Below are 72089 nucleotides of genomic sequence, written 5' to 3' on the forward strand. Positions count from 1 at the left end.
TTCGGATTTTTGGGTTGTAATAGCTAGGACTTTCGCATTTACATTATTGTTTATGGCATGACTACTTTTGATTAATCTTTTGTTTAAACTGTTATGAACTAATTGAATTAGTTAAATAAAAATAGACTTGAATGAGTAGATGGTTAGGCTTATTGGTTCGGCCACTAGGAGTTAGTGTGGGTGCCAGTCATGGCGGGTTGGGTCGTGACAGAGTTGGTATCGGAGCTTCTGCTCATCGATCTCATCGTACAAGGACATGTCTAGTAGAATCTTGCAGATCGGTACGAAAACGTCTGTACTTATCTTCGGGAGGCTACCAGACACTAGTAATATTCCCTGTTCTTTCTTTCTTTCTTTCTTTCTTTCTTTCTTTCATGCTACTTGATTCTAATTGGTATCTGACTATCCTTCATTCTTTTGCAGATGGCGAGAACACGCGCGGTAGCAGCCAGAGGCAGAGGTGGAGGTATAGGGGCAAGTAGAGGGGCAGCACCAGCTGGGTGCGGAGTCTCAACAGTTGATCTCGTGCTTCCAGTGGCTCCTAATAAGGCCACAGGAGATCCAGCCGTACCAGCTCAGCCAGCAGTAGTGCTAGCTCCGGCATGGGCTTTAGCTGCTCCAGTTTTACTAGGTGCGATGGCTCAAGTGTTGAACAGGCTAGATGGGTTGGCACAGACCGGAGCGATACCACTTGTTCCAACAGGTAGGGGTGCAGGGATAGCAGTCCCAGGTCCGGACAGAGTTCAAGCTTTGAGTGTTCAACATCCGTAGTAGTGGCACCTTGCTTGGATGAAGTTTCGGGTTTCGAGGCATTTTCGAGGCCATCTATTCTAGGAAGAGGGTACCTGTTCTTAATGGTGACGTTGTTCAACTGATGGTAGTCTATACACATACGTAAGGAAGCATCTTTCTTTCGGACAAATAAGACTGGCGCACCCCAAGGCAAAACACTGGGCCTAATAAACCCCTTGTCAAAAAGATCTTTCATCTGGGCTTTTAACTCTTTTAACGCTGCTGGAGCCATTCTATATGGCGGAGTAGATATCGGCTGAGTATCGGGAAGTAGATCAATTCCAAATTCAATCTCCCTGTCAGGAGGGACGCTTGGAAAATCTTCGGGAAAGACCTCTGGAAATTAATTTACAACTGGGGCGGACTAGAGAGTTGGAGTCTGGGCATTTGAATCCTTGACTCGAATTAGTTAGTAGATATAACCTTTGAAAATCATTTTTCTTACTTTTAGGTAAGAAATAAATCTACCCCTGGGTACTACTGAATTACCCTCCCATTCTATGACTGGCTCATTAGGAAACCTGAATCTTACAACTTTAGTTCTACAACATACTGTGGCATAACATGAAGCTAACCAGTCCATACCCATGATCACATCGAAGTCTACCATTTCTAATTCTGCTAAGTCAGCTGTGGTTCTGCGGTGATAGACTAAAACTGGGCAATCCCTATAAATAAGCTATGACTAATTCCCCAACAGGGGTGGATACCTCAAGGGTTCATGCAGTTTTTCTGGTTCAATACGAAACCTTTTGGCAACAAAAGAGGTTACATAAGATAAGGTGGATCCTGGGTTAATAAGGGCATATACTTCAAAAGTGAAAACTGTGGGTGTACCTGTGACAACATCTGCTCTAGCCTATGTATCCTGACAACCTATCAATGCATACAAACAGTTCTGACCACCGCCTGTATTGCCAGACCTTGACGTTCCACGCCCTTGCTATGCCTAATTGTGACGAGGAGCTACTGAATTTGTGGACTGCGTCATATTACCTCCAGTACCCTATTTAGCTAATGGACAGTCCTTCTAAAAATGGCCCTTCTGACCATATCTAAAGCACGCATCAGTACCCACATGACACTCACCTGAGTGTATCTTATTACACTTGCCGCATATCGGATGGGTATAAGATGACTGACCCACATTGGCCTGAGAGAAAGAACTTGATGGCCTGAAATTCTGCTTCTTGTCATTACGAAACTTGGGGATTGGGGCACTTGCTATGGACGGAGCAGGTCCTGCTGACCTGTTCTTAAAGAACTTTCCATTTCCATTACCACTGAATTGTCCGGTAGACTTGACCCTCTTATTGAACTCCTTGTCTTTCTCTTTCTGCAAGGCTTCCTCCTCCTTCTGCCTTGTCTCGTTCCCTTGTCCGAATCTAACCACCTTGAAGATAGTCATTCCCCCATTCTGTGCAGCAACATTAGCCCTATGATACAAATGGGAATCAGGACCCCAACCAAATCTCCTCACTCTTGCCCTCATGTCCGATACCATATTTGGAGCAAGCTTAGCCAGACTAACAAACTCCAAATAGTAGTCCTGAAAAGACCTGCTATTCTGCTTAAGCTTCAGGAATTGCTGAGCCTTAGCTTCCCTAACCTCTACTGGCATGAAGTGGTCTAGAAATGCACTTGTAAACTCATCCCATGTAGGATCAGGTGCATCCTCAGCTCGGGAAAATTCCCAAGATTCATACCAAGTTTCAGAAATGCTCTATAGCTGGTAAGCTCCAAAAGTAGCTGCTTCAGTTTCTGTAACTGTCATAATCCTGAAGATTTTCTGAAGAGCATCAATGTAGTCCTGAGAGTCTTCGTCTTTGTTTGTCCCCGTGAAGACTGGGGATCCATTCTGAGGAAATCTCTAGTCTTAGAACACTCTCCATTATTTCCTGAACTTGACCATATTCCTAACTTTGGGCCTGAGGTGCTACCAGTTGTGTGAGCATGTTAATAGCACTCCTAACATCCCCATCTGAATCACTAGGAGGTGTCACTGTAGGAGCGGTTGGGGCTGCTGTCTGAGACTGAACGGTCTCTTCGCGAGCTGCTTCTACAGTAGCCCCTTGGCTGGGGGTTGTGGCCTTTCTAGCGTATTTTTTTTTTCGCAGGCATTTTTTGAAAATATGTACACGCACGAATTAGAAAGGCATCCTGAAAGTACTGCTCTCACTGCACGATCTAGAGTATGAAGGAAGTGAGATAGTCCTCAATGTCTTGGTGGTAAACAGTTTATATGTATGGGGCCCTCACACATATAAAAGTGACCCCACTTGACACGATTTCTTAGACTCCTTAAAGACACTTGAACCTAGGATCTGATACCAAGCTTTGTCACTCCTCGAACCATGGCCTGGGCGTAACATGACACTCGGTGCTTGACTGCATGTGATCGAGTGAGCCATATGGCCTACTGAATCAACATGAGGCGTACATGAGCGGAAATATAACGTGAAATGCGTGATGAGCTTTTGTAAAACAAGTAAGTCATAATATTAAACATAAGTTTTTGGTTAAGTCAGGAATGCGTACAATATAATAAACGAGCCAAACCGGCTAACCAACTCTAGAAGTCTAACAGAGCACTTGTCTTGTCTAAGAAACCTCTAACATGAGTATAAAACATGTAACATACTTGCTGGGACAAGGCCCCCAGCATACCTTTAGATGCAAAACTAAATAAAGATAGACAATGTCTAAACCTCGAATGAGATGGGGCTCACCAATAAGCTGGTACATGCAGATCCTAATTAGCAGAGGTGTCATCCTGTGAATCCATACTTGCATCGTGAAATGCAAGCCCCCGGGCAATAAAGGGGACTTCAGCACATTGAATGTACTGGTGTGTAAAGCAACTGAAAGAAATAACATGGGACATGAAATAACATGATAAGAAATGAAACTCAAAACCTGAACATGAACTTGAGCATGAGCATGGGTACATACATATATATATATATATATATATATATATATATATATATATAACATGAGTAAAACATGGTAAGTAGGGAGTGCATTTCATAAACCGACAACATGATATCACCACGTGGGTACGCGGAGTATGGTACCTTGCCGGACCAGCAGAGCCTCTACACCTTGTCAGGGTATAAAGTGTAATGTGCTTGATGGATCCATTCAGTGTAAAATTAAGGAATCGTCCTAACTGGGTGGAGCGATCCTTGTCCTACGGTTGATACGTAGTTTCAGGCTATTTGAGCCTTTTTGGTAATTCGGTTAACTCCCAAAAACATAAACATGATATAATTGGCTAAGAATGTTATATCCCGTATTTTGTGCGTTCGGAAATTTCAAGGTAGTCGTGGTAAGTAAGGGAATGACCATCTTCCAAAATTATTTTAATGCACAAGTTGGTTATGAATATTATTTATGGACATAGTTGGTAAGGAAATATTGAGAAAGGTTAAGGGTAAAAATGGAAATTCACAAAATGGCTTGTGGTAATATTGCGGAAGTCTAGGGGCAAAATGGGAATTTTACAAAAATTGTCTTGAAATTTCTAGACCAAGCCAAGGCTTGGCCGTGTGTGTGTGAATGTGCATGTATATGTGGGCCCCACTCCTATATGGGTGAAGCTTATGGAGTAAGCCAAGTGCTCATCTTTGTTAATTAAAGGAAAATTCAAGAAAAGGAAAGAAAATTCTAGAGAAAACAAAAATGAAAAAAAATGATGAAAGGAAGCATGTGCCCCTCACATTTTTGGAGGAGCTATATATATATGACATATTAGTCATATTCTCCATAAAAGCTCTAGAAAATTGGAGAATGAAATGAAACAAGAAGGAGGAGAAAAACTTAAGGAGACCATTCGGCCACCCCATGGAAAACTAAGCCATGGAAATATTTCTCCAAAAATTTGTTTCTTCATGTACTTCGACTAATTGGAAGGTGATAAACAACATGGAGTAATTGTTGTAGCAAGCAAACCATTCATCCTTACGATTTTCAATTCAAGTCATGTTGAAGAACTAAGTGAAGAAGGTAAATCCTAATCCTCTTTTCATGTGTTATAGATGGTTTATGTGTGTTGTAGTGTGTGAGAATGAATGAACGTCATGAAATTTTGAATGTTGATGTTGGGCCGTGTAGGGGTGGTTGTGTTGGAATGATGAACTAATTTTTATTTTATATTTTTGGTTGTTGTTGTGTGGATTCTATGATGATAATGAAGGTTTAATGATTTAAATTGAAGTTGGAACCGTTTGTAGGTTGTTGGAGAAGATAGTATAATTTTCATATAGTTCTTCTATTATATTGGTTAATGTTGTCAATGTGTGGGATGTTGATGTAGTTTATAAATTTGGAAGAAAGAAATGTGTTGTCATTATTCTTGTTGAGTTTGGAAGATTGTAAGTTGGGTTGTTGTGATTAAATTTGGAAGAAGGAAATGGGTTGTCATTGGTTTTGTTAAATTTGGAAGATGTTGGATGGAGTAGTATGTTGATTGAATCGTTTTGAAAGTTATTGAATTGAATTGAATTGGATAGTGAAGTGTTGCTAGTATTGCTGTTGGTTTGGCTGAGTTGAATTCTCGGGTTTGTTGTTGATGATTTGGGCTGAGTCGTATTCTCGGGGATAGTATATTTATAGGGGAGATGCTGCCGAAATTTCGGCAGACTATAAGTGAATGTACTTGAAAGGTTAAGACAGGTATATGTCGAGAAATCTAACGATAGTGTTGATCTTCTTGAATGTAGACTAACAAGTTGGACGAATAAGCGTAGCTAGTAAGGCGCGGCACAGGTATGTAAGGCTCGTCTCTTTTCTTTCAAAGGCATGATCCCCACGTTATAATATCTTAAATGTTTTTATATCTTCCTAGCTTGCAAAAGTTAGAAGTCTATGACTCCAAGGTATAAGTCTTTTCCTAATAGTTCATAACTGTTTTTTTTTTTTCAAAACGCCCATATTTTCCAAAAACCAAGTTTTAAGAGGTTGAAAGCTCTTATGACTAAAACGACGAATATGATTTTATAATGACAACGATGACGTCAAATATGAGAAAATTTCCATAACGAATATGTCGGGGATATGTTCCTACTATGAATATGACAGTATGAAAATGTTAAGCTATTTCTTGATTTCTCAACTCTATTTATGTATAATGGCTATTTTAAAGATTCCAAATATATGAAACGATGCCTTATGATCTTGTTCTATGTTTCCTCTTGATGTTACTCTCCATTGATAGCCTAGCCTTATATTAATTGTCCCTTCAAGGTGAGACACAACGCCCACGGTTATTCCATAATATAATCGGAGGTTACCGACCTTACGTCACTCAGATGGATACATGACTTTCTTTGGGCTCTCCTGCATGCTGCTATATGATATATGTATATGTATATGTATATGGGGAAGATGGGGAAAAGGGCAGAGCGCTATAGACGCTGATATATGTATATGTATATGGGGAAGATGGGAAAAAGGGCAGAGCGTTATATACGCGTAGCCACCTGATCAGTTGGTATGATATGATATTGTCCCGGACGCGGGATGCCCGGACGCGGGATATGTTGTTAAATGGATCGGCTGCCGACGCCTCGACAATATGATATATTCTATTTTCTATATATATGAAAAAAAAGAAATGTTTTCAAAGCAAGTAAAGTATTATATGTATATATGGGGTTAAATGGATCGGGCTGCACGTTCCGCAGCAGTATATGTATCTATGGATCGGGCTGCACGTTCCGCAACACTAAGCATGCAGGGTATCCGTCTAAGCGGCACTCAGATGTACAGGTTACTCTTTTACTTCATGATATGCTCTATATGTCCATTCTGTTATTATTCATATTTATATTCCTTACTGTGTTACTATTCATGCCTTACATACTCAGTACATTGCTCGTACTGACCCCTCTTCTTCGGGGGATACGTTTCATGCCGCGCAGGTACACCCAGATGAGCTGAAGCTAGCATAGCAGATGTTCCAGTGGAGTTGGTAGGCTCCACTTGTCCTGGAGTGCTGCCGAGTCAGAGTATATGTGCTACGATGCTTTGTTCGATGTTAGAGACTTTGCAGACAGAGTCGTGGGTATAGAGTGACGGTTCTGTCGGCGGCTCCATTAGCCGATGTGTCAGTTTGTATTATGATATAAGTTTTACACAGTTACAGATTTTATTTGATTTGAAAGCAACAAAAAGAATATCTCAGTAAGCTTTATTATCGTATACTTGATTTAGAGGTTCAAAAGATTATGTATGTAATAGGAGTCGGAGGGTTCGCTCGGCCCTAAGTAAGGGTTGGGTGCCCATCACACCCTAGTAAAGTCGGGGTGTGACAAAGTGGTATCGGAGCAGGTCGGTCTATGGGTTTTCTGCAAAGTCGTGTTCAGTAGAGTCCTGTTTATGGGTGTGATGTTATAGCCCATATATTGTACGTTTGGAAATTCCAAAGTTGTCGTGGAAAGTTAAGGGCAAGACCATTCTCAAAAATTATTTTAATGTACGAGTCGTGGTAAATATTATTCATGGTTATTATTAGTGTGAAAATATTGAGAGAGGTTAAGGGCAAAAAGAGAAATTCACAAATGACCAATGGAAATAATGTGGAAGCTTAGGGGCAAAATGGTAATTTTACAAAGTTCAAGAAAAATTCATGAAGGGGCCATGTTGGCCGTGCACTATATGCCCTTATTTTAATTAATGGGGGCTAATTGTAAATTATAAGAATTATGGACCAAAGCTTGCTTAAGAAGACATTAGTCTTCTTTTAATTTCAAGAAAAATTCTAGAGAAAATTCAAGAATTCTCTAGAGAGGGATCATGTGGCTATATTCTTATCTTGAGGGGCCAAATTATAAATAAGGAAAATTGGTGGAAGACAAGTGTATATAGGAAGTCATCATTTTAATTCAAGAAAACTAGAACAAAAAAAAAAAAAAAAAAAGATGAAGAGAGTGGAGCAAGGAGGGTTCGGCCATGGCTCTCAAAATTGAGCCATGGGAAATTGACCAAGGAAAATAATTTTCTCCTAGTTTTCCTACTAAATGGAAGGTCCTCTACAACGTGGTATAATTGTTTCGGGAGATAGGCCATCCGTTTCGTTGTTTCCGCATTCTAGCCAAGTGAAGAAGTTGAAGAGGAAAGGTAAGATTTAATCCCCTTTTATATGTTGTGAAGGGTTCATTTGTGTTGTTGTGTGTGGAAGTAAATGAAATTCATGAAATATGTATGTATGGAGTGGTGGCCGTGCATGGTATGTGTGGTGTTGTGAGGAAAGATTAAATTAATGTAGTATGTTTGTTGTTGTAATGTGTAAAAATGAATGAAAAGTATAAAATCATGCATGTTGAAGTTGTAGTTGCATATGCATGGTGTTGGCCGTATGTATGAGGTGTTGTGTAAGGAAGAATGAATTAAATTCATGTGGTGTATTGGTTGTTGTTGTAATGTATAGAAAAGAATGGAAATTCATGAAAATCTATGTATTGTTGTTGTGGCCGAATGGTATAGGATTTGGTAAGTTATGGTAAATTGATGATATTTGACATTTTAGTTGTTGTTGTTATGGATTATGTGGTGTAAAACGAAGGGTGTTGTTGAAGTTAACGTATGTGAATAACAATGAAATGTATGGTTGTGATTGAAGTTGAAGGTTTCAGATGAAATAGTATGTCGAATAAGTTGTTGGAACATTATGTGAATTGAATTGTATTAAATTAAATTGAATTGGATTGAATCGACTATTGAATTGTTGCTGGAATAATTGCTAGTATTGTTGTTGGTTTGGCCGGGTCAAATTCCCGGATTTTTGTTGTTGATTTGGGGCCGAGCCGTATTCTCGGGGATTGTGTATTTACAGGGGAAATGCTGCCGAAATTTCGGCAGACAAAGTGTTACTTTAAAGAATCAATTTCTAAAGGCTCTAATCAAGTTTTGGTAAACATGACCAATTTGTAGATTTTGGCGGATTTGGAACGTGAATTTGGAGTCGTATAAGAAGCAGAAAAGGTATGTAAGGCTTCACCCTTGTTTCTATGGCATGTCTTAGATGGAATATGTTGGATGTGAGCCTCGGGAATAACTCTACCTTCCGAAATCCGCGCCTAAAGTTTCCTGTTTTTCAATCAGTAGAATTGAACAAAAAATGTGCAAAATGTTGGAAGAATTTCCTAAACCTCTAGAACTAGCATAAATAGGACCTGACTACCCCAAAACCCTCACAAGTAACGCCATGACATGTAACATATGTAAATTTGGTGCGCCGCCTCATTTGATCCGAGGTGGGCCCACTGTTTCCCCGATTTACCTTATTGCTCCGCTTGACTTACTTTGAAGCTGAATCCAAAAGAAACCCTCGATCCTTATTCCATTACCAAATGACAAGTACTGTACCTATCCCAACGAGAATACTTCCATGATAATAATGATAACAATGATGTCAGAAAAGAGAATATGCCTATGATAAGTACGACAAGAATGATTCCACGACTAAGAGTCTTGAGCTAAGAATCCAATGTGAATATGAAAGTGTTATACTAGTTCTTGAACCTTAATTCTATTTCGTAGCTATGACACTAGTTTCTAAAAGACTTCAAAGCATATGAATTGACGGTTATAATGCCTATGATCTTATTCTATGTCTCCTCTTAAAGTTATCTTTCGTTGATAGTCTCGCCTTATAATTATCGTTCCTTCAAGGTGAGACAAGTGACCCGAGTATTCCATAATGTAATCGGAGGATTTCGACCTTACGTCACTCCGATGGACACATGATTTTATGTGGGCTCTCATGCATGCCAATTGTATAACATATGGGTATGAATGTGAATATGTATATGTATATGTATATGGGGAAAAGGGGAAGGGCCACTGTTATATCACCACCTGATTCAGCTGGATTTCATCCCGGACGCGGGATATGGGAGAGCCGGATACGGCGTCTGTATATGCGATATATATATATATAATATGTTGGGACACTGTTGGGGAGGGCGGTGGGAGAGCCGATGTACTCGGCGTCTGTGAATGTAAATAAAGGACACCGTTTCCTGAAATGTTCTGTTTTCTGTATATATAAATAAGAAGCACCGTTTTTCTGAAAAAGAAACTAAGCATGCATGGCATCCGCAGAAAGGCATTCATATGTACAGGTTACATCTCTCCCAGGATAAGCTCCATATGTCTATTCCGTTATTATTCATACTATATATTCCCTTATTATGTTACTATTCATGCTTTACATACTCAGTACATTACTCATACTGACCCCTCTTCTTCGGGGGCTGCGTTCATGCCGCGCAGGTACACCAGATGAGCCACAGTTATCATAGAAGATGTTCCAGCGGAGTTGGCAGGCTCCACCTGTTCAGGAGTGCTGCCGAGTCAGAGTATCTAAGCCATGATGTTTGTTTGATGTTAGAGACTTTGCAGGCAGAGTCGTAGGTATAGAGTGTCGATAATATGCTATATCATAAAGTCCATGTGATTGCAGATTCTGTTTGACTTGAGTACGATTGAAAAAAAAAATCTCTTGAAAGTTTTACTATGTTTTCCATTTTTTATTGATATAAGAGTCTAAGGAAGTTAAGTATGTAACAAGAGTCAGCGGGTTTGCTCGGCTCCAGATATGGGGTCGGGTGCCCATCACACCCTAGTAAAGTCGGGGTGTGACAAAGTGGTATCAGAGCAGGTCGGTCTAAGGGGTTGTCTGCAAAGTCGTGTCCGGTAGAGTCCTGTTTATGAGTGTGAAGCCGGCCAGATTTATAAACAGTAGGCTGCGGGGCATCTAGGAAATATTGACCTTCTTTCTGTCTTAGATCGTGCGATAGAGCCAAGTCATAAGGAATAAGATTTCCCTATATGAGCTATATGTATGACGAAAGAAAACGAGCAAGGCTGCGGAAGCTTATAAAGGTAAGTCCCGACGTAATTGTTCTGTTACCTGAACTGGAAGTATTGGATGGCGGGGATGTGCCATATAGTCGTACGTTCTGTGAGGCCTTGATGACATTGGCTACATACAGGTTTTGAATAATAGGAACAGCAAAGAAGGTTCTGCCATAACGGGTACGCCCCACAGAAAGAAGTATGGGAAAGAAATACTGTGAATAGGTAATAAGTGAAATGCGTTGGTTCAGAAAGGTTATGGATTTGGGCGTGGCTACAAAGGTAAGGTCGCTACCATCGGGAATCTGGAAGCCCAAGACAGGAGGTAGTCATACACACAGGCGGAAGGTGAACATCGGGAACCAAAAGGGTAAAACGGTAATTACAAAAGAAGGGACGTGTTACGAAGATGTTTTGGGAACTGTAAGACTTTGACTTGCTCCAGAGCATGCAATAAAGGTCATGTGAGGAAGCCGACGCGAAAATATCGGCATTAAGGCGCCGAATTTCAGTGAAGCTTTTGGGGTAAGCGTGCCCAGGTGGGAGCAATTCCATGATGAGTGACCCCCTGGGAAGTTTATAAGGGATTTTACATATCCTGACATGAAAGACAAATGGAAAACTAGAATAGCCTAAGTGAAACTATGGTATATGAAATGACGGGAGACCATAAGAAGACGCGTGAAACAAGGCAGACTAGCTCGGTAAAGAGACAGAAAATGCATCATAGCCTTGGAATTAGGTTAGGCTTGAACAGCGCTTGGAAGTATTTTGTGAACTAGTTGATAGTGAATATGTATGTATATATGAATGTGTAAGATATCCCGCATATGATTGTATCGGTGGCATGCGAGCCCCAGCAACCGAAACTACGGGGAGAAAGGTATTGATCATGCAAAGGTGCCGAAGTACGAGTGACGACAAGAATAAATGGTACAAGTGCGGCAAGTGAACTGTTATTATTTTACTATAGGTTGAGTTCGGAAATTCCAGTATAACGATACTTGGAAAAGAAAGAGAGTGTGAGTAAAAGGAAGAGTATTTAGGTTTGTAATAATGTTAAGATGAGAGATTTATAAAAGAATAACTAGGTAGCTATGATGATGTATGAGCAAGGCTGGGGAGAGTGGAAATTGTAAGGACTCTGTGCTAGGAACAAAAGTAGCCGAACGCTTGAGGGAAATGGACGCACAACTACAACTCAAGCACGTAGTTAAAGAAGAATCACGGGTAGGTGGGCTAAGCAAGTGAAAGGACAAGTGGTGGATGGAAGAGTATGGAAAATGTGGACAAAATGGCGACATAGACAGAAAGCAAAGGAGGAATTTGGAATAAGAAGTTCTCGGTATGTAGGCATTAAGTTGGAGGAAGGTAAGGGATAATGTATAAATGAAGACTTCATAAGAGGACTGCTGGCATACGAGGAACCCCTTAAAGGGGGGGAGACCATATTATCTTAGGGCAACAAGAGGTCGCAATATTTTCATGTACTAGAAAAAGAAACCCATAACATGGAATGAGGACTCGTGTAAGGACTCAGGGGTTTGATAATGAGGAAAGAAGGATAAAAGATATGGAATGGGCATGGAGAAAAAGTCAACTATAAAGGAACCCCCTCCCGAAGTGTTACAAGACCCCATAAGGACAGTTGAACATTCGAGGACGAATGTTCTAAAGGGGGGGGGGGGAGGATGTTATAGCCCATATATTGTACGTTTGGAAATTCCAAAGTTGTCGTGGAAAGCTAAGGGCAAGACCATTCTCAAAAATTATTTTAATGTACGAGTCGTGGTAAATATTATTCATGGTTATTATTAGTGTGAAAATATTGAGAGAGGTTAAGGGCAAAAAGAGAAATTCGCAAATGACCAATGGAAATAATGTGGAAGCTTAGGGGCAAAATGGTAATTTTACAAAGTTCAAGAAAAATTCATGAAGGGGCCATGTTGGCCGTGCACTATATGCCCTTATTTTAATTAATGGGGGATAATTGTAAATTATAAGAATTATGGACCAAAGCTTGCTTAAGAAGACATTAGTCTTCTTTTAATTTCAAGAAAAATTCTAGAGAAAATTCAAGAATTCTCTAGAGAGGGATCATGTGGCTATATTCTTATCTTTAGGGGCCAAATTATAAATAAGGAAAATTGGTGGAAGACAAGTATATATAGGAAGCCATCATTTTAATTCAAGAAAACTAGAACAAAAAAAAAAAAAAGATGAAGAGAGTAGAGCAAGGAGGGTTCGGCCATGGCTCTCAAAATTGAGCCATGGGAAATTGACCAAGGAAAATTATTTTCTCCTAGTTTTCCTACTAAATGGAAGGTCCTCTACAACGTGGTATAAATGTTTCGGGAGATAGGCCATCCGTTTCGTCGTTTCCGCATTCTAGGCAAGTGAAGAAGTTGAAGAGGAAAGGTAAGATTTAATCCCCTTTTATATGTTGTGAAGGGTTCATTTGTGTTGTTGTGTGTGGAAGTAAATGAAATTCATGAAATATGTATGTATGGAGTGGTGGCCGTGCATGGTATGTGTGGTGTTGTGAGGAAAGATTAAATTAATGTAGTATGTTTGTTGTTGTAATGTGTAAAAATGAATGAAAAGTATGAAATCATGAATGTTGAAGTTGTAGTTGCATATGCATGGTGTTTGCCGTATGTATGAGGTGTTGTGTAAGGAAGAATGAATTAAATTCATGTGGTGTATTGGTTGTTGTTGTAATGTATAGAAAAGAACGGAAATTCATGAAAATCTATGTATTGTTGTTGTGGCCGAATGGTATAGGATTTGGTAAGTTATGGTAAATTGATGATATTTGACATTTTAGTTGTTGTTGTTATGGATTATGTGGTGTAAAACGAAGGGTGTTGTTGAAGTTAACGTATGTGAATAACAATGAAATGTATGGTTGTGATTGAAGTTGAAGGTTTCAGATGAAATAGTATGTCGAATAAGTTGTTGGAACATTATGTGAATTGAATTGTATTAAATTAAATTGAATTGGATTGAATCGACTATTGAATTGTTGCTGGAATAATTGCTAGTATTGTTGTTGGTTTGGCCGGGTCAAATTCCCGGATTGTTGTTGTTGATTTGGGGCCGAGCCGTATTCTCGGGGATTGTGTATTTACAGGGGAAATGCTGCCGAAATTTCGGCAGACAAAGTGTTACTTTAAATAATCAATTTTTAAAGGCTCTAATCAAGTTTTGGTAAACATGACCAATTTGTAGATTTTGGGGGATTTGGAACGTGAATTTGGAGTCGCATAAGAAGCAGAAAAGGTATGTAAGGCTTCACCCTTCTTTCTATGGCATGTCTTAGATGGAATATGTTGGATGTGAGCCTCGGGAATAACTCTACCTTCCGAAATCCGCGCCCAAAGTTTCCTCTTTTTCAATCAGTAGAATTGAACAAAAAAGTGTGCAAAATGTTGGAAGAATTTCCTAAACCTCTAGAACTCGCATAAATAGGACCCGACTACCCTAAAACCCTCACAAGTAACGCCATGACATGTAACATATGTAAATTTGGTGCGTCGCCTCATTTGATCCGAGGTGGGCCCACTGTTTCCCCGATTTACCTTATTGCTCCGCTTGACTTACTTTGAAGCTGAATCCAAAAGAAACCCTCGATCCTTATTCCATTACCAAATGACAAGTGCTGTACCTATCCCAACGAGAATACTTCCATGATGATAATGATAATGATGATGTCAGAAAAGAGAATATGCCTATGATAAGTACGACAAGAATGATTCCACGACTAAGAGTCTTGAGCTAAGAATCCAATGTGAATATGAAAGTGTTATACTAGTTCTTGAACCTTAATTCTATTCCGTAGCTATGACACTAGTTTCTAAAAGACTTCAAAGCATATGAATTGACGGTTATAATGCCTATGATCTTATTCTATGTCTCCTCTTAAAGTTATCTTTCGTTGATAGTCTCGCCTTATAATTATCTTTCCTTCAAGGTGAGACAAGTGACCCGAGTATTCCATAATGTAATCGGAGGATTTCGACCTTACGTCACTCCGATGGACACATGATTTTTTGTGGGCTCTCATGCATGCCAATTGTATAACATATGTGTATGAATGTGAATATGTATATGTATATGTATATGGGGAAAAGGGGAAGCGCCACTGTTATATCACCACCTGATTCAGCTGGATTTCGTCCCGGACGCGGGATATGGGAGAGCCGGATACGGCGTCTGTATATGCGATATATATATAATATGTTGGGACACTGTTGGGGAGGGGGGTGGGAGAGCCGATGTACTCGGCGTCTGTGAATGTAAATAAAGGACACCGTTTCCTGAAATGTTCTGTTTTCTGTATATGTAAATAAGAAGCACCGTTTTTCTGAAAAAGAAACTAAGCATGCATGGCATCCGCAGAAAGGAATTCATATGTACAGGTTACATCTGTCCCAGGATAAGCTCCATATGTCTATTCCGTTATTATTCATACTGTATATTCCCTTATTATGTGACTATTCATGCTTTACATACTCAGTACATTAATCGTATTGACCCCTCTTCTTCGGGGGCTGCGTTCATGCCGCGCAGGTACACCAGATGAGCCACAGTTATCATAGAAGATGTTCCAGCGGAGTTGGCAGGCTCCACTTGTTCAGGAGTGCTGCCGAGTTAGAGTATCTGAGCCATGATGTTTGTTTGATGTTAGAGACTTTGCAGGCAGAGTCGTGGGTATAGAGTGTCGATAATATGCTATATCATAAAGTCCATGTGATTGCAGATTCTTTTTGACTTGAGTACGATGGAAAAAAAATATCTCTTGAAAGTTTTACTATGTTTTCCATTTTTTATTGATATAAGAGTCTAAGGAAGTTAAGTATGTAACAAGAGTCAGCGGGTTCGCTCGGCTCCAGATATGGGGTCGGGTGCCCATCACACCCTAGTAAAGTCCGAGTGTGACATGTGAAGCCGGCCAGATTTATAAACAGGAGGTTGCGGGGCATCTAGGAATTGTTGACGTTCTTTCTGTCTTAGATCGTGCGATAGAGCCAAGTCATAGGAAATAAAATTCCTGATACTAATCGTTGATTTTCGCAGACACCTAGTAGCGACGGAAAAAGGCGAGTGACGATATGGCAAGTCACAGAGGTAAGTCTGGATATCTGTTCTGTTACTTGGAACTGGAAGTTCTGGATGGCTGGACTATGTCATATAGCCATATGTTTTGTGAAGTATTGTCGATATTTGCTACGTACAGATTTTGAATAGTAGGAGTGGTGGAGGAGATTCTACTAGAATGGATACGTTTAACAGAAGGAAACGTGGAAAGGGAATGCCGTAAACAAACAATAAATGGGATGTGTTGTTCTAGAGGACCTATGGGTCTGGCGTGGCGATGAAGGTGCGATCGCTACTATCGGGAAACTGGAAGTCCAGGATAGGAGGTAGCCATACACACAAGCGGAAGGTGAGAATTGGAAATTAAGAAGGGCAAAACGGTAATTTTAAAAGAAAGGACGTGTTACGAAAATGCCTCGAAGTCTGTGAAACCTCGACTTGCTCCAGATCAGGTAATAAAGGTCATACGAGGAAGTGGACGCGATTATAGCAGCATTAAGGTACTGAATTCCCCCAAAGTTTCGAGGTTAAACGTGCTGAAGCGGGAGGTTGGGTGACCCCCCAGGGAAGTTTACAAGAAATTCTACATATTCGGACATAAGAGACAAATGAGAAGTTAGGGTAGCCTAAGGGAAACTAGAGGATATGGGATGGTTGGAGACCATAAGAAGACGCGTAGAACGAGGTAGACTAGCTCAGTGAAGAGACAAAGAGTGCGTCACAGCTCGGGAATCAGGATAGGTTTGAATAGCGTTCGGAGATATTTTGTGGACTAGTTGATAGTAAAAATATACATATGTATATATGAATGTGTCGGATATTCCACATATGATGGCATCGGTGGCGTGTGTGCCCTAGTAACCAGAGCTACGGTAAGGAAAGACATTGATCACGCAAGGGTACCGAAGTTCGAGGGACGGAAACAATAAATAGTACAAGTGTTACCAGGTAATCTGCTATTATTTTTACTATAGGTTAAGAGTGGAGATTCTAGTACAACGACACTTGGAAAAGAAAGAGAGCGAGTAGATGGGAAATAAAGAAATCAAAGTGTTGGAAGAAGGTGAAAGGTGAGAAACCTCAGTAAGTGAAGCTCCCAAGAGAAACTGCCGGTGAAGCACGAGACTATTTGGGTAAGGACTCAAGTAGGCATGTGAAAAGGGATAGAGTGTGGAAAAAGGAAACAGGAAAGGAGTATGTGAGGTTCGAGAACCGATTTTAATAAGTAGGGCTAAAGGAATAACGACTAGAATAGGGGGATATATGTAAGAGGATAGATGCGTAGCTATATTAATATAGTCAACGGCTCGACGAACAAGGATGGGGAGAGTGAAAATTTGTAAGGATTCTGTGTTAAGAACAAAGTAGCGAAACACTTAAGGAAAATGGACGCACAGCTATAACACAAACACGTAGTTAAGGAAGATGAGGAATAAGGTATAAACGAAGACTTCATAAAGGATTGTATTAGGCCAAAAGGGGGTCACAATATTTTCAAGTACCAGCAAAGGGAACCCATGACAGGGAATGAGGACTGATATAAAGACCGAGGAGTTCGATCATAAAGAAGGTAGGATAAAAGATAAGGAATGGGCTCGAAGAAAGGACAACTATAAGGGAACCTCCCGAAGTATTATGGAACCCCATAAGATCAATTGAACATTCGAGGACGAATGTTCTAAAGGGGGGGGGGGGGGGGGGGGGGGGGAGGATGTTATATCCCGTATTTTGTACGTTCGGAAATTTCAAGGTAGTCGTGGTAAGTAAGGGAATGACCATCTTCAAAAATTATTTTAATGCACAAGTTGGTTATGAATATTATTTATGGACATAGTTGGTAAGGAAATATTGAGAAAGGTTAAGGGTAAAAATGAAAATTCACAAAATGGCTTGTGGTAATATTGCGGAAGTCTAGGGGAAAAATTGGAATTTTACAAAAATTGTCTTGAAATTTCTAGACCAAGCCAAGGCTTGGCCGTGTGTGTGTGCATGTGCATGTATATGTGGGCCCCACTCCTATATGGGTGAAGCTTATGGAGTAAGCCAAGTGGTCATCTTTATTAATTAAAGGAAAATTCAAGAAAAGGAAAGAAAATTCTAGAGAAAAAAAATGAAAGAAAATGATGAAAGGAAGCATGTGCCCCTCACATGTTTGGAGGAGCTATATATATATATGACATATTAGTCATATTTTCCATAAAAGCTCTAGAAAATTGGAGAAAGAAATGAAACAAGAAGGAGGAGAAAAACTTAAGGAGACCATTCGGCCACCCCATGGAAAACTAAGCCATGGAAATCTTGCTCCAAAAAATTGTTTCTTCATGTACTTCCACTAATTGGAAGGTGCTAAACAACATGGAGTAATTGTTGTAGCAAGCAAACCATTCATCCTTAAGATTTTCAATTCAAGTCATGTTGAGAACTAAGTGAAGAAGGTAAATTCTAATCCTCTTTTCATGTGTTATAGATGGTTTATGTGTGTTGTAGTGTGTGAGAATGAATGAAAGTCATGAAATTTTGAATGTTGAAGTTGGGCCGTGTAGGGGGTGGTTGTGTTGGAATGATGAACTAATTTTTATTTAATATTTTTGGTTGTTGTTGTGTGGATTCTATGATGATAATGAAGGTTTAATGATTTAAATTGAAGTTGGAACCGTTTGTAGGTTGTTGGAGAAGATAATATAATTTTCATATAGTTCTTGTATTATTGTGGTTAATGTTGTCAATGTGTGGGATGTTGATGTAGTTTATAAATTTGGAAGAAAGAAATGTGTTGTCATTATTCTTGTTGAGTTTGGAAGATTGTAAGTTGGGTTGTTGTGATTAAATTTGGAAGAAGGAAATGGGTTGTCATTGGTTTTGTTAAATTTGGAAGATGTTGGATGGAGTAGTATGTTGATTGAATCGTTTTGAAAGTTATTGAATTGAATTGAATTGAATTGAATTGAATTGGATAGTGAAGTGTTGCTAGTATTGCTAGTATTGCTGTTGGTTTGGCCAAGTTGAATTCTCGGGTTTGTTGTTAACGATAGTGTTGATTTTCTTGAATATAGACTAACAGGTTGGACGAATAAGCGTAGCTAGTAAGGCGCGGCACAGGTATGTAAGGCTCGTCTCTATTCTTTCAAAGGCATGATCCCCACGTTATAATGTCTTAAATGTTTTTATATCTTCCTAGCTTGCAAAAGTTAGAAGTCTATGACTCCAAGGTATAATAAGTCTTTTCCTAATAGTTCATAACTGTTTTTTTTTTCAAAATGCCCATATTTTCCAAAAACCAAGTTTTAAGAGGTTGAAAGCTCTTATGACTAAAACGACGAATATGATTTTATAATGACAACGATGACGTCAAACATGAGAAAATGTCCATAACGAATATGTCGGGGATATGTTCCTACTATGAATATGACAGTATGAAAATGTTAAGCTATTTCTTGATTTCTCAACTCTATTTATGGATAATGGCTATTTTTAAGATTCCAAATATATGAAACGATGCCTTATGATCTTGTTCTATGTTTCCTCATGATGTTACTCTCCATTGATAGTCTTGCCTTATATTAATTGTCCCTTCAAGGTGAGACACGACGCCCACGGTTTTTCCATAATATAATCGGAGGTTACCGACCTTACGTCACTCTGATGGATACATGACTTTCTTTGGGCTCTCCTGCATGCTGCTATATGATATATGTATATGTATATGTATATGGGGAAGATGGAAAAGGTCAGAGCGCTATAGACGCTGATATATGTATATGTATATGTATATGTATATGGGGAAGATGGGAAAAAGGGCAGAGCGTTATATACGCGTAGCCACCTGATCAGTTGGTATGATATGATATCATCCTGGACGCGGGATATGTGGTTAAATGGATCGGCTGCCGACGCCTCGGCAATATGATATATTATATTTTCTATATATATGAAAAAAAAAATGTTTTCAAAGCAAGTAAAGTATTATATGTATATATGGGGTTAAATGGATCGGGCTGCACGTTCCGCAGCAGTATATGTATATATGGATCGGGCTGCACGTTCCGCAGCATTAAGCATGCAGGGTATCCGTCTAAGCGGCACTCAGATGTACAGGTTACTCTTTTACTTCATGATATTCTCTATATGTCCATTCTGTTATTATTCATATTTATATTCCTTACAGTGTTACTATTCATGCCTTACATACTCAGTACATTGCTCGTACTGACCCCTATTCTTCGGGGGCTGTGTTTCATGCTGCGCAGGTACACCCAGATGAGCTGAAGCTAGCATAAAAGATGTTCCAGCGGAGTTGGTGGCTCCACTTGTCCTGGAGTGCTGCCGTGTCAGAGTATATGTGCTACGATGCTTTGTTCGATGTTAGAGACTTTGCAGACAGAGTCGTGGGTATAGAGTGACGGTTCTGTCGGCGGCTCCATCAGCCGATGTGTCAGTTTGTATTATGATATAAGTTTTACACAGTTACAAATTTTATTTGATTTGAAAGCAACAAAAAGAATATCTCAGTAAGCTTTATTATCGTATACTTGATTTAGAGGTTCAAAAGATTATGTATGTAATAGGAGTCGGAGGGTTCGCTCGGCCATAAGTAAGGGTCGGGTGCCCATCACACCCTAGTAATGTCGGGGTGTGACAAAGAAGCCCATGTTTTTCATGAATTAACTTGTACTTGACTTGTAGTCATGATTTCACGAAATAACTTATAAACATGGTTTCATGAAATAGCTTGAGTTTAGTATGTATGTTTCTTGTATCATGGCATGAAAGTAATTATATAATATATTTGCATGAAAACTTGTAGACATGTAGGATATTCATGAACTAATCATTTTTAGTTAAAAACATGCATGCAGGAACCCATAGAATACAAGATGTGGGTTTTCATAGATTACAGACTGATTCTCAATAATCATATGGAGTTATTAAGAACACAATGATAGACTAATAGAATAATTCTCAATAATCATATGGATTACAGACTCATTCTCAATAATCATATGGAGTTATTAAAAACACAATGATAGAATAATCATATGGAGTTATTAAGAACACAATGATAGAATAATCATATGGAGTTATTAAGAACACGATGATAGAATAATCATATGGAGTTATTAAGAACACAATGATAGAATAATAGCAATTCATACATAATATAATCACGGACATGGACCTATGGTTGTCGTGACTATGGTATAGAAGAAACCCTAGTTTTCGTAAGGATTCATACTCTATGGATTATGAGGCGTGGGGAAGAATAATGACGTTCCCACACATAGATAGCAACCCTACATACCAGGTAATGCTCCAAAACATGAATTAAGGACTTGAACTTCGAAGAAGATTTCCAAAATCTTGAATCTTGAACCTTGAGATGGGTTTTCTTGAAAACCCTAGGTTATGAATGATGAATTCTTGTTTAGATTACAAGGATAAATGCTAGAATTGATTTGGAATGATTAGAATAGGCTTGCCTTGGTGTTTTTGCTGATGGGAGAGGGTAGGAGGTCGTTCTAGGGCTTGAAGGAATGAAAAATAATGATTTGGACTGATATGGACGAATATATACTGTTCTGGAACATTAAATTTTACACCCAACAAAATACTGTCCGAATTTTGAAAGACGGGCCGTATTTTGAAATACGGTCCGTATTTTGTTTGGACTGCACCGCGACTCTTCAGTAAAGTATCCATAACTCTTTGCACAGATGTCTGTTTGACCCCCATAATATACCGTTGGAAAGGTATTTCAAAGCTTTACAACTTTGATTAAGGGTGCTTTCCAAAATTCCTAATACAATTTGAAATACGGGCCGTATTTCAAAATACGATCCGTATTTAACAATGAAATCTCCCAATGCCAAATTCAAGAATGCTCAGTGATCTTTGGTGCCAACATATGATTTGAAATACGGGCTGTATACTAAAATACGGTCATTGTTCATGGGTGCAAACCCCCATCTTACAACTGAAAAGGAAATTCCAATTCCTACATTCTTTATATGGTTTTCTAAGTCTAGAATCATGGTCAAAACTTGGGTTAAAGGTACGAGGTGTTATAATATCTCGCCCTTAGGATCATTCTCCCTCGAATGATGGGTCATGGTTAAGAATATGGCTGGACATGTCTTGAACACATGAATGTGAGGAAACATGACATGAAACATAAGACATGAAATGATGTGATTACATGAAAACATGGATACTGAAGCATGAGACAAGAGACATGAGCACTGGATACATGACATGAGCGTGAAACATGAGACATGACATGGATTATGAGAATTTACCTTGAGCGTTCTCTGCTTGCTCTTCAAACAATAATGGGCACTTGGATTTCATATGTTCAGTGGCTTCCCATGTAGCTTCCTCAACTTTCTGACTTCTCCATAACACTTTCACTGAGGCCACTTCCTTAGTTCTTAATGTCGCGACCCAACTAGAGGGCCATGACGGGTACCCGGTACAAGCCTACCGAGCATCTCTGATCAAACATCCCATAAGCATTTCTAAGTAGGCCACATAGGCAACTCGTGAATATCATACTTAAAACTATTATGCCCATAAGTGTAGGCCAACAAGGCTACCAAAATATTATACAACAATATGAATTGATGACGTTTAAGGAATATCTAGCTACATACATCTGTCTACGTGTCACGACCTAGCTAGGGGCCGTGACGGGTACCCAAGGCTGACCACCGAGCACCCCTTATTTCCTCACTTGTCATAGTCATTTACACTTCTTCATCATTCATAATTGTATGAAAATCATTTTCCGGTGGAGAACAAAATCAGTCTATATATATATATATATATATATATATATATATATATATATATATATATAAATGCCTCATTAGGCCATCAAAATGATATATATAATATATACATGCATGTTGTAATAAACTTGTAAGACCATCTAACCCACACTACGCATCTACGAGCCTCTACTGACATACTATACATGTAGCAAGACTCCGTCATGCCCAAAATATACATATGTACCAAAAATATAATCATAAGCACCTCCGAACAATGGAGTGCTCGCAATCAGCTGGCAGCTACTAAGAATCTGGATCGAGCTCACCTCCCTGTCTACCTGTGGGCATGAACACAGCGTCCAAAGAAAACGGACATCAGTATGAATATTGTACTGAGTATGAGAAGCATGAAAATTAATAATGCATCAAGGAAACAAGGGAGGCATCAAGTATGGAGCAACTGTACCTGACTGGGAATTACATGAAAAGTAATGCATGCTGACTTACTTTTAAGCTTATCATCATCTCATGTATGCATATCATATATATATAAACTGCCCGACCATATAGGTGCGGTGTGATAATCAGTAATGTTAGCCCGCGTCTAGGCCTCCCGCGTCCGGGGTACCATCTCATGCCGCCCACTAGTGGTGTCTGCCCATGCCAACTGGCCATGGTGTATCGTATAGCTGCCCGCTTTCGCGGTGACTACCCGGTAAACTAGGCCCGGTGTGATGCAATCATGGCATGCTCATCATAAAATACTTATAATAATTATGCTTATCAAAATATACTTGTCATCGTACATGCATAAAGACTCTAGAACAACTGCATTCTATCGAGGTGACGTAAGGTCGTGAACCCTCGATTTCATTATGAACATATATGAACGTTCTGCCTCACCTTGAAGGGATTAGTATATAAGGTGAGTGTATACAAGGAACAACATCATTTACTTTATAAGAACGTCATATCATATCTCTTGACTCATATAGCTATTCATGATCTTAGGCTCTTGGCTTTCTGGGTTATAGGAGAATCATGGAAAGGAAGAAGAATCATATCATGGGATTCATGCCATAGAAAGAAAAGGATTATCCTCACATACCTTTTTCGTTTAGCTAAGCTATCACTCACTTGCCCTCCTTTAATGTCACGTCGCTACCTTCACGAAAGAATTCGTATTGACGTTAGTTAATCGACTATGGAAATGCGTCACTATTTCTAGAGAAACTTGGGCAGCACTTCCTGTATTTATACTATTTTTCTCATAGTCTATATCAACTACCAAACATTTACAACAACACTTCACAATATCATATCAACAATCGTCATTCATATACTTTGAGCAAAATCCACCTTTTTTCTCTATTTTCTCAACATTTATGGTTGTAGTTCGTTATCTTGTTTTCTCATATATAACGCTTATTTCCTGGTCTAAACATAATTTACAACATATTCATAATCATGGCACATCAACGTTTAGGGTTCCATTCAACTACTATTCAATTATGACACTATTCTCCCATTTAAGACCCATTTTCCATGTCTTTCTACAATTCAAGCATCTTAGCTTTCCAATACCTTAAACAACATGCTAAAGTCATAAAACTTACCTTAGATGGTGGTGGAACAAGCCTAGAGTGGAGTTCTTCCTCCTTCCTCAAAACCCTATTTTTCCTTCCTTGGAATTTCTTGGTTTGGATGAACTTCACTTGAGTTTCACACACGTTGATTCATGGATTTGGTGTTGTTGACCTTGATCTCCCTTTGATTCTCTTAAATTTTCTGGAAGAAATGTTTGGATAAGTTATAGAGGGTTCTTGAAGGTTATAGATGAAATATGAATGAGAAAGTCACTTATAATAATCACAAAATTTGATTTTTAATGAACAGTCGTCGGGGTGTACAGTGGTCGTAAACCACAGTTTAAGGACCGTATACTATTTTACGGGCCGTATAACGTGGTCGTATTTAAGCATATCAAAAACAGAAAGTTTTGCTGGAGGTCATGATGGTTTACGGCCACAGTTTACGGGCCGTATTTCAGTTTACGGTCCTTAAACTGGGTCGTATTTTACCATTTAAGCTTTGGACAGAAAGTTGAAATTTTTGGAACGTTGGAGGATGATGGCAGTATACGGTCCGTAAATCACTTTACGCGCCGTATTCTGTTTTATGACGACTGGCTGAATTGAAATTCTACAACTTTCTTATTTCCAAAAATTCATGAATCGTCATTCCCTACTTAGTAAAACGTCGCACACTCATGCCCTTCGTTGGTCTACTCATTGTACATGTACGGGGACTTTTCCGAGGTGTAACACTACGAGCCTCTAAACAGAATACATATGACCATAAGGACCAATACCAATAGACTGTAGCTCCTAAGTACGTGGCGTGCTTCTGAGAATCCGCTAATAAATCACCTACGGGTCAAATACGTGTACGTGTCTACCTGCGGGCATGAATACAACGTCCACAAGAAGGGACGTTAGTACGAAAAATTTACTGCGTATGTAATGCATGAATAACAGCGTAATAAGAAATATAGAACATAACATGACATAAAGATAACCTGTACATCTGATTTCCTCATAAGGCGTATACCATGTATGCTTAGCTTTCTTTAAAAAAAAACATTCCTGATATATATATATATATATATATATATATATATATATATATATATATATATATATATATATATATATATATATATATATAACAGTACTGCAGAACGTGCAGCCCGATCCATATATCATATCATCATTTTACATATATGTTGTTGCGAAATGAACAACCCGATCCATTTATCCACATACCCCGCGTCCGGGCATCCCGCGTCCGGGACGATATCCAGCTGATCAGGTGGCTAAGCATATATAACGCCTCACCTTGTTCCCATATCCCTATTATACATATATATATATATATATATATATATATATATATATATATATATATATATATATACACACACACACATCATATAGATATATAACACAAGTAGCATGCATGAGAGCCCAAGTAAAATTTATCACTTTATCGGAGTGACGTAAGGTCGGTAACCTCCGATTTATATTATGGAACAATCATCATCGTTTTCCCTCACCTTGAAGGAAAAATGATTATAAGATGATATCAACACAATGAGTGGAATCAGGAAAATCATGAAATAAGCTCAATAATCTCATCTCAGCATTAAAATCATAAACTTGAAACTTCAAGAAATAGGATCATCATCATCATTTTCATCATGAAAACATAATCATCTTTAGTGACGTAAGAAACTTTAAGGATCAGGAATCTTTAGTTCTTGGAAAAGAGGACATTACGGAAGACATGTATGGATCCATAAGAAAGAAGTCATTATTGTCATCATGGTCCTTATAGAAAACATCTCGTCTTTACTATCATAAACACCTTGAGAATCATGAACGTCTAGTTGTTCGGGAACAAGAATGTTGTTGAAGACATATATGGAATCATAACATAGGAATCATGCCTTTAGAAAGAAAGGGACAAGCTTCACATACATGATTGATTTCCTACAACTTAACCCTTTATCTCCCGAGCTCATAAGTCTACATTCAAGAGAAGTCATACTACGGTTAGGCTTATAGTCATGTGCCTATCTCAAGACTTTAAATTAAACTCTGTTAGAATTCTACCAAAATTCGGGCAGCATCTCGCCTGTTTATATGCCTAGCCCAAAATCATAATTCAACAACCGAAAATAACAACCATATGACCAACATCAACAACAACATTATGAATACCAATATGATCCATAAAACATCCCTCACAATGTTTTCCAATATTTCCACCAACAAAATTATTATACAACCATTTAATAGTTTTATCTCCGTAATTAAACTTTAATCAATACCAATAACGAAGAATTCATAGGTTACTTCTACTAGAACAACAATATCTTTAATATCCACCTCAGATTCAAGCCAAAATCCCTTGCAATACGATACTATAATCACAACTATACGCTGTCTGGACCGTGATTCGGGGATTATACTTGAGTTGGGCTTAAAATATGATATAGGAAGGTTGGGAGAACTCTCCAGAGTTTTTGGGAATATTTAGGGGTGTTTGGTCTGAAAATAAGGGGATAATCCCCCTTATATAACATTTTAGAATCTGCCTGCACCGACTAAAAAATTGCTCAGCGCGATCGCCCTGCCTCCTGGCGCGTTCGCACAGGCAGTAAAATAAGCCTGCGCGTTTATTCAGTAAAAAGGCCATAACTCTAGATCCTGATATTATATGAGGGCCTACGACCTATGGTTGGAACAATATTTCAATTATCTACAATTTTACTTTATGGTGTATTTTCAAATTCCAAACTTATAATAGCGTTTTGGCCTCTTCAAGTAAGATCATCCAAAAACGTATCCTTAAAGCATCCTTTTAGAGGGCTTATGCCCATATTTGGCTTAAGGGTCCTTCTTAAGACTTGCTCAACTTCCCATGTAATACTCATATAAATTTTCATATGTCCTTGATAAAACCTCAGCATGTGGGTCCCACCTTAACTTATAGTTACGAGGGCTATTCATCAAGTAAGGTAGTAACTGATTTACACCATACGGTCTCCAAATGTCATATCTATATTCTTATACTCATATAATATAATATTCATCCCTAATCCTTTTATAACTTTACTCTCCCTTGAGATCATACTAAGACGTCTACAGTCCTCCCGCTTTAGGAACATTCGTCCTCGAATATTGAAGTAGAGTTCTCTATGAGGTAGATGACAATGTTCTTAACTGCATTCACTAGTATTTACCTTACTTACGTGGAGTTTGACTTGCTCATTAAGACTAAACTTATCTGAATTGCGCCACTTATCCTTTTTCTATTATGGTAACAATTTATGCTCGTGTTCAAGGTGGCTCCTTTCTCTTTCTAACTCTTCGTGCTTAGTCATTCTCATTAGTTCGTCACCACCATCATTTACACTCCTATATGCTCTTTTCCCCCGGTACATACTTTTATCCAATTTTTGATCCCATTGTCTTTTTATTCTGGAATTTTTATTCTCTCCAATCTCTGCGTATCCTTCTTACACTTCACAAATATCCCCGGCCTTTGTGTTTCTGGGGTTGACGCGCTTTCCCCTTGGGATAATTTCAAAACTGGTCATATTATAGCCTCCTTTGCTTTCTTACAGTAGTCGAATCAATTCCTGCAGTATTTTATCTCTTAGCTAGTGCAATACTAAAATCCCTTATTTAATCCTTTCTTTCTTTGATTTGACTTATTGCGTTCGAGCGGTCTATTCACATCGAGGATACCTTGAACCCTTTCTTTAATGGTTTCTTTCTTAATACATATGCAGTTCTTCCTCATAAAACTACTAGCTCATAATCCTTATGTACCTATGGGTTGAAGTTGCTGAATTTCTTGCTCGATCGATTCTTGGACATCATTCTTCTTCTTCCTATGGTTAGAAGTCATACTCGTATTTACTGTCATCCCTTCTTCTTATCACCTGTTTGTCCACTAGTCCTTCATACTTTATTATCTTCACTGTCCTTTTTTTCTCTTTCTTTTTTAACCTCTATTGTTTACACCTTTATATGTTCGTGTACCCAGTGCTTACCATATACTTTTATCCCTTTTTGTATGGTCGAAAGTCTTATTCCTTCGATTTTTATGTATCCTTCTTACTCTTTACAGATATTCCATGTCTTCATTCTCTTGGAGCTTAACTCATTCGTCTTCTCTCAAGGACAACCTCAGAAACTAGTAATATAGTATCTCTTGCTTTTCTATAGCGACTGAATCGATTTTATATTTTTTTCTAGTTATCATAATTTTGAAGTTTCCTTTCACCATCCGCTTTCTTGACCCTCACTTTTCTTTCATGCTCGGTCTAGGCTATCGGTAATTCTCATACTTACATCCAGAATATCCCGAAATTTCCTTTCAGTACTATCGTAATTTTCGTATCTATTTTCCATGACCCGCTCTTTCATTTGCCCATCTCATACTGCGTTGTATTCTCCGTTAATTAGGTGGTTGTGCCATAGTCAGACAACGTATTTATTCCAATATCTTATCAATCTTTGTCCCTATCTTATCCTGCCATCAATACCATAACTTGTTCATATTTTTACATATCCCTCGTATATTCATCCTATTTTTTCTTTGTAATTGAATTCCTGTACTCCTTATCAAGACTCTTATCCCCTGTTATTGATGTGTTGTCTCTTGCCCAAACTCATTTTCCTAATAACCTTCCTCTTTTCCTCAGTGGCTATTTCACTTAACTTTTATCTTAGTCTAGTATCTACTTCGAATACCATCATACTCAATCCTTCTCTGCCTCTTCATCCCTGATCTTTTTATTACACCCTTATCTTGAATTTCTGAGTAATTTCGTCTTCCTTAGTGTACTCCTTTTCAATATTTGCTTGGTCGTGTACATGATTGACTGGTTATGGTTATCATCAAATCGTCATTTCATGCTATCATCCTGCTAATGTAGTATCCTTTTGAGGTGGTTTCCACTTTCTTTATTGCCATATTTCCATCTTTAACAAGGCTTACATCTAGTCCAATACTTGTTTGTCTCATCTCTCCCCCCTTAGGGTGTTAGCCCCTTTATTCTATATTTAACATCCCATTAGTTCTCATTTTCCTGACAAGTACACACTATCAGCGAATCCGTAACCAATCTTAGTCACAACTATTCACCGTCTAAATTTATCTGATTGGTTGTACTTATTCATAACGAGTCACATATCCTTATAGATATATTGATACTAGATGGGCCTATGCTTTCATCAAAAGGATCTTCATAGTTACTGTTCTTCCAAGATCACCTTTCTCCTATTATTCCCTTTCCCCATTTGCTCACCGTGATGGTATCTAGCGCCAATTTTTGTTTTATTCTCAAAATCTGCCCTGATTGTTAATGTTCCTCCTTCTCTTTGCAACATAACCACTAGGTCTTTAGACAAACTTCTACACTACAAATTCATCTTCTTAATGGAGGGTACATCTTATATCCATTCACGGCTTGCAACTCATTCGCCTACCACTATATAACCAATCTCTTTAAAGCATCATTCACCCCACTTCCTTAGGTATTCAGCCTTATATTACTAACTACTCAATTATCTTGAGACAAGAAGATCTTTCGGGAAAAAAATATCTTTACGTACCTTAGTCCTAACTTTGTCTTATATCCATATATCCTTATACTCGTACCTCCGTACAACATCCTTGCCCATATACATTATATGATAAAAGGCCCTTATCGATATCTAGCTCTTTTAGCATGCACATCATTCTTTTACCTCTTCTACCCCTTTGTACTCATCAATTGTTAGCTTATTTATACTCAAGGGTCATGCTTAGATTTATACTTATCCCTTCTGCCTCTTACTTAAAGAAGAAGTTACAATTCCCATCTAATCATACTATTGTCTCACAAATGAAACACTTTGAATGGTTTAATCAACTCAAGTTTCGCCCTAATCCAACTAGCAATATAAGGGATAACACATAGCAATGTAGGACTAGGATCAATCAACGCATATACGTCATGAGAGAATGCTAACAATTTACATGTGACAACATCGAGGGAGGTCCCAAAATCCTGTCGTCCAACTAGTGCATAGATACGGTTTTGAGGACCACTTGAACTGGATGCTCCTCCCCTACCTCTACCAGACCTGCTGACACCTGCGAACCTTTCCCCACCGGGCGTACTGACAATAAAGAACCAACCGCTTATCCTATGGGCTGAGCCTTATCTCTGCCATTCCTCAATGGACAATTGCGCATCATATGACCAACCCGATAACACACGTAACAAGTACCTGATCCTAAGCGGTACTGTCTAGATTGTGGCCTACCACACTGAGCACACTGAGGTGAACCTTATATTGGAAACCCAAAATTCTGGAGCTCTGGCCCTTTCAAGAATAAATAAGATGATCAAATCTTTTGCCCATAGATCGAGGTGGTGCACTGGCCACTGATTGGCCTGAATGTCTGGAATACTGCTACCTTTGACTCGCCCTAAACTCGCTAGCAGCACCGGAAGATCTGGACCTCTTACTGTTCCTTCCATCAGAATCATGCTCACACCTCTACAGCTGCTGTTGTTCCTCTAAATTTTGGGCATGGGCCTGAATACGAGCAATATCCATCTCGTCCTGGAGCGAGGCTGTCAAGCACTCCTTAATCAAATGAGGCCCCAACCCACTCACGAATCGGTGTACACAGTCCCCCATATTAGCTACCATGGCTTGGGCTTACCTAGCCAAAGAATTAAAGCAAAGACTATACTCTCGAGCACTCATACTCCCCTTTCGGAGATTCAAGAACTTGTCAGCTCGGGCCCGTAAAACCTCCGGTGGCAAGTAATGTCAGAGGAAAGCTTTCACGAACTCCTGCCATACTGGGGAAAGTCCATTCGCCCCTCTCGAAAACATTCAAGTGTTATACCAGTGAATGGCCACATCCCACAGTCTATAGGAAGCCAATTCCACTGACTCATTATCAAAAGCATGCAATTAATCGCCATGTCCTCAACATATAATCTATAAAGCCCTACGGGTCTTCATCTGGCTTCGACCCATAAAATTCTGGAGCAGTCAGACTAATAAAATCACGGGCCCTTGCACTGACCGCTCTATCACCTTGGCCACACTTTGTCGTTAGGCCTGAGCGGCAACCAACTGGGCCAACAATTGAATAACCTCGGTCATCTACTGGCCCGGGTATCTAGTGGAGGAACTGAAGGTACTGGGGCTTGAGCTGAAGCCGCTTTATGCTTCTCTGGTAGGGGTAGAGCAGGAGAGGTCCGAGGTGGAACCTCATTATAGGACTCACCTTCTTCTATCTCTATCGGTGGGTCCCGTTCAGTTCTTCTTCCGGCCACCATCTTGCCTTTCTGGGCCGCTACAGCTTACCTCTTCATAGGCATTACTGAAATCATAACACACGATTAGGATGAAGGGAACCCTGCTAACACGGCTCTATCGCACGATCTAGGATTAGAAAGAAAGGTCAATCATTCCTAAATACCCGGCAGGCTCCTGCTTGTAAGTGTGGCGCGCTTCACACCCATAAATAAGACTTCACTGGACACGGCTTGTAGACACTCCCTAGGATGAACTGCTCTGATACCATTTTTATCACGACCCAATTAGAAGGCCATGACGGGTACCCGGTACTAGCTTACCGAGCACCTGTGATCAAACATCCCATAAGCATTTCTAGGTAGGCCACATAGGCAACTCGTGAATATCATAGTTAAAACAATTATCAACAGCTATGCCCATAAGTGTAGGCCAACAAGGCTACCAAAATATTAGGCAACAATAAGAACTGATGACGTTTAAGGAATATCTAGGTACATATATCTGTCTACGAGCCTCTAAACAGAATACATATGACCATAAGGACCAATACAAATAGACTGCAACTCCGAAGTACGTGGAATGCTCCTGAGAATCCGCTGATAAATCACCTACGGGTCAAATCCGTGTAACTGTCTACCTGCGGGCATGAACGCAACGTCCACAAGAAGGGATGTCAGTACGAATAATGTACTAAATATGTAAGGCATGAATAACAACGTAATAAGAAATATAGAACATATAACATAAAGATAACTTGTACATCTGATTGCCTCATAAGGCGGATACCATGCATGCTTAGCTTTCTTTAAAACAGATTCCTCACATATATATATATATTATAGTGTTGTGGAACGTGCAACCCAATCCATAAATATTTTATATTGTTGCGGAAAGTGCAGCCCGATCCATAAATATTTTATATTGCTGCGGAACGTGCATCCCGATCCATATATCATATCATCATTTTACATAAATGTTGCCACGGAACGAACGGCCCGATATACACACACACTTCATATACAAATATAACACAAGTAGCATGTATGAGAGCCCAAGTAAAAGTTATCACTTTATCCGAGTGACGTAAGGTCGGTAACCTCCGATTTATATTATGGAACAATCATCATCGCTTTACCTCACCTTGAAGGAACAATGATTGTAAGGTGAGATAAAAAACAATGATTGGAATCAAAAAAATCATGAAATAAGCTCAATAATCTTATCTTAGCATTAAAATCATAAACTTGAAACTTCAAGTAATAGGATCATCATCATTTTTATCATGAGAACATAATCATCTTTAGTGACGTAAGAAACTTTAAGGATCATGAATCTTTAGCTCTAGGAAAAGAGGACATTACAGAAGATATGTATGGATCCACAAGAAAGAAGTCATTATTGTCATCTTGGTCCTCAAAGAAAACATCTTGTCTTTAATATCATAAAAGCGTTGAGAATCGTGAACTTCTAGCTTTTCGCGAACAAGAATGTTATGAGAGACATGTATGGAATCATAAGATAGGAATCATGCCTTTAGAAAGAAAGGGACACGCCTTACATACCTGATTGATTTCCTACGACTTAACGCTTTATCTCCCGAGCTCGTAATTCTACATTCAAGAGAAGTCATACTACGGTTAGACTTATAGTTATGTGCCTATCTCATGTCTTTAAATTAAACTCCTTTAGCATTCTACCAAAATTCGGGCAGCATCTCCCCTGTTTATAATCCTAGCCCAAAATCATAATTCAACAACCGACAATAACAACCACAATACCAACATCAACAACAACATTATCAATACCAATTTGCTCCATAAAACATCCCTCACGATGTTTTCCAATATTTCCACCAATAAAATTATTATTCAACCATTTAATAGTTTTATCTCCGTAATTAAACTTAAATCAATACCAATAAGGAAGAATTCATAACTTACTTCTATTAGAACTAAAATATATTTAATATCGACCTCATATTCAAGCAAAAATCTCTCACAGTACGATACTATAATCATAACTATACGCTGTCTAGACCGGGATTCGGGGATTATACTTGAGTTGGGCTTAAAATTTGATAAAGGAAGGTTGGGAGAACTCTCCAGAGTTTTGGGAACATTTAGTGGTGTTTGGTCTGAAAATAAGGGGATAATCCCCCATATATAACATTTTAGAATCTGCCTACACCGACTCAAAAATTGCTCAGCGCGATTGCACAGGCTTATTTTACTGCCTGCGCGTTCGTTTAGTAAAAAGGTCATAACTCTTGATCCCGCTATTGTATGAGGGCCCACAACTATGGTTGCAAAGCTATTTAAATTATCAACAACTTTATTTTTTGGTCTGTTTCCAAATTCCAAACTTATAATAGCATTTTGGCCTATTCAAGTCAGATCATCAGAAAACGTATCCTTAAACCACCCTTTTAGAGGGCTTATGCCCATATTTGGCTTAAGGGTCCTTATTAAGACTTGCTCAGCTTCTCATGTACTACTCATATAACTTTTCGTATGTCCTTTATAAAACCCCATCGTGTGGGCCCCACCTTAACTTACGGTTACGAGGGCTATTCATCAAGTTACGTATTAACTAATTTACACTTCTCCAAATGTCATATATATACATTCTTATACTAATATAATATAATCTTTATCCCTAATCCTTGTATAACTTTACTCTCCCTTGAGATCATACTAAGCCGTCTACAGTTTTGGTAACCTGAAATTTTCCGGGGTGTAACACTCAACTTGCGAACTTGACGATCATGGCTACGGGGATCTCCTCATAAGTCAAACCATCCTTAACTATTATCATATCAGCAGGAACAATGAACGACGGGTCTCCTACACACTTCCTCAACATGGACACATGAAACACTGGATGTACAACAACCAACTCTTGCGGAAACTCAAGTTTATAAGCGACTAGACCGACCATTCGTGAAATTCTATAAGGTCCAATATATCTAGGACTAAGCTTCCCTATCTTCCCAAGTCTCATAACACCCTTCATGGGTGAGACTTTAAGGAACACCCAATTATTAACTTGAAATTCTAAGTCCCTTCGCCTCACATCTGTGCAAGACTTCTGGCGACTCTGAGTCGTTTTCAAAGGCTCTTGAATCAACTTGAATTTCTCCATCGCCTGATAGACCAAATCTGGCCCTAACAATTCTGCTTCACCAACTTCAAACTAGCCAATCGGTGACCTACACCTTCGCCCATACAAAGCTTCAAAAGGCGCCATCCCAATGCTAGCATGATAACTGTTATTATAGGAAAACTCGATGAGGGGTAAGTGATCATCCCAATTACCTGTAAAATCTAAGACGCATGCTCTCAACATGTCCTCAAGAGTCTGAATAGTACGCTCTGCCTAGCTATCTGTCTGCGGATGAAAAGTTGTGCTGACGTTCACCTTGGTACCCAATCCTTTCTTAAAGGATTTCTAGAAGTTCGCTATGAACTGAGCACCATGATCAGAAATAATAAACACTAGGGTCCCATGCAATCTGACTATTTCATTAACATATAACTTGGTGTAATCCTCTGCTGAATCTGTGGTCTTGACTGGCAATAAGTGCGCCAACTTAGTTAGCTGGTCAACGATCACCCAAATAGAGTCATGTCTCCTAGCTGAATGAGGTAGAATTGATACAAAGTCTATATTGATCATTTCCCATTTCTAGACAAGAATATCAATATTCTGAGCCAAGCCACCAGGCCTCTGGTGTTCGCCTTTCACTTGCTGACAATTCGGACACTTAGCAATAAAATCTGCTACATTCTTCTTCATATCATTCCACCAATTAATTTCCTTAAGATCATGTTACATCTTAGGGGAACCTGGGTGAATGAAATACCTGGAGTTGTGAGCTTCTAACATGATTCGCTCTCTCATCCCATCTACATCTAGAACACATAATCTGCCTCGGTACCTCAAGGTACCATCATCTCCCCCTTGTTCAAAAGTCGTCGTCTTATACTAGTGAATCTCCTCTCTCATATGCAACAAGTAGGGATCATTAAACTATTTCTCTTTGACTTTAACCATTAAGGAGGAAAGAGCTCTATTCTGAATAACCACGCCGCCATCCTCGGAGCCCAAAAGTTAAACTCCAAGACTGGCCAAACGGTTAACTTTCTTGGTCATAACTCTCTTATCTGCATCAACGTAGGCTGAACTCCCCATGGAATGCCGACTAAGAGCATCAGCTACAACATTCTCTTTCCCCGAATGATAGAGAATATCCACATCATAATCCTTAAGCAATTCGAGCCATCTCCTTTGCCTAAGATTTAGCTCCGTTTTCTTGAAGATATACTGCAGGCTTTATGATTTGTGAAAATATCAACATGCACTCCATACAAATAATGACGCTATATCTTAAGTGCAAAAACTACAACTGCCAACTCTAGGTCATGAGTCGGATAATTCTTTTCGTGAACCTTGAGCTGACGAGATGCATAAGCTACAACTTTACCATGCTGCATTAAGACACTTCTAAGACCCACTCCCGAAGCATCACAATAAACATGGAACCCTTCGGTTCCGCTCTAGTAGCGTCAAAACAAGAGCACAAGTCAATCTCTTCTTCAACTCTTCAAAGCTTCGCTCAAAAGAATCTGACCATTCAAACTTAACCTTCTTCTGAGTCAACTTAGTTAACACAACAGAAATAGAGGAAAATCCTTCTACGAAACGTCTATAATAGCCTGTAAGACCCAAGAAACTTCTTGTATCAGGAACTGAGGTGGGTCTGGGCCAACTCCTTATGGCATCAATCTTCTGAGAATCAACTTTAACATCTTCACCTAAGATCACATGACCTAAGAGCGCCACTGACTTAAGCAAAAACTCACACTTTGAGAATTTTGCAAAAAGTTCGCAATCTTTAAGAGTCAGCAACACTATTCGGAGATGTTCTGCATGATCAGCCTCATTATGGGAATACACCAAAATATCATCAATGAAGACAATGACGAAGAAGTCGAGATAAGGCTTGAAGACCCTGTTCATAAGATCCATGAAAGCAGTTGGCGCATTTGTCAACTCAAATGACCTAACAAGAAATTCAAAATGGCCATAATGGGTTCTAAAAGCGGTCTTCGGAATATCAACTTTCTTAACCTTTAACTGATGATAGCCTGATCTAAGGTCAATCCTGGAATAACATTGGGCCCCTTGATGTTCATCAAATAAGTGATCTATTTTAGGAAGAGGGTAAATGTTCTTAATGGAGACCTTGTTCAACTGACGGTAGTCTATACACATACGTAAGGAACCATCCTTCTTTCGGACAAATAAGACTGGCACACCCCAAGGTGAAATACTCGGCCTAATAAACCCCTTGTTAAGAAGATATTTCAACTAGGATTTTAACACTCTTACCTCTGCTCGAGCCATTGTGTATGGCGGAATGGATATCGGTTGAGTATCGGGAAGTAAATCAATTCCAAATTCAATCTCCCTGTCAGAAGGGACTCCTGGAAGATCTTTGAGAAAGGCCTTTACAAATTCATTTACAACTGGGACGGACTGGAGAGTTGGAGTCTGGGCATTTGAATTCTTGACTTGAACTAGGTGGTAGATATAACCCTTGGAAATAATTTTTTTGGCTTTTAGGTAAGAAATAAATCTATCCCTGTGTACTACTGAATTACCTACCCATTATATAACTAGCTTATTAGAAACTCGAATCTTACAACTTTGGTTCTACAACCTATAGTGGAATAACATGAAGCTAACCAATCCATACCCATGATCACATCAAAATCTACCATCTCTAACTCTGCTAAGTCAGCTATGGTTCTACGATGATAGATTAAAACTGGGCAACCACTATAAATACGCCTACTTATGACTGACTCTCCCACTAGGGTGGACACCTCAAAGGGTTCATGTAACTTTTTCAGTTCAAATCCAAATTTCTTAGCAACAAAAGGGGTTACATAAGATAAGGTTGATCCTGGGTCAATAAGGGCATATACGTCAAAAGTGAAAACTGTTAGTGTACCTGTGACAACATATGCTCTAGCCTCTGTATCCGGATGACCTGTCAATGGGTACAAACGGTTCGAATCACCGCCTATGTTTCCGGACGTTGCCGTTCCACGCCCCTGCTAGGCCTGATTGTGATGAGGAGCTGCCGAATTTGTGGATGGCGTCACATTACCTTCTGAAAACGGCCCTTCTGACCACATCTAAAGTATGCATCAGTACCCACACGACACTCACATGAGTGTCTCTTATTACAAGTTCTGCATATCAGATGGGTATAAGTCGACTGACCCACACTAGCCTGAGAGTAAGAACTTGATGGCCTGAAATTGATGGCCTGAAATTCTTCTTCTTATCATTACAGAACTTAGGGACTGTGGCACTTGCTGTGGATGGAGCAAGTCCTACTAACCTATTCTTAAAGAACTTTTTTTTCCATTACCGCTGAATTTTCTGGTAGACTTGACCCTCTTGTTAAACTCCTTGTCTTTTTGTTTCTGCATGGCCTCCTCATCCTTTAGCCTTGTCACGTTTCCATGTATTAAAGCAACCATCTTGGAGATAGTAATCCCCCCATTTTGTGTAGTAATATTAGCCCCATCATACAAATGAGAATTAAGACCCCCAACAAATCTCTTCACTCTTGCCCTCATGTCCAAAACCATATTTAGACCATGCTTAGCCAGAGTGACAAACTCCAAATAGTAGTCTTGAACTAACCTGCCATTCTGCTGAAACTTCAGGAATGGCCCAGCCTTAGCTTCCCTGAACTCTATTGGCATGAAGTGGTCTAGGAATGCACTTGCAAACTCATCCCATGTAGCATCTAGTGAATCCTCACCTCGAGAAAATTTCCAAGATTCATACCAAGTGTTAGCAATGCTCTGCAGCTGATGAGCTCTAAAAGTAGCTGCTTCAGTTTCTGCAGCTGTCATAATCCTGAAGATTTCCTGAAGGGCATCAATGTTGTCTTGAGGGTCTTCGTATTTCTTTATCGCCGTGAAGACTGAGGGATTCATTCTGAGGAAATCCTTAGTCTTAAAACACTCTCCATTATTTCCAAAACTTGACCCAGATTCCTGATGTTGGGCCTGAGCTGCTACCAGTTGTGTGAGCATATTAATAGCACTCCTAACATCCCCATCCAAATCACTAGGATGTGTAACTATAGAAGCGGTTGGGGCTGCTATCTAAGTCTGAAAGGTCTCTTCGCTAGCTGCTTGTGCAGTAGCCCCTTGGCTAGTGGCTGTGGTCTTTCTGGTGTATTTCCTTTTCACAGGAATTTTCTAAAAATACGTACATGCACGAATTATAAAGGCATCCTGAAAGTACTGCTCTAACTGCACGGTGTAAAGTATGAAGGCAGTGAGACAACCCTAAATGTCTTGGTGGTCAACAGTTTATATGTATTGGGCCCTCACACATATAAAATGACCCTAGTAGACACGATTTCATTGACTCCCTAAAGACACTTGAACCTAGGCTCTGATACCAAGCTTTGTCACTCCCCGAACCATGGCCTGGGCATAACACGACACTCGGTGCCTGACTGTATGTGGCCGAGCGAACCACATGACTTGCTAAATCATCATGATGCATACATGAGCAAAACATATAATGCGAAATGCATGATGAGCTTTTGTAAAATATATAGTAAGTCATAATATTAAACATAAGTACTTGGTTAATTCAGGAATGCGTACAATATCATAAATGAGCCAAACCGGCTAACCAACTCTAGATGTCTATCATGACACTTTTCTTATCTATGAAACCTCTAACATGATTCTGAAACATGTAACATACTTGTTGGGACAAGGCCCCCAGCATACCTTTAGATGCAAAACTAAATAAAGAAAGACAATGTCTAAACCCCGAATGAGATGGGGCTCACTACTAAGCTAGTACGTGCAGATCCTAATGAGCAGAGGCGTCATCCTGTAAACCTGTACCTGCATCGTGAAATGCAGGCCCACGGGCAATAAAAGGGGACATCATCATATTGAATGTACTGGTATGTAAAGCAACTGAAATAAATAACATGGGACATAAAATAACATGATAAGAATTGAAACTGAAAACCTGAACATGAACATGAGCATGAGTATGAGCATGAGTGTGTATATATATATAGTAAAACATGGTAAGTAGGGAGAGCATTTCATAAACATACAACATAATATCACCACGTGGGTACGTGGAGTCTCGTACCTCACCAAACCAGCAGAGCCCCTATACCTTGCCAGGGTATAAGGTGTAACGTGCCTGATGGATCCATTCAGTGTAAAATTAAGGAATCGTCCTAACTGGGCGGAGCGATCCTTGTCCTAAGGTGGATACGTAGTTTCAGGCTATTTGAGCCTTCTCAGTAATTCGTGCAACTCCCAAAAACATGAACATGCTATAATTGGCTAAGAAGCCCACGATTTTCGTGAATTAACTTGTACTTGAGTTGTAGTCATGATTTCACGAAATAACTTAGAAATATGGTTTCATGAAGTAGCTTGTGTTTAGCATGTATGTATCTTGTATCATGGCATGAAAGTAATTATTTAATATAGTTGCAAGAAAGCTTGTAGACAAGTACGATATTCATGAACTAATCATTTTCAGTTAGAAACATGCATACAAGAACCCATGGAATACAAGATATGGGTTTCATGGATTACAGACTGATTCTCAATAATCATATGGAGTTATTAAGAACACAATGATAGAATAATAGCAATTCATACATAATATAATCATCGACATGGACCTAGGGTTGTCATGAGCATGGTATAAAAAAAACCCTAGTTTTCGTAAGGATTCATACTCTATGGATTAAGAGGCATGGGGAAGAACAATGATGTTCGCACACGTAGATATGAACCCTACATACCTGGTAATGCTCCAAAACTTGACTTAAAGACTTGAACTTTGAAGAAGACTTCCAAAATCTTGAATCTTGAACCTTAAGATGGGTTTTCTTGAAAACCCTAGGTTAGGAATAATGATTTCTTGTTTAGATTACACGGATAAATATTAGAATTGATTTGGAATGATTAGAGTAGGCTTACCTTGGTGTTCTTGATGATGGGAGAGGGTAGGAGGTAGTTCTAGGGCATGAAGGAATGAAAAATAATAATTTGGATTGATATGGACAAATATATACTGTTCTGGAACATTAAAGCTTGTTACGCCTAAAAACCCACCCTAGACGTGACCGGCATCCGACAACATCGGAAGAACCTAAAAGATACACTAACAATACTTGAACCCGCCAGGTCCAATATTCGCCTCCAACCATTTATAAAATAAATGTAAACAAATCATGAATATGTGAATTAAATTAGCGGAAGTCTATATTAATCAAATACTTAGTCAAACGTAATAACATGCCCGAGAGTTAATCAATAACTCAACAACTACCCACAAGAATGTATACTATGGAGTTTCAAAGATAAAGGAAAAATAATTCGACTCATCAGGACGCAGCCCGAAGAACTAATAAAATGAATAAACAAGTAAATATGGTGTTCCATGAATGAACTTGTGGTCTCGTGAAGTCAACATCAATCGCAAGTCCTTCCAAAACGCCCGGAGTATCAAGAACCTGCTCTTCTCCATTACCTAACATACCATAAAAACAACAATGGTATTTCTAAGTACTTCGTACTCAGTTAGTGCCTCGGGGACAATATGTAAAAACAAAATAGAGTACAATAACACATAAAGAAAGCAGTTCTGAAAATCATTTGAAACCAATGTAGGAAAAGTTATTCAGTTTATGTGTCTCAATAAGAATTATCAAAACCGATTACAAGCCCTATTGTCAAGGTAACTTCAAATATGCCTTTCAATTGATCATAATTAACAACAACAATTCCATGAGAAAATAAGAATATCACACATGCCAATACAGGCCCAAGAATTAAGCACATCGATGGGGTGACCGTAGAGGTTCCATTGTCACAGCGTACCATACCGGAATATGAAATTCAATGGTGGCTATCCTTCCTCCTGAATAGCTAGGCATAATCACACCCCAGGTAGCGAACCCAGAAATGGCCACTCTTCCTCCCGAATGGCTAGGCTTTATCACACTAGGATCCATAGTGGCTACCCTTCCTCCCGAGTAGCTTGGCCAAACACAACAATCAAATTCATAGCATGTAAGCTGAATTATATCATAGAAGCTAAATCACAATTATCTCAATGTAGTCACACCATCCATTAGCCTTAAGGTTGAAAATGTTTCCACTTCTTTAAACAAAGTTCAATTGTCATAGTTTCTCCTGAAAACCTCATTACCAACCATTAACCATTATTATTGATCATCTATTATAGAGGAAAAACAATTAGGGTTACGTATACATTTATAGGGTATAGTACAATTAAGGTTCAATGTCGGCTTGCCCCCTCACGCACACCAGCCATGACATAAACATGAATTAGGGTTTCAAAATATGAGATGTTCACCTTTTTATTCAATAAATAACCTTTGAGAAGAAGACATAAATTCCAAAATATGATTTTCGAAAGAGAGACATACCTTTATTAAGCCTTACATAATTCAACAATTTACTTTTATAATGAAGAACACCCCAAAACCCTAGCTTGAATCACCTTAAGAAGGATTACCTTGCAAACCCTAGGTTTTTCATTCAAGAACCATGTTAAGAATCACGGGTTTAATGCCAGGATTGATTAATAATGTTAAAGATGTTCTTACCTTTATGTTAGGAGACGTGCAGAAAAGATTTTCGCCCTTAGGGTTTATGAGAATAAGAATAATTCATAAAATTAACCGAATCCTTCTATTTATACACACAGCTAGCGGCTGGTGAAATACAGCCTGAAATACGGGTCATATTTCAAAATACGGGCCGCATTCTGTGGCTGTATTCAACAATAATGAAAAATAGTGAGCAGTCTTAGGGAACAAGTGAAATACGTCTAAGGTATACGGACCATATTTCAAAATACGGGTCGTATTCTATGGTCGTATTTAATCATAACAAAAACAGTGCGTAACCTTGGAAAGTCGGTGGAATACGTCCTAGGTATACACACCGTATTTCAAAATATGGGCCGTAAACTCTGGCCGGATTTTATGATAACTCAAAAAAGTGAAGTCCAACCTCCAAGACACTTCCACACTTATCTTGGATCTACAGAGTGTTACATTATCCCCCCCCCCCCCCCAAGATCATTCGTCCTCGAATGAGGATCATAACCTAGAAAGGATTCACTAAACCACAAGTTGCTTCAAACAAACCAACTGATTCATCTACGAATAATTACAGCGCTAGCTCATACCTGCCATAGGGAACAAGTGAGGATATATTTTCTTCATGTACTTCTCTTCTTCCCAAGTAGCCTCCTCAGTATTATGGTTTCGCCACAACAGTTTAACCGACGCTACATCCTTTGTTCTCAACCTTCTAACTTGACGATCTAAAATTTGAACTGGTTTTTCTTCATAAGACAGAGCTTTATTAATTTCAATATCTTCATGGCGAAACACATGGGAAGGATCAGGTTTGTACAATCTGAACATCAAAATGTGAAACACCGGATGAACCATGGATATATCAGCCAGTAATCTCAACTCGTAAGCTACCTTCCCAACCCTTTTTGTAATCTCGTAAAGACCAATATAGCAAGGACTAAGCTTCCCATTTTTGCCAAAATGCATTACCCCTTCACAGGTGACACTTTCAAGAAAACCTTGTCATTAACAGCAAATTCTAAATCCCTATGCCTCATGTCTGTATAAGACTTCTGTCTACTCTGAGTGGCCTTCAACCGTTGTACAATAAGATTTACTTTTTCAATCGCTTCATGAACTGAGTCGAGACCCAATAACTCTACCTTCATTGGTTCAAACCAACCAATTGGAGACCGACAACGCCTCTCATAAAAAGCCTTATAAGAAGCCATCTGAATATTCACTTGATAGCTATTGTTGTGAGCGAATTCCACCAGAGGTAGGTGTTCATCCCAACTTCATTTGAAATCGATTGCACAAGCACGCAACATATACTCCAAAGTTTGAATAGTTCTCTCTGCCTGCCTGTAAGTTTGACGATGAAAGGCAGTGCTCTATTTCACTCTTGTCCCCAAACCTTCTTGATACGTCTGCAAGAAATGAGCAGTAAATTGCGTACCTCTATCAGATATGATGGATGCCAGAACACCATGCAATCTAACAATCTCGTTTAAATATAACTTGGCGTACTACGCTACGGCATATGACGTCTTCACCGGAAGAAAATGGGTAGACTTCGTGAGTTTATCCACGATCACCCTAATTGAATCAAACTTGGCCCTTGTGCGGGGTAAGCCCGCAACAACAAAATTCATATTTATCATATCCCACTTCTATTAAGTAATCTCAATGTTTTGAGCCACGCCACTAGGCCTTTGAGGTTCATCCTTCACCTGTTGACAAATGAAACATTTAGCCACAAAGTTAGAAATATCAACCTTCATGCTCTTCCACCAATAGTGTTGTTTCAAATCCTTATACATCTTGGTGGATCCAAGATGAACAGAATACTTGGAACTATGAGCTTCCGTCATAAATTCTTGTCGAAGACCATAAACATCGGGAACACACAATCTCCCTTGCAACCGCAGAACACTATCGCCAGTCCCAATAGTAAACGAAGTGTACTCACCCCTTTCCACTCAATCTCTCAGCTTTGCCCAAAGTTCATGATCATATTTCTTGGATTAAATAAAAAGGTGAACTTCTTATATTTTGAAACCCTAATTCATGTTTATATCATTGTTGGTGTGTGTGAGGGGGCAAGCCCACATAAAACCTTAATTGTACTACACCCTATACATGTATACGTCACCCTAATTGTTTTTCCTCAATAAGAGATGATCAATAATAATGGTTAATGGTTGGTAATGAGGTTTTCATGTGAAACTGTGACAATTGAACTTTGTTTAAAGAAATGGAAACATTTTTAACCTTAATGCTAATGAATGGTGTGACTACATTGAGATAATTGTGATTTAGCTTCTATGCGATAATTCTGCTTCAATGCTATGAATTTGATTGTTGTGTTTGGCCTAGCTACTCGGGAGGAAGGGTAGCCACTATTGATCCTAGTGTGATAATGCCTAACCATTCGGAAGGAAGAGTTGCCACTTTCAGGTTCGCTACCTGGGGTGTGATTATGCTTAGCTATTCGGGAGGAAGGATAGCCACCGTTGAATTTCATATTCCGGTGTGGTGTTCTGTGACAAGGTAACCTCTATGGTCACCCTTTCGATATGCTTGATTCTTGGGCCTATATTGGCATGTGTGATACTCTTATTTTCTCATGGAATTGTTGTTGTTAATTATGATCAATTGAAAGACATATTTGAAGTTGTACCTTGACAAGAGGCCTTGTAATTGGTTTTGCTAATTCTTATTGAGACACACAAACTGAATAACCGTTCTTACATTTGTTTCACATGATATACAAGAATGATTTCTTTATGTATTATTGTCACGACCCAACCCCGTAGGCCGTGACTAGTGTCCGTGCTGGACACCCATACGCACCCAATAACCCCAAACTAGCATATTATCAGAATATATCAATATAAGAGTCAATTTGGCAATACTAGATATCGCATATGCACAGATATAGCACGTGGAAGCCGATAAGGCCATCACAGATCATAACAATCCCAGAAACATATACAGAACCCACATGCATGTCTACAGACCTCTACAGAAGAAAACAGAATCATAAGACGAGACAGGGCCCCGTCGTACCCCTGAATGGCATACATATATACAATGGCAGAAGACTGTACCCAAAGATAGGCTCCGGACAAAAGAGCGCCTCAAAATAGCAGAATAAAGTCCTATGCGGGCGGATCAACAAACCTGTCGTCTGTACCTGCGTGGCATGAAAACGCAGCTCCCGAAGAAAGGGGGTCAGTACGGAATATGTACTGAATATGTAAAGCCTGAGGTACAGAAACAAGATCATACCCGGAAACAGAATGAACAGAAAAAGAATGCAAAATCCAGAATATCAAATGCATATTTTCAAAACATATGAAGTGTGTACAGTGACATATGCCATATCATATCCGGGCCCCGCCAAGGGACTCGGTAGACAGAACGTGGTCAACCCCCCCCCCCCGATGCTGGTGCCACAACACATAAGAATCAGAATAGGGGATAACCCCATAACATAGCATAACATATCCGATGGCCATATCAGATCATATCATATCAAAATAGTGAACATGGCACAGCATACTCCACAACCCATGTACATGTATACCTGCCCCCTCACATCGAGGCACGGCGAACAATGCAGTGGAAATCGCTTGAGAACATATCCTGGCCCGGGCTTAGTGTGGGAAACATTGAGGCATCCACGAATGTAGTAGTGAGAGACTAAATGCAATAAAATACCATATATATTTCCAGAGACTCAATGAGGCATACCGAATGACAAATCAAAGCAATGAAATCGGACGGAATCATAGTAAGTGAATTTGGGATGTCATAATGGGTTACAGAGGCATAATCATTCCGAGATCGTTTCCAAGATCCAAAACGATTTATAAGACGTAATGGAGTATTAAAAAATGACTTTTATTTAGAAGTTAAAACCTTTCCTTTAAAGCCGCTCAAAGACAAGTCATAAACACAAAAGGGTAAAATCGGATATAGTGGGCCCACCTCGGGACAACCGAAGCGGTGGGCTCAAATTACATATTTTAAGCTTATGGGGTCACCTATAGAGGTACTAGGGACATTTCATAACATTCTAAACAATTTGTGAAAGTTTGCCTAATTCTTCCAACAAAGCATTCCTAAAGGGTTCAATTCTATTGAATGAAAAAGTGACAATTTCAAACGCGGATTCCGATGGACAGAATATATTCCGAGACTCAAATCCGATCCTAGTACACCTAGGACATGCCAAAAGAAGAATCGGGATAGCTTTACATACCTTATATGGTATTTACGCCTTTCCAAATTCAATTCCCGTTTCGCCCGAAATCTACAAATGGTCACGTTTACCAATTGTTAGCCATAAGACTTAAGACCTAAATCTTAAGTCAACATTTTCTACAAATATTTGGGCAGCATCTCCCCTATACATATAGCGCCCCCGAGAATTCAACTCGGCCAAAACAATCAACAACGACCCAACAACAACACCAACAACAACAATAATCACAACAAAACCCAATATACCATAATTATTCATCTTTCCAACATCATGTCGTAACCTTCATTCCAACTTCGTATTTTCAAATCAATATCGACATTTTCATATTCATTACTAATCATGATCATTACATCACAAACCCGAAATGGCTCTTATGTTGTTGCTCTTGTTTTTCTTCTTTTCTTTCTCTTGAAAGTTCTGGGGATTTAATGAATAATTGCCCCTTTTATCCTTTAGCACATGGAAATTAATTAAAATCATGGGCTTGGGCCATGGCATGGCCGGCCACCCCTCTCCAAGTTGGGCCAATTTTTTTTTCTTTTCATTTTTTTGGGCCAACTCGGTTGGTCCCGAGTTGGGCCTAGCCCACCGACCTTTCGACCTTAAAACGTTCATATCTCCTTGTACCGACGTCACCTGGGAACCCACGACCTATGGATGGAAAGCTAATTCAATTATCTACAACTTCTGTTCCGTGGTATGTTTCCAAATTCCAAACCTATAATACCGTTTTTGCCCCTCAAAGTCAGGTCACCCGAAAACGTTTTCTTAAAGATATTCGTTTGGAGGGCTTCCACTTTGATTTGGCCCAAGGGTACTTCATGAGTTGTGTTTAACTTTACATATGTAATTCATATGACTTTTCAGATGTTCCAAAAAAAAATCTCGGTGTGTGGGCCCCACCCCAGCAGATACTCCGAGGTTCAAAAATACGGGATATAACATCCTCCCCCCCCCCCCCCTTTAGAACATTCGTCCTCGAATGTTAGATTAATCTTATAAGGTCTTGTAAGCATTTTGGGGAAGGTTCCTTATATGGGCAGCATACATAACTTATTTATCAATCAACATAATCCGTTAAAGAATTTAAATTACCTGTAGATGGAGGAAACAGGTGAGGGTACTTCTTCTTCATTTCTTCTTCAGCCTCCCAAGTCATCTCCTCCATGTTCTTATTTCGCCACAGTATTTTAACCGAGGCTACATCCTTATTGCGCAATCTCCTCACCTGGCGATCCAGAACGGCTACAGGTTGCTCCTCGTAAGATAACTCTTCTGTCACCTGAATATCATTCACTGGAAATATTCTGGAAGGATCGCCAACACATTTGCGGAGCATGGATACATGAAATACTGGATGTACCGCTTCCAAATCAGATGGCAGGTCTAGTTCATAGGTGACACTCCCAATTTTCCGAATAATCTGATAAGGTCCAATGTAACGCAGACTGAGCTTACCCTTTCTGCCGAATCGCATTACGCCTTTCATAGGCGATACCTTCAGAAATACCCAATCACCAACCTGGAATTCCAAAGGTCGACGCCGTTTATCAGCGTATGACTTCTGTCGACTCTGGGCTGCTAATAGTCGCTCTCGAATAAGTTTCACCTTATCAACGGCCTGCTGGATCATATCTGGGCCAATTAATTCTGTCTCGCCAATATCAAACCAGCCGATCGGTGACCTGCATTTTCTGCCATACAAAGCCTCGTACGGAGCCATCTGGATGCTGGAATGGTAGCTGTTATTATAAGAAAACTCTTTCAACGTCAGATGATCATCCCAGCTACCTCTGAAATCAATAACACAGGCCCGCAACATATCTTCAAGTGTCTGTATAGTGCGCTCGGCCTGCCTGTCGCTCTGAGGATGGAAAGCCGTGCTCAGACTCACCTGAGTCCCTAATCCCTCCTGAAAAGATCTCCAGAAGTTCGCCATAAACTGGGCACCTCTGTCAATGATAATAGATATAGGAACTCCGTGAAGTCGCATGATTTCTCTAATATAAAGCCTGGCATAATCCTCAGCGGAATAAGTAGTTCTGACGGGGAGAAAATGGGTTGATTTTGTCAGCCTATCAACAATAACCCAGATGGAATCCTACTTCCGTGGAGTGCGAGGCAAACCTGTAATGAAGTCCATATTAATTATCTCCCACTTCCATGTCGGAATTTCCATTTCTTGCAACAGTCCACCCGGCTTCTGATGCTCAATTTTGACCTGCTGACAGTTTGGGCACTAGGCAACGAATTCTGCAATATCCCGTTTCATGCCATCCCACCAGTATAGGCATCTGAGATCGTGGTACATCTTCGTAGAACCAGGATGAACAGAATAGCGAGCATAGTGTGCCTCGCTCATAACCTGCTGTCGTAGCCCTGTAATATCAGGCACACACAACCTGCCTCTGTACAATAATGTCCCGTCCGATGTAAACTCGAACAGAGTCTTCTCTTTTTCAGGTGCTGTGTCTCTGTACCGAGCTAAAACTGGATCTTCATATTGGTGCCACTTAATATCTTCCTTAATAGATGATTCAGAAACCCCTCGGACAGAAATCTGCGTCCCTCCAGAATCGGCCAGACGAACCCCAAGATTAGCCAACTGATGAATATCACGTACTATCTCTTTCCTGTCTGGTTGTAGGTCTGCCAAGCTGCCCATAGACTTGCGGCTGAGTGCATTCGCAACAACATTAGTTTTGCCCGGATGATACAAAATATCCACATCATAGTCTTTCAGTAGCTCTAGCCACCGCCGCTGCCGCAAATTAAGCTCTTTCTACTTAAAAATATACTGGAGACTCTTATGATCTATATAGATATCAACATGAACGCCATATAAATAGCGTCTCCATATCTTCAGAGCATGGATTACCGCTGCAAGCTCCAGATCGTGGGTAGGATAATTCTTTTCATGCTTTTTGAGCTGCCGGGAAGCGTAGGCTATAACTCTGCCGTGCTGCATCAATACACAGCCTAACCCCACACCAGAAGCATCACAATAAATAACATACCCGTCTGGTCCCTCTGGAAGAGTCATAACTGTAGCTGTGGTCAATTTCTCTTTCAGCAATTGGAAGCTTCGTTCACAAGCATCAGTCCACTGGAACTTGGCTCCCTTCTGAGTTAGCCTTGTCAAAGGCACTGAAATCGAAGCAAACTTTTCCACAAATCTTCTGTAATAGCCTGCTAATCCCAGAAAACTACGTACTTCCGTGGGCGTCGTGGGTCTAGGCCAATTCTTTACGGCTTCAATCTTTTGTGTATCCACCCGAACACCATCAGCTGAAATAATATGTCCCAAGAATGCCACTGAAGCCAGCCAGAATTCACATTTAGAGAATTTTGCATATAATTTCTGATGTCGAAGCACCCCAAGTACCGCCCTCAGATGATCTGCGTGTTGCTCCTCTGACCGAGAATAAACCAGAATATTGTCAATAAACACAATCACGAACATAGCCAAGAACGGCCTGAATACCCGGTTCATCAGATCCATGAATACCGCTGGAGCATTTTTAACCTTAATGCTAATGAATGGTGTGACTACATTGAGATAATTGTGATTTAGCTTCTATGCGATAATTCTGCTTCAATGCTATGAATTTGATTGTTGTGTTTGGCCTAGCTACTCGGGAGGAAGGGTAGCCACTATTGATCCTAGTGTGATAATGCCTAACCATTCGGAAGGAAGAGTGGCCACTTTCAGGTTCGCTACCTGGGGTGTGATTATGCTTAGCTATTCGGGAGGAAGGATAGCCACCGTTGAATTTCATAATCCGGTGTGGTGTTCTGTGACAAGGTAACCTCTATGGTCACCCTTTCGATATGCTTGATTCTTGGGCCTATATTGGCATGTGTGATATTCTTATTTTCTCATGGAATTGTTGTTGTTAATTATGATCAATTGAAAGACATATTTGAAGTTGTACCTTGACAAGAGGCCTTGTAATTGGTTTTGCTAATTCTTATTGAGACACACAAACTGAATAACCGTTCTTACATTTGTTTCACATGATATACAAGAATGATTTCTTTATGTATTATTGTCACGACCCAACCCCGTAGGCCGTGACTAGTGTCCGTGCTGGACACCCATACGTACCCAATAACCCCAAACTAGCATATTAGCAGAATATATCAATATAAGAGTCAATTTGGCATTACTAGATATCGCATATGCACAGATATAGCACGTGGAAGCCGATAAGGCCATCACAGATCATAACAATCCCAGAAACATATACAGAACCCACATGCATGTCTACAGACCTCTACAGAACAAAACAGAATCATAAGACGGGACAGGGCCCCGTCGTACCCCTGAATGGCATACATATATACAATGGCAGAAGATTGTACCCAAAGATAGGCTCCGGACAAAAGAGCGCCTCAACATAGCAGAATAAAGTCCTATGCGGGCGGATCAGCAAACCTGTCGTCTGTACCTGCGTGGCATGAAAACGCAGCCCCCGAAGAAAGGGGGTCAGTACGGAATATGTACTGAATATGTAAAGCCTGAGGTACAGAAACAAGATCATACCCGGAAACAGAATGAACAGAAAAAGAATGCAAAATCCAGAATATCAAATGCATATTTTCAAAACATATGAAATGTGTACAGAGACATATGCCATATCATATCCGGCCCCCGCCAAGGGACTCGGTAGACAGAACGTGGTCACCCCCCCGACGCTGGTGCCACAACACATAAGAATCAGAATAGGGGATAACCCCATAACATAGCATAACATATCCGATAGCCATATCAGATCATATCATATCAAAATAGTGTACATGGCACAGCATACTCCACAACCCATGTACATGTATACCTGCCCCCTCATATCGAGGCATGGCGAACAATGCAGTGGAAATCGCTTGAGAACATATCCTGGCCCGGGCTCAGTGTGGGAAACATTGAGGCATCCACGAATGGAGTAGTGAGAGACTAAATGCAATAAAATACCACATATATTTCGAGAGACTCAATGAGGCATACCGAATGACAAATCAAAGCAATGAAATCGGACGGAATCATAGTAAGTTAATTTCGGATGTCATAATGGGTGACAGAGGCATAATCTTTCCGAGATCGTTTCGAAGATCCAAAACGATTTATAAGACGTAATGGAGTATTAAAAAATGACTTTTATTTAGAAGTTAAAACCTTTCCTTTATAGCCGCTCAAAGACAAGTCATAAACACAAAAGGGTAAAATCGGAAATAGTGGGCCCACCTCGGGACAACCGAAGCGGTGGGCTCAAATTACATATTTTAAGCTTATGGGGTCACCTATAGAGGTACTAGGGACATTTCATAACATTCTAAACAATTTGTGAAAGTTTGCCTAATTCTTCCAACAAAGCATTCCTAAAGGGTTCAATTCTATTGAATGAAAAAGTGACAATTTCAAACGCGGATTCCGATGGACAGAATATATTCCGAGACTCAAATCCGATCCTAGTACACCTAGGACATGCCAAAAGAAGAATCGGGATAGCTTTACATACCTTATATGGTATTTACGCCTTTCCAAATTCAATTCCCGTTTCGCCCGAAATCTACAAATGGTCACGTTTACCAATTGTTAGCCATAAGACTTAAGACCTAAATCTTAAGTCAACACTTTTCTACAAAAATTTGGGCAGCATCTCCCCTATACATATAGCGCCCCCGAGAATTCAACTCGGCCAAAAAAATCAACAACGACCCAACAACAACACCAACAACAACAATAATCACTACAAAACACAATTTAACATAATTATTCATCTTTCCAACATCATGTCGTAACCTTCATTCCAACTTCGTATTTTCAAATCAATATCGACATTTTCATATTCATTACTAAACAAGATCATTACAACACAATTCGGAAGCATTTCATATTATTTCCACAAAATATTCACAAGATATACAAAATATACAAACTTTCCACCGAAGTCATAATTCATCCAAAACTTCTAATATTCAACCTACATATCTATAACATATTTCCATCTTCCAATTTCATCAACCATAATCATAATTCACATCTTAACAACTTCATTTCCATAATATCACAAAATCATTCTAAGGTGACATAATCTTCTACATTCCAACTTCAACCAAAATTCATTCAACTTTCATTCCCAATATAATTTTCACCCTAACCACAACTAGAATACAACTCACCATATGTATACAACATATATACACTCACGGCTACATATATATATATATATATATATATATATATATATATATATATATATATATATATATATATATTCACTTTGTAAACTTCCATATTTCCATAGTTTCTACTCATTTCCATATACTACAACACAAACAAACCTTCATAACATAATAAAAAGGTATGAATTCTTACCTTTTTCTCCAATCTTCTTCACTTGTCCAAAGTGTGAGATTGATGAAACTAATGCTCAATCTTCCAAAACAACTACACCAAGTTGTAGAGGGACCTTGAATTAGTAGGAATTCAACAAGAAAATAATTTCAGAGGCAAGATTTTGAGGGATGATTTTTCTATGGCCAAACCCGAAATGGCTCTTATGTTGTTGCTCTTGTTTTTCTTCTTTTCTTTCTCTTGAAAGTTCTAGGGGATTTAATGAACAATTTCCCCTTTTATCCTTTAGCACATGGAAATTAATTAAAATCATGGGCTTGGGCCATGGCATGGCCGGCCACCCCTCTCCAAGTTGGGCCAATTTTTTTTTCTTTTCATTTTTTTGGGCCAACTCGGTTGTTCCCGAGTTGGGCCTAGCCCACCGACCTTTCGACCTTAAAACGTTCATATCTCCTTGTACCGACTTCACCTGGGAACCCACAACCTATGGATGGAAAGATAATTCAATTATCTACAACTTCTATTTCTTGGTATGTTTCCAAATTTCAAACCTATAATACCGTTTTTGCCCCTCAAAGTCAGGTCACCCGAAAACGTTTTCTTAAAAATATTCGTTTGGAGGGCTTCCACTTTGATTTGGCCCAAGGGTACTTCATGAGTCGTGTTTAACTTTACATATGTGATTCATATCACTTTTCAGATGTTCCCAAAAAAAATCTCGGTGTGTGGGCCCCACCCCAGCAGATACTCCGAGGTTCAAAAATACGGGATATAACAATTATTGTACTCCATTTTCTTATTACTTATTGTCCCCGAGGCACTCATTGAGTACGAAGTACTCAGGCATACCATTGTTGTTTTTTATGGTATGTTAGGTAACAGAGAAGAGTTGGTTCTTGATACTTCAGGCGTTTAGGAAGGACTTGTTGTTGCTATTGACTTGGTGAGCCCATACGTTCATTCGTGGGACACCCTATTTATTTGTTTATTCATTTTATTAGTTTTTTGGGCTGCGTCCTGATGAGTCAAACTATTTTTCCTTTATCATACAAGCTCCATAGTATACATTCTTATGGGTAGTTGTTGAGTTATTGAATAACTCTCGGGCACGTTATTAAGTTATTGAATAACTCTTGGGCATATTATTACATTTGACTAAGTATTTGATTAATAAAGACTTTCGCTGATTTAATTCAGATATTCATGATTTGTTTACATTTATTTTATATACTATTGGATGCGAATATTGAACCTGGTGAGTTCAAGTATTTTTAGTGCATCTTTTACGTTCTTTCGATGTTGTTCATGACGTCGGATGCTGATCACATCTAGGGTGTATTTTGGGGCGTGACGAGCTTGGTATCAGAGCCTAGGTTTAGATATGTCCTTGGATTACTATCAGTGTCTGTGGAGCTGTGTCTAGTGGAGTTTTCCTTGTACAACCTGATCACCTACATGACCGCGAAACTCCCAGGACATTTATAGGTGTTTCCTATTCTTCTTGAATCTAGATTATGCTGTACAACTTGTAATCCTTTTAGGATCATTCTAGTGCGTTCGTTAATTCGTGCCTATTAGAGAAATGGCTCTAACACGATCCAAAATAGTAACCGAGCACAACCCATGAGAGCTAACCGAAACCTTAGCAGCGCGAATACTGGTAATGGAAATGATGTTGGAAATCCAGCACTACCTTAAGCACCGCCTGCCCCGGTTGTCCCTGTTGCGGGTGTATCTGAGATTGGTACTATGCTAACGACTATTCAAATGTTGACTCTATTAGTTGCGGCTCAAAAGTAGCATGGAGGTGTGGGACCTCATAGTGGAGGTAGACTTAAGCCTTTCCTAGACTTAAAGTCACCAGAGTCCTTTGGGTCAAACGAGGTGGATTACCCCCAGTACTTTTAATATGAGACCTTCAAGGCATTGAGGGCAATGGATGCCTAGAATTCTGAAGCTGTGAGACTCGCTTCGTATCATTTTAAGGATGTTGCTCATGCATGGTTTCAGATGTGGGAATCTAAGAGGGGCGACGCTGCTTTAGCTCTAACGTGGGATGAATTTGAAGAGGCGTTCATGGAAAGGTTCTTGTCTGATAAAGAAAGATTTGCTACGGCTACGATGTTCGAAAAGCTGAAACGGGGTAACAAGTTGTTCATGAGTATAGTTTGTAGTTCACCCGTTTTTCAAAGTATGCGTTATACGTGATTCCAAATGAAAAGCATGAGTTGACGCATTTTGTTAAAGGCTTGGTACCACGTATCAAGTTTGCATGTGCTGCTGTTGCTATGTCTCCTTCTTGTACTTTCTCATCCCAGGGAAGTAGTCGTTCGCCAGTATGGGAAGAACGTATCTGTCATAACTGTGGGATTAGAGGCCACATTAAGAGGGAATACAGAAAGTTGCTACATGAGATCGCATCTATGAATAAGTAAAAGAATGATTCGCCTGCTTGTGCTTCTGCTAAATATCCACCTAATGGTAATGCTAACAATAATAATCAGAATGCTCGTAATAATGGCAAAGGAAAGAAAGCTGCTAGCAATTCTGGTGGAGGGACAGCTCGACTTTATGGGCTGACTCGCAGGGAGGCAGCTGAGGCTTCTGACGCTGTGATTACAGGTATCCTTACTATCTGTTCTCATGATGCTTATTCATTGATTGATCTGAGTTCAAATTTATCCTATGTGACGTCTTATTTTGCTCTTGATATGGGTATGAAACCCAAACCTTTGCTGGAACCCTTTGTTGTTGATACGCCTTCTGGTGTTTCAGTTATTGCTTCTAGAGTGTATAGAAATTGTGTTGTTGTGATTAAAGGTCGTGCGACCATGGCTGATTTGTACGAACTTGAGATGGTGGATTTTGATGTAATAATGGGGATGGACTGGTTGACCGCATGTTATGCTAATGTGGATTGTCGCCATAAGTTAGTTCGTTTCGCCTTTCCCGATGAGCCTGTTACTGTGTGGGAGGGTGAAATTTCTAAGCCAAGGGGTAGATTGAATTCCTATATTAAAGATCATAAAATGATTGCTAAGGGGTGTATTTACCATTTGGTGGTTGTTAATGACACAAAATCCCTAGTACCCGAATTTGCATCTGTTCCCATAGTTACTGATTATCCCAAAGTGTTTCCCGAAGATCTTCCTAGTATTCCTCCTGATAGAGTTGTTGATTTTTGGATTTATGTTACTCCCGACACCTAACCGATTTCCATTCCTCCTTATCATATGGCTCCAGCAGAGCTAAGGGAATTAAAGGATCTTTTAAAGGACTTATTGGATAAGGGCTTCATCCGACTAAGTTCCTCACCTTGGGTTGCTCTAGTATTGTTTGTTAGGAAGAAGGATGGTTCGCTTAGGATATGTGTTGACTACCGTCAGCTTAATAAACTGACCATTAAGAATAAGTATCCCTTGCCTAAGATAGATGATTTGTTTAACCAACTTCAAGGTGCTAAGTTCTTCTCGAAGATTGACTTGAGGTCTGGATATCATCAATTGAATATAAAGGAGAAGAATATCCGGAAAATCGCTTTCCGTACTCGATATGGACATTTTGATTTCCTAGTCATATCCTTCGGGTTGACTAATGCACCTGCGGAATTTATGGATTTGATGAATCGTGTGTTTAAGCCTTATCTAGACCACTTCATTATTGTGTTTATTGATGACATTTTGGTGCACTCTAAGTATCGTTAGGATCATGCTAATCATTTGAGGATAACTTTGACAACACTTGAGGAGAACGAGCTTTATGCAAAATTCTCTAAGTCTGAATTCTGGCTTGAGTCTGTGTCTTTCTTGGGTCATGTGGTGACTGGTGACGGTATTAAAGTAGACCCTCAGAAAATTTCAGCAATGAAGGATTGGCCTAGACCCACTAGTGTGAATGAAATTCGTAGCTTCTTGGGTTTGGCAAATTATTACCGAAAGTTTGTGGAAGGCTTTTCATTAACAGCCTTTCCATTGACTAAATTGACACAGAGGACTGCTAAGTTTCAGTGGTCCGAAGCTTGTGAAAAGACTTTCCAAGAGCTTAAGACAAGGTTGACTTCGGCTCCTATTTTGATTTTACCTTCTAGGTCTAGTGGATATGTGGTGTATTGTGATGATTCCAGAATTCGTTTAGGTTGTGTAGTAATGCAGAACGGTAAGGTGATTGCTTATGCTTCGCGACAGTTGAAGAAGCATGAGAAGAATTACCTGACCCATGACTTAGAGTTGGCTGTCGTGGTTTTTGCCTTAAAATTTTTGGCGTTATTATTTGTATGGTGAGCATTGCGATGTTATTACTAATGATAAAAGCTTGCAATATATCTTTAAGCAGCGAGAGTTGAATCTCAGACAGAGGAGGTGGTTGGAGTTGGTAAAAGATTATGACTTGATCATTTTTATATCATCCTGGTAAGGCTAATGTGGTTGCAGATGCTTTGAGTATAAAACCTATGGGCACGTTGGCTTATTTGCGTGCACATCACATGCCCACGGGGAAGGAAATTCAAAGACTTGCTAGTCTTGGGGTCAGACTTGATGAGACTGAAGATGGTGAGTTAGTGGGAATCACGCCATCACGGTCTGACATTGTGGAAAGTATTAAATCCAAGCAATATGATGATGAACTTTTGGCAAAGCTAAGAGATGGAGTGGAAAGGGGTGAGTACACTTCATTTACTGTTGGGACTGGCGATAGTGTTCGGCGCTTGCAAGGGAGATTGTGTGTTCCCGATGTTGATGGTCTTTGACAAGAATTGATGATAGAAGCTCTTAGTACCAAGTATTCTGTTCATCCGTGTCACGACCCAAACCGGAGGGTCGCGACTGACACCCAAGACCCTACTCGGCTGAGTGCCATACTACCATTCCATCCGTGAGTCACAACTTTTGTGAACCTTTAATCTATGAAATGACGCTTCCGTCAGGTACAAAGAAACTTTTCAATAAGACTTTTGTCAAATCAGGGACTTCTCCCTTATCGTTAATTCAAGAAAACCTTTAGTCACAAATAAAGTCTTTACAAAGAAAACAAAGCATAAAGACACATCGACCTATATGGTCGCTTTATACCACTGTCGACTCCTCGATGCCCTATCCACAGGACACTGTCTGCAAAGTCTCTAACAAATACAAAATATCATAACATAAGTACTTTGACTCGGCAACACTCTGAACTGAGATGGAGCTCACCAATCCAGCTGCTAGCCTGGGAACATCCTATAGCCAATGTCTTCTATTCGTCTGTATACACCTGCGTGGCATGAAACGCAGTGCCCCCAGGAAAAGGGACATCAGTACGAACAATGTACCGAGTATGTAAGGCAAAACTGAAACAATATATCTCGACTCGGATGATAAAAGAGTAACAGACTCAACCAGTACCTGTAACCAACTCTGATAAACATGTACGTGCATATGAACTTTTGATGCAGCATGTGTATGTGTGTATATATATATATATATATATATAATGCATGCCTTCACCCTGCTCGCAGCCCCTTCGGGCATAATAGCATAATGGCCCCTTCGGGCAGCCGCTTCCGGCATCATAATCATCGTATACCAGCTGATCAGGTGGTTTGCGCATATAACGCCTTAGCCCTTCTCCCTTCCCCATGAAATGATGTCGTACATGTATGTAAAAATGCAAATGCATGAAAATCTTTGAAAACCATCAAAAGACTCCCTTCGGAGCAATTTTAACGCAAAACGGGAACTTCTTCCCCTTTTCATTTGTCTCCTTCGAGACTCCAAAATTTGAATATAAAATGCATAGGAAAGAGAAAACCCTTTGAATGTCCCCTTGGGGAATTAGACAAAATTATGAAATTTCACAACTTATGGGTGCCCCTTCGGGACTCAAGAGGTAAAAGATACGAATACTCCTATACTGTCTAGGAATAGAGTGTTTGGAGTTCGTTTATTTTCTGGGTTCGTTTATGATAAGGATCTTCATCACTACCATAATGATCACCACTATCATGTATCACGTTGAATGATCCATAACATAAACTGAGGCCATATGTTATATAGCACGCTCTGACATAAGCTGAGGCCATAGCACACTCCGACATAAGCTGAGGCCATAGCACACTCAGACATAAGCTGAGGCCATAGCACACTCAGACATAAGCTGAGGCCATAGCACACTCAGACAGAAGCCGAGGCCATATGTTATATAGCACACTCAGTCACGTCATGAAATCATCTAGAAACTTAGGCTTGAAAATCTCTAGGATTGGAGTCATTGTAAGATTTTTCAGAAACTATAGACTTATGGCATTTCTAGGGGTAAAAATATTATGGATGTCATGTATGGAATCAAAACATAGGAATCATGCCTTTGAAAGAAAGGTTTAACCTTAACATACCTGGAAGCTTGCTTCTCGACTTTCCAACCTACCTTCTGTCTTGAAATCTACATATAAAACCATTCATTCTGTTGTTAGGCTCGTTGTTATATACTTATCCTAAGCCTCCAAATAAATCTTTCTAGAATCTGCCGAATTTTCGGCAGCATCTTCTCTATTTATATGCCTAGCCCAAAATCTCAATTCAGCAGCCAACAACAACAACAATACCAATATCAACAACAACATTATCAACACCAATATGTACCATAAAAAAGCCCACACACTGTTTTCCAACTTCCATAACTAAGCAACTTACTACACAATTATTTAACGACTTTATCTCCGTAAATAAACCTTAAATAATACCAAAAGAGAAAGATTCATACCTCTTTTATTGTTAAGACAGAAATACCCTCAATATCCACGCTTCAATCCACCACAAAACAATACTAGAATCACAACCATGCGTTACCCGGACCTAAACCACTACTCCGATACTTGAAAATTGCTCACTTTTTGTTTTCCTCATCTCTCCCTTCAATTTCTGGAATTTTCCAGCAAAATATGGTGAAAAAAAGGGGTTCTTACCCTTTTTATAAGGGTCAAATTCGGATCGGGTTTACTGTAGCAGTACTAGAGTCCATAATTCTCTGCTCCGAAGTCCAATCGATGAGCGGTGTTTTGCGTTGGAAACTAGACTCGGCCAACTTCATTTTAGGCTTTTGTTTCACCTTAAAACACTTCATATGCTAAGAGATATTCGTCCACCAAGTTGGACCAAAATGTTTCACACAAAACATTACCCATCCTTTTTCCAAAGTCATACTACTCCATTTCTTCCACTCATTTCCTTATAAAACCTTCTATTATACCTTATATACATCCTTCCTCATTAAATATACTTAATAATGCTTGCTCCTTCTATTCCAAAGTGGTTTTACTTAACCATAACTCAACATGCATATGTTTCAAATTTGATAAGTGCGTCTTCGAAGATACGGGGTGTAACAATCCGGGATCCACCTAGATGTATAAGGATTTGAAACAACACTATTGGTGGAAGAGCATGAAGGTTGATATTTCTAACTTTGTGGTTAAAGGTTTGAATTTTCAACAGGTGAAGGCTGAACATCAAAGGCCTGGTGGCTTAGCTCAAAACATTGAGATTCCTCAATGGAAGTGAGAGACGATAAATATGGATTTTGTCGCGGGCTTACCTCGCACAAGGGCCAAGTTTGATTCGATTTGGGTGATCGTGGATAGACTCACGAAGTCTGCCCATTTTCTTCCAGTGAACACGTCATATGCCGCAGCGGAGTACGCCAAGTTATATTTGAAGGAGATTTTTAGGTTGCACGGTGTTCTCGCATCCATCATATCTGACAGAAGTACACAATTTACTGCTCATTTCTGGCAGACGTTTCAAGAAGGTTTGGGGACTAGAGTGAGATTGAGCACCGCCTTTCATCCTCAAACTGACGGGCAGGCAGAGAGAACTTTTCAAACTTTGGAGTATATGTTGCGTGCCTGTGCAATCGATTTCAGATGAAGTTGGGATGAACACCTACCTCGGGTGGAATTCGCTCACAACTATAGCTATCAAGCGAGTATTCAGATGGCTCCTTATAAGGAACTTTATGAGAGGCGTTATCGGTCTCCAATTGGTTGGTTTGAACCAACGGAAGTAGAGATGTTGGGTCCTAACTCAGTTTATGAGGCCATTGAAAAAAGTAAATCTTATTGTACAACGCTGAAGACCGCTTAGAGTAGACAGAAGTCTTTTACAGACATAAGGCGTAGGGATTTGGAATTTGCTGTTGGTGACAAGGTTTTCTTGAAAGTGTCCCCTATGAAGGGGGGTAATGCATTTTGGAAAAAAGGGGAAGCTTAGTCCTCGCTATATTGGTCTTAACGAGTTTACAAAAAGGGTTGGGAAGATAGCTTAAGAGTTGAGATTACCGGCTGATATGTCTATGGTTCATCCAGTGTTTCACATTTCGATGTTAAGATTATAGAAACCTGATCCTTCCCATGTGTTTCACCATGAAGATATTGAAATTGATAAAGCTCTGTCTTATGAAGAAGAACCAGTTCAAATTTTAGATCGCCAAGTTAGAAGGTTGAGAACAAAGGATGTAGTATGGGTTAAAGTGCTTTGGCGAAACCATAATACTGAGGAAGCTACTGGGGAAGCAGAGGATGACATGAAGAAAAGATATCCTCACTTGTTCCCTATGGCAGGCATGGGCTAGTGCTGTAATTATTCGTAGATGAATCGTTGGGTTTGTTTGAAGCAACTTATGGTTTAGTGAATCCTTTCTAGGTTATGATCCTCATTCGAGGACGAATGATCTTGGGGGGGGGGGGGGGGGTATAATGTAACACTCCGTAGATCCGAGATAAGTGTGTAACTGTCTTGGATGATTGGACTTCACTGTTTTGCATTATCATAAAATACACCCAGAGTTTACAACCCGTATTTTGAAATACGGTCCGTATACCTTTGACGTATTCCACCAACTTTCCTAGGTTACACACTATTTTCATTCTGATTAAATACGGCCATAGAATCTGACCCGTATTTTGAAATATGGTACGTATACCTTGGATGCATTTCACTTGTTCCCTAAGACTGCTCACTGTTTTTCATTATTGTTAAATACGGCCCGTATTTCGAAATACCATCCGTATTTTAGGCCGTATTTCATCAGCCGCTAGCTGTGTGTATAGATAGCGGGATTCAGTTAATTTTATGAAGTATTCTCATTCTCATAAACCCGAAGGACGAAATCTTTTCTCCACATCTCTTAACATAAAGGTTAGAACATCTTTAACATTATTAATTAATCCTAGCATTAAACCCTTGATTCTTAACATGGTTCTTGAATGAAAAACATAGGGTTTGCAAGGTAATCCTTCTCAAGGTGATTCAAGCTAGGGTTTTGGGGCGTTCTTCGTTATAAAAGTAAATTGTTGAATTACGTAAGGCTTAATTAAGCTATATCTCTCTTTCAAAATTCTTATTTTGGAATGTATGTCTTCTTCTCAAAGGTTCTTTATTGAATAAAATATGAACTTCTCATATTTTGAAACCCTAATTCATGTTTATATTATGGCTAGTGGGTGTGAGGGGGAAAGTCCACATTAAACCTTAATTGTACTATACCCTATACATGCATACCTAACCCTAATTGTTTTTCCTCTATAAAAGATGATCAATAATTATGGTTAACAGTTGGTAATGATGTTTTCACGAGAAACTATGACAATTGAACTTTGTTTAAAGAAGTGGAAACATTTTTAACCTTAATGCTAATGAATGGTGTGACTACATTGAGATAATTGTGATTTAGCTTCTATGCGATAATTCTGCTTCAATGCTATGAATTTGATTGTTGTGTTTGGCCTAGCTACTCGGGAGGAAGGGTAGCCACTATTGATCCTAGTGTGATAATGCCTAACCATTCGGAAGGAAGAGTGGCCACTTTTAGGTTCGCTACCTGGGGTGTGATTATGCTTAGCTATTCTAGAGGAAGGATAGCCACCATTGAATTTCATATTCCGGTGTGGTGCGCTGTGACAAAGGAACCTCTACGGTCACCCCTTTGATGTGCTTGATTCTTGGGCTTGTATTGGCAATGTGTGATATTCTAATTTTCTGATGGAGTTGTTGTTGTTAATTATGATCAATTGAAAGGCATATTTGAAGTTGTACCTTGACAAGAGGCCTTATAATCGGTTTTGATAATTCTTGTTGAGACACACAAACTGAATAACTATTCTTACATTGGTTTCACATGATTTTCAGGACTAATTTCTTTATGTATTATTGTACTCTATTTTCTTATTATTTATTGTTCCCGAGGCACTCACTGAGTACGAAGTACTCAGGCATACCATTGTTGTTTTTGATGGTATGTTACGTAACGGAGAAGAGCAGGTTCTTGATACTCAAGGCGTTTAGGAAGGACTTGCTATTATTGTTGACTCGGTGAACCCACACGTTCATTCGTGGGACACCCTATTTATTTGTTTATTCATTTTATTAGTTTTTTGGGTTGCGTCCCATTGAGTCGAACTATTTTTCCTTTATCATAGAAGCTCAATAGTATACATTCTTGTGGGTAGTTGCTGAATTATTGATTAACTCTCGAGCACGTTATTAAGTTTTACTAAGTATTTGATTAATAAAGACTCCCGCTGATTTAATTCATATATTCATATTTGTTTACTTTTATTTTATAAACTATTGGTGGCGACTATTGAACCTGGCGGGTTCAAGTATTGTTAGTGCATCTTTTAAGTTCTTCCGATGTAGTTCATGATGTCGGGTCCCGGTCACGTCTAGGGTTGGTTTTGGGGTGTGACAAGCTTGGTATCAGAGCCTAGGTTTAGATACGTCCTAGGATTACTGTGAGTTTCTTTGGAGTTGTGTCTAGTGGAGTTTTCCTTGTGCAGTACCTGCATGATTGAGAAACCCCCAGGATATTTATAGGTGTTTCCTATTCTTCTTGAATCTAGATTGTGCTGTAGAGCTTGAAATCCTTTTAGGATCATTCTAATACGTTTTTTAATTCATGCCTATTACAGAAATGGCTCTAACATGATCCAAAAACGGTAACAGAGCACAACCCGTGAGAGCTAACCGAAATCATGGGGGTGCGAATGCTGGTAATGGAAATGATGTTGGAAATCCAGCACCGCCTGCTCCTGCTATCCCTGTTGCGGGTGTACCTGAGATTGGTACTGTTCAAATGGCTATTCAAATGTTGGCTGCATATTTTGTGGCTCAGCTGCAGCGTGGAGGTTTGGGACCTCATGGTGGAGGCAGACTTAAGCAATTCCTAGACTTAAAGACACCAGAGTTCTTTAGGTCCTGTAAGGTGGATGACCCCCTAGCACTTTTTAGATGAGACCTTCAAGGCATTGAGGGTAATGGATGCCCAGGATTCCGAAGCTGTGAGACTCACTTCTTATTAGTTGAAGGATGTTGCTCACGCATGGTTTGAGATGTGGGAATCTGAGAAGGGTGACACAACTTTAGCTTCAACGTGGGTTGTATTTGAAGAGGTGTTCATGGAAAGGTTCTTGTCTGATGAAGAAAGATTTTCTATGGCTACGAAGTTCTAAAAGCTGGAACAGTGTGACAAGTCGGTTCGTGAGTATAGTTTGGAGTTCACCCATTTGTCAAAGTATGCCATAAATATGATTCCGATTGAAAATCATAAGTTGAATCATTTTGTCAAAGCCTTGATACCATCTATCAAGTCTGCATGTGCTACTATTGCTATGTCTCCTACTTATACTTTCTCATCTCGTGTTGGGTTTGCTGAACAACAAGAGAGTTGGAAAAATGAGGAGAGGGTGGATCGAGAGAAGAATAACAAGGCCCGATCGGCAGGTGGTTTCAGTGGTAATAACTATAAGAGAGGGCAGGGTGAAAGGTATTCTGTGCCTGCTCGGTCTGGCGCATATTTGAATGTCAGTGTGCCTTGTGGTGGGCAAGATCAAAAGAATAATAACCAAAGCAGGTTCTCCCAGGGAAGTAGTCATCCGTCAGTGTGGGAAGAACGTATCTGTCATCATTGTGGGATTATAGTCCACATTAAGAGGGAATGCAGAAAGTGGCTACGTGAGATGGCTTGTATGAATAACCAAAAGAATGATTCCCCTGCTTGTGCATCTGCTAAAAATATGCTTACTGGTTGCTACACCCCAGAAATTTTTCGTTAACATACAGTGAGTAGACTAACGAATGGCACGACGTATACGATGTTTCGATAAGTAAGAAATAAAACTTGATGGTTCTAAATGAGATTTCAAAGACATGGGAGTTAGGAGACAAAAGTTGTTAAGGAAAACAAGGTACATGTTGCGTGTCGATTTATGAGTATCGAATTAATGATAGCTTAAATATATTTTAGAGAAAAGTTATAATGTCCCTTAGATCGTTAATGAGGTGTTAAACAAGTGTCAAGAAGGTTCCATAAGGATTTGAGATCAAACGAAGTGACGAGAACAAGATCCGAGAAAAGGTGAGTTCTACAGCAGATTATACGGTCCGTATAATGTTATACGGTCCTTATAATGGACCGCAGAATCGTCACAGTGAAGTCCCTCATTGATAGGATTATACGGTTACTTATACGGACCGTATAAAATTATACGAACCGTATAATGTGCCGTATAATAAACACAGAAGCGAGAAGTTGACAGGTGATTTCACGATCACTTATACGGACCGTATAAAATTATACGGACCTTATAATGTGCCATCAAATTGACACAGAAAGGGATGCTTGTTGAAACAATTTCACAGTCACTTATACAGACCGTATAAATTTATACGGACCGTATAAGTGTCCGTATAAATACGTCGGGACAGATTTTTAATTTATAAAAAGAGCACCCCAAGTTCATTATTTTCATTTCATTTTCATTCTCCACAACTCAAGACTTCTCTAGAAACTTCCACATACTTCATACATAAGAACCCAAGAGAAATTGATGATCAACTTCATCAAATCAACAAAACTAAGTGTGAGAAACACATTAAAGTTCATCCAAACCAAGGAATATCAATGGAGGTGAATTAGGGTTTTGGTGCAAGAGAAATATTTCAACTCAAGGCTTATTTCTACATTATCTAAGGTAAGTTTTGTGGTATTTCCATGTTATTCAAGGTATTGAAAAGTTGAAACACTTGGATTGTAGAAGGAGATTGAAAATGGGTCTTGAATGTGGGAATAGTGCCATTTTTGAATAGTAGTTGGGAATGAATCATGAATATTGATATGTTGAGGTTGTAATTACATTATGAATGATGTCAAGAGCATGATAAAAACATTAGATGAGAATGAATGTAATGTTGTGCTATGATCATGATTATGGATGACCTTGAGAGGAAATTGGGAGAATTGGATAATGATGAATTTGAAAAGGTTAATGATGATGATATTATGAATGTTATTATTGACATTTAGGAGTTGATATATGATATGGAGAAAGTAGTATAAATAAAGGAGACGCTACTCAAATTTATATAGCTTTAAGTGAAACACACTTATGTTATCGATTATCTAATATGAGTATAAACTCTCTTGAAGGTAGAAACGTAAATATTGGAGAGGAACGTTCAAGCGATAGATTAGCTAAGCGAAAAGGTATGTAAGGATAAGTCCCTTCTTTCTAAAGCATGATTCTTACGACATCATATCCCCTATCTCTTCATGACTTTCCTACATCTCAAAAATTATGAGTCAATCCTAGTAAAGAGCTTCACAAGAGATAAGATAAGAGATATGTTGCAAGTATGATAATGATGAGTCTAAGTCTAAAGAGTCTAAGGCCCATGATACTATGTTTCTATAAGCTAATGATTCTTATTATGATCCATTGATGTTGTTCATTGTATACACTCACCTTATATGCTAATTCCTTCAAGGTGAGGCAGAATGCTTATGAATGCTCCATAACGGAATCGGGGCTCACGACCTTATGTCACCCCGATAGAGTATAACTGCCTTAAGTTCCCAGTCATGCATTTTGATAATATTATGATAAGAATGTGATAAGTCTATGAGATGTACATGATGATATCACACCGCCCCTACATGGCCGGGCAGACTCCGCTAAAGCAGGCAGTGTATTACACCATGTCTAGATGGCATGGGCAGACACCACTAGTGGGCGGCATGAGATGGTACCCCGGACATAGGAGGCCTGGACGCAGGCTAATTATTTTCACACCGTACCTATATGGTCGGGCAGCTTATACATATATGCATACATGATATGATGATGATTATGAAGTAAGTTAGCATGCATTATTTCCGTTTTAAGTGACAGTCAGTTACAGATCGCTCTCTACTCGATATCTCCATATTTCATTGATATATCATTATTGTTCATGCCTTACATACTCAGTACAATATTTGTACTGACGTCCGTTTTCTTTAGACGCTGTGTTCATGCCCACAGGTGGCTAGGGAGACGGTGTAGATCCATAGAGGCTATCAGCAGATTTACAGGAGCACTCCATTATTCCGGAGGTGCTATTTGGTTGATTCTTTTATGTCTGTGTATGTATATATATATATATATATATATATATATGTATTTTGGGCACGACGGGGTCTTGTCCCGTCCATATGACTAGTACTCTAGTAGAGACTCGTAGATACGCAGGTGTGGGTCATATGGTCTCACAATGTTACTATTGTATCTATATTATTATTTTGATAGCCGAAGGGCTTATGTATATAAAAGTAATTATGTTTCCAAATGAAAAATGGTTTTCCTATGAATGAGTATAAATTAATGAATGTACGCTTATGAGTAGGATAAGTAATAGAATGAGTCGTGCTCGGTGGTTAGCCCAGGGTACCCGTCATGTCCCCTAGCCGGGTCGTGACACTGGTAATGCTAATAATAATAATAAGAATGCTCATAATAATGGAAAAGAAAAGGAAGCTGCTAGCACTTCAGGTGGAGGGACAACTCGACTTTATGGGCTGACTCGTAGGGAGGCAGCTGAGGCTTCTAACGCTATGGTTATAGGTATCCTTACCATGTATTCTCATGAATCTTATTCATTGATTGATTCGGGTTTAAATTTATCCTATGTGACGCCTTGTTTTGCTCTTAATATGGGTATGAAACCCAAACCTTTGTTGGAACCACCTGCTGTTGATACACCTTCTGGTGTTTCAGTTATTGCTTCTAGTGTGTATAGAAATTTTGTTGTTGTGATTAAAGGTCGTGAGACCGTGGCTGATTTGTACGAACTTGAGATGGTAGATTTTGATGTAATTATGGGAATGGATTGGTTGTCCGCATGTTATGCTAATGTGGATTGTCGCCATAAGTTAGTTCGTTTCGCCTTTCCTGATGAGCCTATTATTGTGTGGGAGGGTGAAATTGCTAAGCCAAGGGGTAGATTTATTTCCTCTCTTAAAGCTCATAAAATGATTGCTAAGGGGGGTATTTACCATTTGGTGGTTGTTAATGACACAAAATCCCTAGTACCCGAATTTGCAAATGTTCCCATAGTTAGTGATTATCCCAAAGTGTTTCCCGAAGATCTTCCTGGTATTCTTCTTTATCGTATGGCTCCAGCGGAGCTAAGGGAATTAAAGGATTAGTTAAAGGACTTGTTGGATAAGGGCTTCATTCGACCAAGTTCCTCACCTTGGGGTGCTCCAGTATTGTTTGTTAGGAAGAAGGATGGTTCCCTTAGGATGTGTGTTGACTACCGTCAACTTAATAAAGTGACCATTAAGAATAAGTATCCCTTGCCTAGGATAGATGATTTGTTTTACCAACTTAAGGTTGCTAAGTTCTTTTCGAAGATTGACCTGAGGTCTGGATATCATCAATTGAAGATAAAGGAGAAGGATATCCCAAAAGCCGTTTTTCGTGCTCGATATGGGCACTCTAAGTTCCTAGTCAGGTCCTTTGGGTTGATTAATGCGCCTACTGCATTTATGGATTTGATGAATCGTGTGTTTAAGCCTTATCTAGACCACTTCACTATTGTGTTTATTGATGACATTTTGGTGCACTCTAAGAACCATATGGATCTTGCTAATCATTTGAGGATAACGAGCTTTATCCAAAATTCTCTAAGTGTTAATTCTGACTTGAGTCTGTGTCTTTCATGGGTCATGTAGTGACTGGTGACGGCATTAAACTAGACCCTCTGAGAATTTTAGCGGTGAAGGATTGGCCTAGACCCACTAGTGCGACTGAAATTTGTAGCTTCTTGGGTTTGGCAAATTATTACCAAAAGTTGGTGGAAGGCTTTTCAACAATAGCCTCTCCATTGACTTAATTGACACAGAAGATTGCTAAGTTTCAGTTGTCCCAAGCTTGTGAAAAGAGTTTCCAAGAGCTTAAGACAAGGTTGACTTCGGCTCCTATTTTGACTTTACCTTCTGGGTCTGGTGGATATGTGATGTATTGTGATGCTTCCAGAATTGGTTTAGGTTGTGTATTAATGTAGAACGGTAAGGTGATTGCTTATGCTTCGCGACAGTTGAAGAAGCATGCGGAGAATTACCCGACTCATGACATGGATTTGGCTGCCGTGATTTTTGCCTTAAAATTTTGGTGTCATTATTTGTATGGTGAGCTTTGCGATGTTTTTACTGACCATAAAATCTTGCAATATGTCTTTAAGCAGCGAGAGTTGAATCTCAGACAAAGGAGGTGGTTTGAGTGTTTAAAAGATTATGACTTGAACATTTTGTATCATCCTGGTAAGGCTAATGTGGTTGCAGATGCTTTGAGTATAAAATCTATGGGCATATTGGCTTATATACGTGCAAATGACATGCCTATGGGGAAGAAAATTCGAAGACTTTCAAGTCTTGGGGTCAAACTTGATGAAACTGAAGATGGAGAATTAGTGGGAATCACACCATCACGGTCTGACATTGTGGAAATGATTAAATCCAAGCAATATGATGATGAACTTTTGGCAAAGTTGAGAGATGGAGTGGAAAGGGGTGAGTAAACTTCATTTACTGTTGGGACTGGCGAAAGTGTTCTGCGGTTGCAAGGGAGATTGTGCGTTCCCGATGTTGATGGTCTTTGACAAGAATTGATGATGGAAGCTCATAGTCCAAAGTATTCTGTTCATCCGGGATCCACCAAGATGTATAAGGATTTGAAACAACACTATTGGTGGAAAAGCATGAAGGTTGATATTTGTAACTTAGTGGCTAAATGTTTGAAAATTGAACATGTGAAGGCTAAACATCAAAGGCCTGGTGGCTTGGCTCAAAACATTGAGATTCCTCAATGGAGTGGGAGATGATAAATATGGATTTTGTCGCTGGCTTACCTCGCATAAGGGCCAAGTTTTATTTGATTTGGGTGATAGTGGATAAACTCATGAAGTCTGCCCATTTTCTTCCGCTGAAGACGTCATGTGCCACTACGGAGTACGACAAGTTATATTTGAAGGAGATTTTTAGGTAGCACGGTGTTCCGGCATACATCATATCTGACAGTGGCACGCAATTTACTGCTCATTTCTAGCAGACGTTTCAAGAAGGTTTAGGGACTAGAGTAAAATTGAGCATTGCCTTTCATCTTCAAACTGTCGGGCAGGCAGAGAGAACTATTCAAACTTTGGAGGATATGTTGAGTGCTTGCGCAATCGATTTCGGAGGAAGATGGGATGAACACCTACCTCTAGTGGAATTCGCTTACAACAATTGCTATCAAGCGAGCATTCCGTTGTCTCCTTATGAGGCCCTTTATGGGAGACGTTGTCGGTCTCCAATTGGTTCGTTTGAACCCAAAAAAGTAGAGTTGTTGGGTCCCGACTCAGTTCATGAGGCGATTGAAAAAGTAAATCTTATTATACAACGGCTGAAGACCGCTCATAGTAGATAGAAGTCTTATACAGACATGAGGCGTGGGGATTTGGAATTTGATGTTGGTAACAAGATTTTCTTCAAAGTATCACCTATGAAGGGGGTAATGCGTTTTGGTAAAAAGGATGTAGCGTCAGTTAAAGTGTTGTGGCGAAACCATTATACTGTGGAAGCTACTTGGGAAGCAGAGGAGGATATGAAGAAAAGATATCCTCACTTGTTCCTTATGGAAGGTATGAGCTAGCGCTGTAATTATTCGTAGATGAATCATTGGGTTTGTTTGAAGCAACTTGTGGTTTAGTGAATCCTTTCTGGGTTATGATCCTCATTCGAGGACGAATGATCTTAAGGGGGGGGGGGGGGGGGGATAATGTAACACTCCGTAGATCCGAAATAAGTATCGAAGTGTCTTGGAGGATTGGACTTCACTATTTTATGTTATCCTAAAATATGGCCATAGTTTACGACCCGTATTTTTGAAATACAGTCTGTATACCTTGGACGTATTCAACCCACTTTCTAAGGTTATGCACTATTTTTGTTATGATTAAATACGGCCATAGAATACAGCCCGTATTTTGAATACAGTCCGTATACCTTGGACGTATTTCACTTGTTCCCTATGACTGCTCACTCTTTTTCATTATTGTTGAATACAACCACAGATACGGCCCGTATTATGAAATACCGTCCGTATTTCAGGCTGTATTTCACCAGCCGCCAGCTGTGTGTATAAATAGCGGGATTCAGTTAATTTTATGAATTATTCTCATTCTCATAAACACTAAGGATGAAAATCTTTTCTCCACGTCTCCTAACATAAAGGTAAGAACATCTTTAACATTATTAATCAATCCTAGCATTAAACCCATGATTCTTAACATGGTTCTTGAATGAAAAAACTAGGTTTGGCATGGTAATCCTTCTCAAGGTGATTCAAGCTAGGGTTTTCGGGTGTTCTTCGTTATAAAAGTAAATTGTTGAATTGCGTAAGGCTTAATTAAGGTATGTCTCTTTTTCAAAAATCTTATTTTGGAAGGTATGTCTTCTTCTCAAAGGATCTTTATTGCATAAAAATGTGAACTTCTCATATTTTGAAACCCTAATTCATGTTTATATCATGGTTGGTGTGTGTGAGGGGGTAAACCCACATTAAACCTTAATTGTACTATACCCTATGCATGTATACGTAACCCTAATTGTTTTTCCTCTATAAGATATAATCAATAATAATGGTTAATTGTTGAGAATGAGGTTTTCATGAGAAACTATGACAACTGAACTTTGTTTAAAGAAGTGGAAACATTTTTAACCTTAATGCTAATGGATGGTGTGACGATATTGAGATAATTGTGATTTAGCTTCTATGCTATAAATTTGATTTTTGTGTTTGGCCTAGCTACTAGGAAGGAAGGGTAGCCACTATGAATCCTAGTGTGATAATGCCTAGCCATTCAGGAGGAAGAATGACCACTTCCGGGTTCGCTATCTAGGGTGTGATTATGCCTAGCTATTCGGGAGGAAGGATAGCCACCATTGAATTTCATATTCTGGTGTGGTGTGCTGTGACAAGGGAACCTCTGCGGTCACCCCTTCGATGTGCTTGATT

Source organism: Lycium barbarum, chromosome 6, assembly GCF_019175385.1.
Source record: "Lycium barbarum isolate Lr01 chromosome 6, ASM1917538v2, whole genome shotgun sequence".
In the NCBI taxonomy this organism is placed as follows: domain Eukaryota; kingdom Viridiplantae; phylum Streptophyta; class Magnoliopsida; order Solanales; family Solanaceae; genus Lycium; species Lycium barbarum.